This window comes from Dermochelys coriacea, chromosome 4 (genome assembly GCF_009764565.3).
Source record: "Dermochelys coriacea isolate rDerCor1 chromosome 4, rDerCor1.pri.v4, whole genome shotgun sequence".
In the NCBI taxonomy this organism is placed as follows: Eukaryota; Metazoa; Chordata; order Testudines; family Dermochelyidae; genus Dermochelys; species Dermochelys coriacea.
The window spans coordinates 92,470,488-92,542,576 of NC_050071.1; positions in this window are offsets into that span (position 1 = coordinate 92,470,488).

Consider the following 72,089-nt stretch of genomic DNA (forward strand, 5'->3'; position numbering starts at 1 on the left):
CAGTAGTGCTTTTAACAGAAAGCACATTAGAGGTGATTTGTATGATCTGATGCAGCTGAACTTTGTTCTGAAGTCTTACAGCAGGTTTTTATCCTCAATGCAACATGGAATTAAAACAGTACTTTATTTGAACTGCACTGGTATTAAACAATACTTTTTTGCACTCATTAAGATTTCTACAGTGCACTGTTATTTTGTAGATTGGGAGTGCATTACTTCTCTTTGAAATTATTTTACATGCAGAAGGTCATAGTGCCCCCTTTGAAGATTACATTGGCCAGGAGCCCCAGGGAGCAAATCAAACCTGAATAAAATGGAATGGATTACAGTCATTCACATCTTAAATACATATGTGGCCCAAGGAGGTAATAGAGCACAGCATTGCATACCCCACCTTCATCTCAGCAGCCTAGTTGCAATGCATGCTGGGATCTGTAGTTTCCATTGGCTGCATCTTTTAATGACTGATGAGGGTCTACAAGCCAAATTGTGGAATGTTATGGCCTGCATCTGACCCACAGAGAACGTTTTCACCACTGCTGGAGTAGTTGGTAGTTTATTTTTTGGTTTTAACATTTAACAACAAAATTTAAATAGAAATCTGAAATGTAAACTTTTTTCCAAAAGTGGGTGAAGATTAATGAAATAACCTCTCTCTGCAACAGTAATTCCCCTAAACAATGTGAAATATTAGAGAGACAAGGTAGGTGAGGTAATATCTTTTACTCCAACTTCTGTTGGTGGAAGGTATAAGCTTTTGAGTTATACAGAGCTCTTCAGAAATATTGTGAAAACACTGCCAAATATTGAGGTATTAGTTCAACAGTAAATATAAGTGTGCAGCTATTGTAAAAATCACTTGCAGTTTTTTTAATGACAGGTTTCAGAGTAGCAGCCGTGTTAGTCTGTATTCGCAAAAAGAAAAGGAGTACTTGTGGCACCTTAGAGACTAACAAATTTATTAGAGCATAAGCTTTCGTGAGCTACAGCTCACTTCATCGGATGCATTTGGTGGAAAAAACAGAGGAGAGATTTATATACACACACACACAGAACATGAAACAATGGGTTTATCATACACACTGTAAGGAGAGTGATCACTTAAGATAAGCCATCACCCACAGCAGGGGGGGGAAAGGAGGAAAACCTTCCATGGTGACAAGCAGGTAGGCTAATTCCAGCAGTTAACAAGAATATCAGAGGTTTCAGAGTAGCAGCCGTGTTAGTCTGTATTCGCAAAAAGAAAAGGAGTACTTGTGGCACCTTAGAGACTAACAAATTTATTAGAGCATAAGCTTTCGTGAGCTACAGCTCACTTCATCGGATGCAAATCTCTCCTCTGTTTTTTCCACCAAATGCATCCGATGAAGTGAGCTGTAGCTCACGAAAGCTTATGCTCTAATAAATTTGTTAGTCTCTAAGGTGCCACAAGAATATCAGAGGAACAGTGGGGGGTGGGGTGGGGGGGAGAAATACCATGGGGAAATAGTTTTACTTTGTGTAATGACTCATCCATTCCCAGTCTAATGAATAAGTATGGAAAAGCTGAAAATATGCTGTTTCTATGTAATTGTCAAGAGCAGAAGTAATGCTAGCAGATGTCTGCTAGTACCCTCTCTACTTAAGTTTAATTTATAGGATATATTCATGTTGTGTTGAAACATACACTTTTTTTGGCTAAAATTTTCTATGCTTGGGTTCTTCCTGAAGGTGTGAGACTTCCTTGGAAAGGTCAGCAATAATGTGAAAAATCTGCTTAAACCAACAAAAGAGAGGAAATTCAATTTTTAGGGTTAAATTCTCCTCAGAATCAATTCATCTGATTTTTCACTTCACCCAGGATGGAAAAAAGTCCTTTTTCTCATCTTAAAAAAAAAAAAGTCTTCACCAAACTCTTCAAAACCTAGTTAATGCAAAACATGGCTGTAGTTTGAAAGGGAAAATTGGGAATGGATTTATAGATGTCCTCAGTGAGGACTAGTGTCTTTATTTGGTTTGGACAAAAATGAGGCTTTCATTTAATAAGATATATCTGTATCATTTGAAATTGAGCTTGCATAGAAGACTCAGGTTAAGGAAATGCATTATCTTAAAGACAGAGGTCAATTGCAAAATCTAGATTTGGATGTACTCCATACATGCTTGGTCTGAAATTACCCAAATCTGTTGATCTTCATGGCTTGCATCAAAGCCCAACTCTTTTCCCCAGGTTTTGAGAACGAAGGAATGTGCTGAGGGTGCAGATTTGTGCCTCGACAGCTGTGATTTGTGGATGAAGTGGGGTTTTCTTTTCTTGGCTTGTATTTTGTGCTTTTATTTTTGTTGGAGTGGAGTGGTTGTATTTTTCATAGATCATAATTGTGCCTGGAGCCTTTTATATCGTGTATAAATCCATATAAATAATTAATTACCATTTCCCCCTACCCCAAATTAATGAATTTGATGATCTGAAGTTCTGGTTCTGAGCTCTCTCTCTATTGGAAAAAACGTATTTTCTTGAAGGACAAGAATATTTTTATTAAATGCCACCCATTTTATCTTGAATGAATAAATAAATAAATAAATGTGCATCAGCTTGCTGCAGGATTTGGCACCAAATACATTTTTATGATCCATCCGCAGACAATAAATTAAAGGTTATTTCTAAGGTCACCTTTTCTATAGGGTTATTAAGGTTTCTGCTAAATCACTGAGAACACTGACTATTTATAATGTCTGTACTAAACTTGCACAATCAGCCTGGGGCAAAATTAGAAGCCATGTCAACATATCTGGATATGAGCACCTCAAAGAAACCAAATAATAAACAAGAAATAGCTTTTGAGGCCACTAAGAATCCCAAAGGCCTTCCAACTTGTCTGCTGACACCTTGTGTTTGACCTGCTAAATCAAAGTGTTTCTTTATAGTACCAAAGTATACAGTTTGCTTTTAATAAAACTTATTCTTCTTATCAATCTGCAGGATTCTTGATTCCCAGCAGACTTTTCCTTGATATGTTATAATAACGCAATGGCCAACAGGAAAAGAAGTTCCAGAAATAAATGCACCTGATGTGTTCTTTTAATTAAAAAAAAAATGGGGGGGGGGAGAGAGAGAGAGAGAGAGAAAAATGAGCTTTTAAAATAAATGCACAGTTGTGTGGGTAAAAGTATAACCCATGTCTGCTCTGTGTGGTACTCTGTCCCTCTCTAGTGGTGGCTAGGAAAGCTAGAGATTGACAAGCCTGCTACAGCCTTGATTAATAGAGATGAATCTCTTAGCTCAGGCAGTTGAGGCTTGTACATGAGCTCAAGAGGTCTCGGATTTGATCCCCACTGCCGACGACCCACCAAAGAAGCGTCCGCATTATGCAAGGAAAATGGATTTTAAGGATAGAATCTATGTTAAGCTAATTAAGTTTCTATATTGGGGTGGGGTGGGGGTATGATGAATAACATTACCTCTGACGCACTGCAGTGTAAAAAGGGGTCAGATTTTGCTTTTGGAGGCTCTTGCAGGGTTTACACTGAATTCCGTAGTAGCCCTATACAAGTATGTACGTGCATGTAGGCTGGACCCTGGGATATGCCTTGAAAGGGAAGGGGGCATAAGGAGGTGAATTGAAATATTTTCTGGAAAGGTGGTGACAGGTTGCAGGGGGGTGGAGGTTTCTGGAGGCCTATGAAGTGTTAAGGAAGAAGAGAGAGACTGGCAGCATAGTAAGGGATTGTAAGGAACAGAATTGTGCTGGAAGCCTCTGGGAAGGGGCTTGGAGAAGGAGAAAGCCAAGAGTCTGGCTGAGGTGGTATGTGAATAGTCTCTGCTACAGAGTCACCTCTTCAGACCCACCTCTGAGATTGCTTTATTTTAGCTGGTCTGTGACCCTGGGTGTCCCAGCTCCCTTTAAACATCGTTAAGTCTCACTTTGGTTCAAAGACAGGACTAAGGGCTGTCCAATTCTGTTCTTCTTGTGAAATCTGATGAATATCATCATTTGCCGAGCTCATGTCTGTCTGTCAAATCCTTCCTTATACCAAAATATATGGACCTCACAGAGTGGGGCTCTGATACTCTGTGGTCCTGGCTGCCATGTATGGCATTAACTCCATGTGTTTTAAAAACTGTCAGCTTTGTTTGATTATAATTTCAGTTCTTAAACCTCAGTTCTTGATTAGATTCAATTTGTTTCCAGAATATGAAAATTTTATTATATTATGGACTAATCTCTTTAGAAACTTTTTTTTTAATAAGACTTTTTATATAAACAGACTTAGCCCAGCATCTTAAACCAACTGCTTACACATTATTTTAAAAGGTCAGAAGTGATGTTTCTAAAATGTTAAAAATAGAAGAATTGCTTCCCAGGTGGAGTTGAGGCCTGTGGGTCAAGTTCCAGTTCAAAACACCTTTCTGTGGTTGGAATATAAACCCCTGAAACTAGATCATTTTAAATAAAAATTGTTGTGATTGTCAAGTGAAATATATGCTGTATGAAACAGCAATGTCTGAAACCATGACTTACACCTTAGAAAAGGTTAGCACAGTTCCTGTTTTAAACTATGTTTGCCTCCTGGTTATTTCCTCCCAGGGGAGGCCCAGGTCATGAATCCAATTGTAAATGCTGTTGAAATGGGATCCCATGACCCAGTTATGGCTGTAGTGAAGCTGGGGCTTTAGATGACATAGATGTACATTTTTCCCTCCTCTCTCTCTCTTCCCCGCACCCATGATTGTGATAGAAACTTTTAAAATGGCAACGTTTTGCACACTGGAATTTTTGTTGATTTTAATGAAGAGACTCTAACTATTTACTGGTATATTGTTAACCACTTTTTCTTTGCAGGAAGCTACATGACAAAACAGAAATAACATTTTCTGGTCTTGGGTGGTTTTTTCAGACAAGAGACTCAGGCCTCTACAGTAGTGTATCCAGTTGTTTAAAATATATATTTGAGGTGACCCCTAGTGGGTCAAAGCTTTCGTGGGGAGGTGTTCACAGCAGTCCAAGTGTTTTAGCCTCATTTTAACTAGGAAAGGGATAACAGGGCACCCTGAGGTTTTAGTAGCTTATTCATTATATTTGTAGCGTAGATGGGTTCTCGGGCTTGTAAGGCCTGGCGCCCAACTCTGAATAGGTTGGTGAGATGATGTGCTAGGTAAAGAGCTTGTGCTCAAACAGTAGCTAGTCAATCAGTGTTTATCCACATTTAGTTCAGTGCCCACTTGAGTTAGCAAAAGCATCTGCTTTTAAAGTAGTTAAAGAAGTTGGATTGTGGGATGATATTTCATTTGTAAAACAGGCACAGTCAGTTAAATTGATTAAGGTCTGTGTTATGGTGGGGGCCCTTTTTAGTGTGTCCAGCATAGTTCCCAGAATGGTAGAGAAATGTGTTACTTGGAATTGTTTAAGGCCAATCTTCTTCTCCGCTCTCCTCTTTCACTGTGGCTTAAACACAGATTTTGAATTTTTTTTGTAAACAGCTTCAAAAGTAGCTATTTATACAGAGTACATAAGCAACAGGCTTGGTCTTAAACATCAAGCTGGGGATTTCCTGATGACAAAAGCTATTTTTAGACAGCCCTATGCCACTCCTCTTCCAGCCCATAGTGTAGAGGTTGTGCTGGCATAGGGTGTGTGGCCAAAGCATGCGGTGTTCAGCAGTTCCCTGCCAGTGAATGTCCCCTTAGGGGCCACAGTAGCCAAAGCGGAGTTAAGACCAGTCTTGAGACCTAGCAATTCAGGGCTGCTCTAAACTATGCCTGGACTCAAACCAGGGCCCCGCAGCTTCCAGGATTGCAGTTTTCCCCCATGTTTCGTGTGCCTAGTTTCCATTGGGTGCACAGAGTATTGAGCAGCCATATATTTTAACTGGTAGCAGGAATGAGGCCCTCTTCACTGCAAAAATAAAACAAATCCCCTGTCATAAATATAAAGGGAAGGGTAAACACCTTAAAATCCCTCCTGGCCAGAGGAAAAACCCTTTCACCTGTAAAGGGTTAAGAAGCTAGGATAACCTCGCTGGCACCTGACCACAATGACCAATGAGGAGACAGGATACTTTAAAAGCTGGAGGGAGGGAGAAACAAAGGGTCTCTGTCTGTCTGTGTGATGCTTTTGCCGGGGACAGAACAGGAATGGAGTCTTAGAATTTAGTAAGTAATCTAGCTAGATACGCGTTAGATTATGATTTCTTTAAATGGCTGAGAAAATTAAGCTGTGCTGAATAGAATGGATATTCCTGTCTTTGTGTCTTTTTGTAACTTAAGGTTTTGCCTAAAGGGATTCTCTATGTTTGAATCTAATTACCCTGTAAGGTATTTACCATCCTGATTTTACAGAGGTGATTCTTTTTAACTTTTCTTATATTAAAATTCTTCTTGTAAGAAATCGAATGTTTTTTTCATTGTTCTTAAAATCCAAGGGTTTGGGTCTGTGGTCACCTATGCAAATTGGTGAGGATTTTTATCAAGCTTTCCCCAGGCCGGGGGGTGCAAGGTTTTGGTGAGGATTTTGGGGGGAAAGACGTTTCCAAACAAAGCTTTCCCAGTAACCAGTCAAACGTTTGGTAGTGGCAGTGGAAGTCCAAGGGCAAAGGGTAAAATAGTTTGTACCTTGGGGAAGTTTTAACCTAAGCTGGTAAAAGTAAGCTTAAGAGGTTTTCATGCGGGTCCCCACATCTGTACCCTAGAGTTCAGAGTGGGGAAGGAACCTTGACACCCCCCCAAACAAGTTAGGAGACTAGATTTCAACATGGTTTAGCCCCCCCCCCCACGTGATTGAAACATTTTGGCCTTGAAATGTAGATGGGACTAACCTTTGTTTTTAGCCATGCCCCTGAATCATACTAATATGTTGTTGTACAGTACATATGATCATTTCTGTCTGCTGATTATGTGTAAGAGTATATTATAGCCTTGTACTGTGTCGTGATTATAAAGAATATTGATGACAGGGTGGATGACTGGGGTTTATTTTAAAACCAATTTCTATTTTAATATTAGATACATTGGGTGTTTTTGTTTTTTTGTTTTTGTTTGGGTTTTTTTTAATAGTCACTGCATTCTACTTTAGGCTATGAAGCCTCTGCTGCAAACACATTATTTTGGTCAACCGCCAAATCATTTAAGCTCTTGTTTTTCCTGTAGCCACATCTAGGATCTTTATTCAATGCGTGATGCTGAGGCAAGAGTTTTAACAGGACACTGATCCATCTATCCCTTGGTGTAAATTCCACTGAGCTATGCCTTCATTTATTTAATTCATTGCAACTACTTATCTGTTAATTGACCATTTATAATCCAGTGGAACCGTAACAATGACCTATGCATTAAAATGAAAGTAATGGAGTATCAGTCTGACCTGGAGCTAGCCCACCTTGAGAGCACTGACATAACGACTGCCCCACTGGATTAGAGAAGATATGGTTTATATTAGTGACCTGAAGAAAGTTCATACCCTCTGGGAAAAGTTTGTTCCATGGAATGGCAGTGTGATTAATGGCTTATTTACAGCACTGACATCCAGGCTGTCAGAACTCTTCATCAGCCTTTGATGTAAAACACACTGAGAGGCCCTAGGTCATACTTATCTGCTTAGAGGAGAGAAATCAGAAATGAAGAATGGTTGAGTATGGTTAACATATTGGCACTAACACTCTCCACTAAGGAAACAATGCGAGAGAGCTACAAGGTCACTTACTTCACTGGCCTGAATGGTGAAACCATACGGCTGAAGTAGGTAATACTTCATTCCACTTTTAAGCATGATCTAGCAAAGGAACAGCATAACAAGGCACATGGTCAAGAAACAGATGGATGCTTGCATCAAGTACACTGACAGGCATGAAACTTAAGACCAGATGCACCAAGGAATGAAGAAGTGCATGTTCCTCAGTACAGTAAGAATGTATGTCCTGATTTGAGTTTATTCTAATGTGTGTCTGTGGGCATTTCCATAGTATTCAGCACTGAGGGTTACCAAAAGAAACTACAGCATTTGCTCAAGAAACTCCCTGAAAAAGCACAAGAACAAATCCGCACAGACACACCCCTGGAACCCCGACCTGGGGTATTCTATCTGCTGCCCAAGATCCATAAACCTGGAAATCCTGGATGCCCCATCATCTCAGGCATTGGCACCCTGACAGCAGGATTGTCTGGCTATGTAGACTCCTTCCTCAGGCCCTACTCTACCAGCACTCCCAGCTATCTTCAAGACACCACTGACTTCCTGAGGAAACTACAATCCATCGATGATCTTCCTAAAAACACCATCCTGGCCACTATGGATGTAGAAGCCCTCTACGCCAACATTCCACACAAAGATGGACTACAAGCTGTCAGGAACAGTATCCCCGATAATGTCACAGCAAACCTGGTGGCTGAACTTTGTGACTTTGTCCTGACCCATAACTATTTCACATTTGGGGACAATGTATACCTTCAAATCAGTGGCACTGTGATGGGTACCCGCATGGTCCCACATTTTTATGGCTGACTTAGAACAACGCTTCCTCAGCTCTCATCCCCTAATGCCCCTACTCTACTTGCGCTACACTGATGACATCTTCATCATCTGGACCCATGGAAAAGAAGCTCTTGAGGAATTCCACCATGATTTCAACAATTTCCATTGTTGAAATGACCAGTCCACACAAGAGATCCACTTCCTGGACACTACAGTGCTAATAAGCGATGGTCACATAAACACCACCCCATACCAGAAACCTACTGACCGCTATTCCTACCTACATGCCTCTAGCTTTCACCCAGATCACACCACACGATCCATTGTCTAAAGCCAAGCTCTATGATACAACCGCATGTGCTCCAACCCCTCAGACAGAGACAAACACCTACAAGATCTCTATCAAGCATTCTTACTACAGTACTCACCTGTTGAAGTGAAGAAACAGATTGACAGAGCCAGAAGAGTACCCAGAAGTCACCTATTACAGGACAGGCCCAACAAAGAAAATAACAGAACGCCACTAGCCATCACCTTCAGCCCCCAACTAAAACCTCTCCAACGCATCATCAAGGATCTACAACCTATCCTGAAGCACGACCCATCACTCTCACAGATCTTGGGAGACCGGCCAGTCCTTGCTTACAGACAGCTCCCCAACCTGAAGCAAATACTCACCAGCAACCACACACCACACAACAGAACCACTAACCCAGGAACGTATCCTTGCAACGTTGCCATTGCCCATTGCCAACTGTGTCCACATATCTACTCAGGGGACACCATCATAGGGCCTAATCACATCAGCCACACTATCAGAGGCTCGTTCACCTGCGCATCTACCAATGTGATGTATGCCATCATGTGCCAGCAATGCCCCTCTGCCATGTACATTGGTCAAACTGGACAGTCTCTACGTAAAAGAATAAATGGACACAAATCAGACGTCAAGATTTATAACATTCAAAAACCAGTCGGAAAACACTTCAATCTCTCTGGTCACTCCATTACAGACCTAAGAGTGGCTATTCTTCAACAAAAAAAACTTCAAAAACAGACTCCAACGAGAGACTGCTGAATTGGAATTAATTTGCAAAGTGGATACAATTAACTTAGGCTTGAATAGAGACTGGGAGTGGATGGGTCATTACACAAAGTAAAGCTATTTCCCCATGTTTATTCCCCCCCCCCCCCCACAGTTCCTCAGACGTTCTTGTCAACTGCTGGAAATGGCCCACCTTGATTATCACTACAAAAGGTTTTCTTCCCTCCCCACCCCACCTGCTCTCCTGCTGATAATAGCTCATCTTAAGTGATCTCTCCTTACAGTGTGTATGGTAACATCCATTGTTTCATGTTCTCTATGTATCTGTGTATATAAATCTCCCCATTGTATTTTCCACTGAATGCATCTGATGAAGTGAGCTGTAGCTCATGAAAGCTTATGCTCAAATAAATTTGTTAGTCTCTAAGGTGCCACAAGTACTCCTTTTCTTTTTGCGAATACAGACTAACACGGCTGCTACTCTGAAACCTATTCAGCACAATGATACATATGTATGAAAAGACTTCCTCCCCATCATCAGTTCAGTATAGTCTGATGGCTGAGTTTATTGAGGGATAATAAGATTTTCTGAAAATCTCCTTGGAGAAAGCTGCCACCTGCACATGAATTCACTTATTATTCCATTGTTCTAGTGGACCATGAGGTTCGTGGGCTAGTGCTGAAATAGCTTCAATCATTCCTCTCAGAGGAGTATGGATTGGAATCTGCTCCTTGGCCTCCATAACACTTGCCACAGGGATCCATCCATTTCCCTGTACCACTGGACAGCTAATGAATATGAAGCCACTAGGAGAAATATTGATACAATGTGGACAGAAATGTGCAGATGATACCCCCGGCTCTATATCATCTTCACTAGGGACATGAACATAACTAAGAAGTCAGCAAGATGCATGACTTCCCAGCTCTTGAGGAGCCTGGTCAAAATAGTATCTGGATGAAGAGCAGCTGGATGAAGCTAAATCCAGAGAAGAATTAGAGTAATGCTACTTATTGGATTTTGGACATGACTTGCAGACTTGATTATTGTAATGGAATGTTCACAGGAATGAAACTATTGACTTTTAAAAAGTTCAGTGTTGTTCAAAATACAGTAACCTGTTTACTCGCAACACAGACTTCCAAGAGCATATTATGCTGGGGTTTTACTCTCTTTTTAGAATACAGAGTAAAATTCCTAATCTTTCATGAAACCATCTACATAATGGAGGTCAATGTGGCTAATGAGTCATGATCTGCAATGAAATACTGTATTCAGTGTACATGCGGGTTGGAATTCTCAACCTCCTAGAGCAAGTTTCCTCATCTTCTTCATTTTAAATCTTTCCCAGACCATCCTACTGTTTAAAGGATTGTTGAATTTTTCAGGGCTGTCAAGTGTTCTGTGGTCAGGACCCTGTATCCTAAGCAGCATGTGAAGCTGAAATTATGTTGCAGGAACCTCAAAACAAAGTAGGCTGTCCACCAGTCCTCCCCTCCATCCTACCCCATGAGCAGTCATGCAGTATCCCTAGCTAATTGTAATGTACAATGCCCCAATATTTTAAATGTTCAATATGCTGCAGATTTTTGTGTAGACAATAAGTAATTGCAATGTAAAAATTGTGAGGGGAAAAGTGGAGTTTTTGGCAGCTAGTTCTCGCACACAGACGGTTCACAGTGCGGTCTTCTTCCTCACTCCACTCTTGCTGGAGCTATATGGGGCTTACTGGAACTCGGAGGTTGCAAGGATTCTGCCTTCTCAGGTAGAGGGAGAGGAGAAAGATCATCGTAGGACTGGTAAAGGTTGAGGTGAGGTCATGCTAATGAGCTCTCTGTTCCCGCCAAGATACTTCTTGCCTACCATGGCTGAAACATGTGCTGTCTTCCAAACCAACTGGCCTGGTATACAGTAATTTCACATGGCCATATGAGGCTACCATATTCCTTACTGTCATGCAAACCCAGAACTAGGATTTGGCTTCTAGAGAACAAAAAGATCATTCACAAGCTCTTTTATTGTACTTGTGAATTTTACAGAGTTGGCAAAGGGCTAAATGTAGCTTTCTGAGCCATTTCTGACTGTCACATCTGCTTCCTAGTGCCCCTCCTTATCTTATGGGGGAGACAAAATACACTCTATGCCAGCCCTGCACAGAGTACGTCCCCTGGTGTGCTGGGCAGCTGTGCTACCTGGTGCCTTGGGGACAGGTTGGAACTAAGCCTCTACCCATCTGTATTGGAGGAGGAGGGGCAGCTTTGCAGAGGCTGTTTTGCCCCAACTCCCCTGCCCTCGTTCTGCTACCAGCAAGGGTGCCTTATGCTACCTTGCTCTCCTGCATGGGTGTGCAATGATGGGCCATGGTTTTGATCCAAAAACATCTCCTGCCAGAAGTCTGGTTTTGAGCAAGTCACTTTGTCAATTTTCCTGGAGTATCCATTTAAATAGCATATCAAATTATACAGTCTATGTAGCAGATCCTGTATTTGACATAGCTTATAGCGTTAGAGATTCCAAGGCCAGAAGGGACCATTTTGATCATCTAGTCTGACCTCCTTTTATAACACAGACCATAGAACTCCCACAAAATAATTCCTAGAGCAGATCTTTTAGAAAAACATCCAATCTTGATTTGAAAATTGTCAGTGAGGGAGACGCCACCACGACCCTTGGTAAATTGTTCAAGTGGTTAATTAACCTTACTGTTTAAAAATATATACCTTATTTCCAGACTGAATTTGTCTAGCTTCAACTTCCAGCCATTGGATCACGTTATATATTTCTCTGCTAGTTTGAAGAGCCTTTTATCAAATATTTGTTCCTCATATAGGTACTTATAAACTGTAATCGAGTCACCACCTTAACCTTCTCTTTGTTTAAGCTAAATAGATAGACTCAAGAAATTCAATCGATACAAGTCATGTTTCTTAAGTCAGACTTCTATATATTAACTTACATGGTTCTTGCAGTGGACTAGAGTATAGTGTCTGACTGTCATTGCATTGTATGTAGCATTTCAAGTGTCATCTCAAGAATAACATGCAGCAGATATGCTTGCTGTCTCTTCAGCCCGTGTTCTAAAATGACTATACAGTCCATCTACTTTCAAAGCATGCAGACTGACTAACAAATATATCCGGGCTTGAGAGTGAATATTTTTATAACTAGCCGCAAGAATAATTTTTCAGTAATTCATCTATGAAGTATTTTCCTTAATGACTATTTAGAATCCATTGACAGACTAATTTGTTGCCCTGAAAGGGTTTTTACAAGTTTCTATTCCAGCTGGAAAAGGTACTGTGGTTAATAGTCAAGCTTGACAAATACACTGATTCATCTTTGTTACAAGGTATTGCTGCTTTGTCATTCTCCATTTAACAAATGCCCATGGGCTTTGGATGGTGTGTCTAAGGCAGAGCTAAAATAAAACCTAAATGGATATATGATGCTGTCAAACTGAGAGACAGAACAGCAACAATTCTCCAGGCATAATAAACTATATGAGTCGTAATGGATTTCTCCTGAAAAGTACAAATACAGAATGGGCACAATCCTGCTACCATTCAGGTTGACAAAACTCTCATTGATTTCAATGAGAACAACATCAAGCCCAAATATAGTTAAATGAATCAACACAGCTATTGTCCTAGCAAGATCAAGAAATGTGGTGTCTTTTGTGCTTTTTTGTTTGAAATGTATTGTGTGTGATTTCAGATTTGCTTCCCTAGTTCTTAATCACTGCTGTACCAAATAAAAAAGCAATGGTGGCACAGAAATATTTGCCATACTTAGAACCTGATCCTGATCCAGTTTGAATCGGGATTAGGACCTGACATTAATTTTGATAACGTTATCTCATACATTGGATTCCCTAAACATATACACACAGTGTATTGAGGAAAGTTTATCCCATGCTTAAGGCACTGAATGTGGGCTCAGGAGCACATTGACATTCTGTGTGACCTTATTTGTTTTACTGTAGGGCCTAGAGGCTGTAACTGAGATACTGGGCCCATTGTACACGGTGAATAGGATGAATTCAAACTTGAACAGGTAAAGAGACGGGCTACTCAGATGATCCGAGGAATGGAAAACCTGTCTTATGAAAGGAGACTCAAGGAGCTTGGCTTGCTTAGCCTAACCAAAAGAAGTTTGAGGGGAGATATGCTTGCTCTCTATAAATATATCTGAGGGATAAATACCGGAGAGGGAGAGGAATTATTTAAGCTCACTACCAATGTGGACACAAGAACAAATGGATATAAACTGGCCATTGGGAAGTTTAGACTTGAAATTAGACGAAGGTTTCTAACCATCAGAGGCGTGAAATTCTGGAATAGCCTTCCAGGGGAAGCAGTGGGGACAAAAGACCTATCTGGCTTCAAGATTAAACTCAATCAGTTTATGAAGGAGATGTATGATGGGATAACATGATTTTGGCAATTAATTGATCTTTAACTATTCATGGTAAATAGGCTCAATGGCCTGTGATGGGATGTTAGATTTTGAGGGATCTGAGTTACTACAGAGAATTCTTTCCTGGGTATCTGGCTGGTGAATCTTGCCCACATGCTCAGGGTTCAGCTGATGGCCATATTTGGGGTCGGGAAGGAATTTTCCTCCAGGGCAGGTTGGAAGAGGCCCTGGGTTTTTTTTTTTTTGCCTTCGTCTGTAGCATGGGGCATAGGTCACTTGCTGGAGGATTCTCTGCACCTTGAAGTCTTTAAACCATGATTTGAGAACTTCAATAGCTCAGACATAGGTGAGAGGTTTATTGCAGGAGTGGGTGGGTGAGATTCTGTGGCCTGCATTGTGCAGGAGGTCAGACTAGATGATTATATGGTCCCTTCTGACCTTTAATGTCTATGTATAAACACACAAGAAGATAGCCCCTCTCTGGAAGAGTTGATAGTTTTGTGCAAGTCATTTAATCTCTCCATGTCTCCGTTCTCAATTTATAAAATGGATGTGGTGGTGGTGGTGATGATGATGATGTCCTGTCTGTTTAGTTTACAGGTTCTTTGAAGCAGGGACTGTCTCTTACTATCTCCTTGTACAGTGCTAAGGGAGCCCCTATCTAGGTGGAGCAAAATGGTCATACTAATAATAGTTGTACTTTAGTGTATAGAACGAAAGGTAGAGAGCTCTGATCACAATCCCCCAATGCTTTCATCATCATCAAACTGCGGTTCATGATGGTCTCCACCTTAATTCTCAATTTTCTGTCATTTGGGGTCTTAAAAAATAGATCAAGTCCTTATTTTTTTTAATTGCTTCAAATGAGTTTTACCACTAAAGGGCCTGATCCTGCAGTCATTACTCAAGTGAAACCGCCGTTATTGTCAGTAGGAGATGTGCCAAGTAAAACTGAATGCACAATCCCTCAACATAATGAGTTAGCAAGCACTGAGTCAGCACAGATGCAGTTTGTGCATATTCAAATCAAGTATATTACATACATACTTCAGTGTGATTGTTATGAATCATCTGTTCTTCATTGAGGATTCCTATCTATTTCCATTCGGGGTGTTGGTGTTGATGTGATAGAGCAAATAAGACCCACATCAGATGAATGAAATGTCTGGGTCCTTCATAATAAGGAAATTCCCAAAGACTTATTTGAAAATCTGTCAAACTCTCAAGAATTTACCCAACTACTTGACTTTTCTTCTTGTGTGGTGTCATTGGGAGCTTCTGTATCAGGGTGGCAAGCAACTAAATTGACCTTAGTCTAGAGGCACTTGACCTTTAGGAAATCTCACGGAAGAATCTGAACAGGAGTTGGAAACTGATTAGTTTTAATTCAGCCCAGACTCTCACATTGTGCCAGGCATTGGATAATGTAGTCACTGAGAAACTAACAGAAGACATCAGAGTTATGTTATACCTGGGAAAGAACCTCTCAGCACCACTTGGACTGGGCTCTCTTGATTGCTGAACTCGTCCTGCCTCTTGGAACCCAGTACATGTTGAAAGACCAATGGATTAAACATGGCTCTAGTTAAGCCTATTCAAGTATTTTAATCCCTTATAGGCTATTGATATTAATCACCAGAAAAAATAAGCCTTAGTCTTAGAACCACAAAAGTTAAAAAACATACCTGAAGTAGACATGTTAAAGGAATATATATAAATCAATGTATGTGGTATTATCTATATCCAAAACACAGAATAGTTAACATAACCTAACTGCAATGACTATAAGGACCAGATTATGAACCCTTACTCCTATTGGTGAATGGCCCCTTGCACTTTGAGCTTTGATGTGAGAGTAACTGCTCACCAGATCAGTTCACAATCTGGTCCTGAAAAGACAGCAACAATGTAATATTCAGTAATTATCTGTTTAAGAGTTTTCAATGGAGGTTTGAGATAGTAAGTAAATAAGATTTCTTGGTACAGCATGCTGGAAAAATATCTACCTGATGTTCTTATTGTAAGGGCTTCCTTAAGGTATTCACCACAAATGTATAATTTACAAAGTTCTAAGATTTTTTTTAACTCCATAAACCTAGATCAGCAAATGTGAGAGTTTCACTACAGAGCTGCAGCATTCTTTAATTTATTATCTTGTTTTTTTAATTTATAATTTTTATTTTATTTTTTTTATTAAAAGTTGGGAAGGGTAGGGGAGAGAGAGAACACAAGAACATTGCCGGAAAACAAGATATTTGGTATGGGGGAACAAAGTACTGTACTGAGTAAAGATACAGGGATCTACTAGATGCTGACTGAGGCCCCTGGTTGCCAGAACATATTGCACCTTACAAAACTTGTATCCACATAATGAACTATGCGCACAAACCAGAGTAGTCATCTCTCTAATTAATGGGTCAGATTCTGACCCCCTTATTTGCATTAAGTAGTGCTTGACTCCAGAAGTATTCCATTGAAATCAATGGGATTGTGTGTAGAGTTAAGGTGCTACCCTTACTCACACTGAGTATCAGAATTTGGCTCTATTTAATTTACATCTGCAACAAGTTAGGTAAAGCTGCAACTACCAGGATTTGTGCCTGCAGATGAATTTCTAGTGAAAATAAATTACATATAAAAACTGGCCACTTTCTGAAAATTCATAACGCGGTATGTCACCAACAATCAGCCCGGTCCTGCAGTTCTTGCTCTGATAAAACTTCCATTGACCTCAGAACTTCAGGATTAGGGCCAATAACTCCAGATATCATATAAGTAATGGGAGTTGACTTTATAACGTAGTGCCTATTAATGGATACAAATTGAAGCAAAGATAGAGGAGAGTATGAGACCTAAAACAAACATGTAATTCCCTTGGTGCTACACTGAAGGCACTCCAGAAGGCTGTACTGTTACAATGTGTTCATCCGAATGTAGGGATACAAGTTCTTATAAAGCTTTCACTTTATGTTGGCTGCAAAGTTCCTTGACCACAGGAAAATAGACAGATTAGCTGCAAGTAAAATACAACTCAAGATGCAGCTTTGTCAGGAAAACCACTTGGGTGTCCAAGTCAAATTAAAAGGCCCCCATTGTTTTCCTTAGCTCATTTGGTTCTTTAGTCTTGGGGACCCATGCCAGGATCACTGGCATAAAGAACATTTTATGAAGATTTAGTCCTGGACCAAGATTTTTAAAGAGCAATTCACTTTTTGGTGCCTCAATTTCTAGGTGCCCAATCTGAGATAACTTTAAAGGAGCTTGATTTCCAAAGGGCTGGGTCTTTGGTGCTTTCTGAAAGTCTGGTCTCTTTCAGGCATTTCAAGTGGGAAAACCCAAACCACTGAAGCACGCAAAATTACTAGTTAGTTCTTAAAATGCTGACCTCCATTCTCTGACCTATCTTAAAATTAGACAGAAGCTTCTCATAGATGATTTTTCCAGAGTTGAGAATGTAGCTATTTAACATAGATTCATATTAAAAATTAAAATAACCTTGCTCTTTTGGACAGTATTTACATTGAATAGATTTGACTGATGAACTATTTTGAGTGATGGTAGAAAAATGCTCACCATATGTCTTTTCTTTTATTCCAGATGAGTGGATAAATATATGTTTTCTTAAAATGAAAAGACTTTTGTAGGAACTATGGACAGAAACTATATTCCCCTGTGAATAAGGGGATCTGGTCAACTCAGATATTTCCATTCTTAAAAAGCACTACATTTTCCTGATTTTAGTTAATCAGAGAAATTTAGAGTTGGAAGGGACCTTGAAACTTCATCTAGTTCAGTCCCCTGTGCTGAGGACACTTAGACAATCCCTGGCAGGTGTTGGTCTAACCCAGGGGTGGGCAACACGGCACGCGTGCCAAAGGTGGCGCGGGAGCTGATTTTCAGTGGCACTCACACCGCCCGGGTCCTGGCCACCGGCCTGGGGGGCTCTGCATTTTAATTTAAAATAAAGCTTCTTAAAAACCTTATTTACTTTACATACAACAATAGTTTAGTTGTATATTATAGACTTATAGAAGGAGACCTTCTAAAACAATGTATTACTGGCACGCGAAATCTTAAATTAGAGTGAATAAATGAAGACTCGGCGTACCACTTCTGAAAGGTTGCTGACCCCTGGTCTAACCTGTTCTTAAACATCTCCAGTGATGGGGATTCCACAACCTCCTTTGGAAGTCTATTCCAGTGCTTATAATTAGAAAGTTTTAATGGTATATAGACTATTTGCCTATATGTTCATAAAGAAGCATGCAGCTTTCTTCTTGTTTCATGTGATGTTCTTTGCTTCTGTTTTTTTGTTTTTGTCTGTTTGTTTGTTTTTGCATATGTAGCTGCAGAGTGTAGTTCACACTGACAATTTTTAATCAATGCAAAAAGCAAATTTGCATCGTATTGTGGTAGGAGTGTGAAAGCTTAGACAGTGGCAGTACCATGCTGGGGACTGACGGGTACTTTTTAAAAAAAAATCCATTCTCTTTTTTTTTATTTCAAAATCCCACTGGAATTGCTGCTTTTTTGCCTTCAGGGTATGTTGAATCTTTGCTGTGGAGGAGAATGAACACAGTGCCTTAAAATCTCAACTGCCTATCAGCATTTCCAGATGTGCAACCAGGACTCAATGCATCTTTCTCAAAGCTCCTTTTCAACACACAGAACAGCCAGCAACTCTGTTCAGAACATATGGAAAAGGCACCAAATGTCTGACCTTCTGCTGGAAGAGACCTTTACTTGGGATCTGCCCAGTGTGTATCTTACATAGAAACCAGCGCTAAGTATACAAAGCAAAACCACATTTTTGGCTGCGCTGAAACAAATTGCAGCCCCTGACACTCCAAAAGAATGAGGAGTACAAGAAAAGGAAGAGAAAACTAAAGCATATGAAGCAGAACAAATCCAACAGGCTTCAATCCAAACTATCCAAAATGTTTTGTTTATATGAAAATAGCAAGGGAATAATTTGGTTCATAGACACAAGATTTTTTTTTTCAAGAGATCCCCTGGAAAGCATCAGTCTGTTCTTTTTGCACATACATCTACTTGAATATTAATTTTAATGAATTGTTGTTTTTGCTTTATATTAAAGAACTTGCAACAGAAAAGAGAAGTGTTTGTTGCTGAGAATAGAAAACCATTATAAGAAGTCCAATAATATATCCAAAGAAGTACATGTATTTTCCATCACACACATTCATATGCTATTGCTAATATCTATTTCTTTCCTCAAAACAATGGGGTTTCATTCCCTCACTTTCTTCATATAACAAAGCACTGTACCGTTATGCGAGGAAAATCCCCAAAGACCATGAAAGCAGAAACCTAAAGCATGATTTGTTGCTTTTGTATTCTAGCAAGAAGTGCCTGTTCCCATTATTAGCAATACTTAGAATTGAAAGTATAATTGTAATATATAAGCTCTTCACCATTTCATCCCTAAGCCTTAAATGCGGGGAAATGTATTCTTTTGCAGATTTCTGGGATCGACTGAAACAAAATAGATGTCTATATTACAAGAAAGTTCTGTTTTTCCATGTCAACAATGTCCCATAGACTTAATAAGTATAAATGAAGATGGTGTCACTAGTTTCTGCAAACCCCAGTAATTACCAATTTGCCTGCTAGGCAGAACATTTTACCCATTTTTGTTTCTGAAGCACCATTAGTAGGATTAGTAATTGCAAGAATGAGTCTTGGTAATGGCACAGGATGCCCAGCTTGTTAATCATTAATTTTGTGGATAAAACAAAAGATCTTAAGTTGGGTCAGCCCACCATGCGTAGCCAGATTCTTTGGTGTTGTGTGGCCACTATGCATAGCACAGCTGGCATAACCTGGCCTTAAAACTCAATAGCCAGACCAGGAACGATCATCTCAGTATAAAGGCTATCCTCCAGTGCTGTAGACCTGGTTTAGGAACCCACAACCCCCAACTCCTGCTGTCATCCTAGCAGGAAAAAGGAGGCATGATCAGAGGAATAGGGCTTGGATGTCCCTATGTACTACCAATTCCTGTTACATTTTCAGACCTTTAGACATGCTTGTTGCTCGGGTAAACTAGAGCAGCCTCCACACTGCTCAACTCCAAAGCAGTAGGACAAATCTGCAACAGGATCATGGAGAGTGGAAAGGGGACCTTACACAGGCAGCCGACCTGTGTTCTATACACATCAGCAAAGGTCCAGAATCTGGCCCAATACATTCAATGTTTTCCTTGTAATTAACTTCTACTTGTCTTTAAATTTAGAGGAAGAGTGGCTAAAATTAAAGTAAATAAAAATACTTCTTGCTCTCATACTGCAAAGCACCATGAAGTCACATAAAAATGAACAGTAAACACAATACACGGGCATCATTCCTCTACATAAGAATGTCAGTGTAAATAAAGCTTTGCCCATGTGTGTTTATAGGTGGCTCTCAGGAGGCAATGTAAAATTTAATGCCAAGTCTTTATATTTCTCTTACTATAAAAGTTTGTCAGACGAATCCTTCAATCATCCTTAAGTGGCTACTCTCGGAGGCTTTTTCATTGCTCCTTGGAAATGAAGAGGACATGAACAGAAACTTGCCACAGCAGTCAATGGGAACCACTTCTGTGCATTCAAGAATAAAATACAGCCTTTGGAATCTTTATATCGGCAGATCAGAAGACAGATGGGCATTGCTGCAGAGGAAAAATGCCCTGGGAGAGGGTTTTACGTTGCTCAGCAGTGATGCCCTGAGCTGATTAACAGGCAACATTTCTGGGGTCTGCAGGGGAATTCTCTCCAGTTATTGTTGTTTAGAGAGATGATGGCTATGATATTAGGCCTGGTTGGTGTCACTGTACTTGGAGTAGGGCTGTGTCCCTTGTCAATGTTTCTGTGATAGTCTGCCTACTAGAAATACTTATTTGCTGGTGCTATAACGGCATGTTGGAAGGAACCCCTGAGTTGAAATAAAAACCACACACAGAGATAATTGGATACAGCACATATGGGTGTATATAAATCTTTGCTAGGGTCTATTTATTGGAAACCCCTTGTCCTTCCTCTCCCTGTTTATTTCTGACAGTAATAGGAGAATGTAATGTAAGTAAATAAGAATTGCTAGTGAGCTGGTTTGGAACAGACCAGTGGCCTATCTAGTCTGGTATACACTTTCTGCAAGTAGCAGATGCTTCAGAGGAAGGAGCAAAGCACATAACTGCAATATTTCAACAGGAGTGATGGTTTTTCTTTACCCAAGCCCTGGCTGAGTTTGCGACCTGAAACTTGCATTGATGATAATGAGGAGGGAAGTATTAATAGTGATGGGCAAACAGGCTAATAGTCATGGTCTAGGATCTAAATGTCACTCAACTAACTGAACTATAAAGGTTTCAGTGTATCCCACTCCAGCATTTACATGGGCCTATCTTCTGGTTGAGTGCAGCCAAATTTAACTTGAGCTCCAGTATCGTCTGATGCCCTTGTACTCCAGTTTCTCTATAGGCAAACAGCTAAGGGACCCAGGAGCTCAATGAGGGGGGAAGTTTGTTGAATTTTCTGTTTCCCACCCTGGAAATCAGGAGAGGGGGAGCTCACCCCACCACGAAGTTGGATCAAGCCCTGTTCTTTACCAGTGTTCAGGAAAGGGTGCAGGACTGGTCAGCAGAGTTATCTTCATCTCCCTAAATCTAGTGAGAGAGAACAGAGCCAGGATTCTTATCATGTCCTCTTCCCCAGCAACAAAACAAGACAAGCAGGGATGGGTGTCTGCTGCTTTTCTCCTCCTCTTACGGTACTGGGAGGAGAGACAGTGGACCCAACAGCTCAGGCCAGCAAAGGGAGGAAGAGCCAATCAGTGCTACTCCTGTAACTCTCCTTCGCTTGATAAATATTCTGCTGTCATTCATACTTTTCAGCATATGTATTCTCAGCTACACCAACTTACATCATAGAAAATCTATAATCTTGTTGTTTTTTTAAGTACTAAGCCATTTGCTTCAGTAATATCCCAGAGTCTCTGCTCCAGCCTCCTTAAAGTCTCCTTGCCCAGCTACTCCCAGTCTCCCCAGCTCTGATCTGTTTCACCCCCACCTCAACCCGCTCCCAGGTCCCCTATAGCCCCCCAGAGTCGCAGTCTCTTCATTCCAATTTGCTCCCTCTACCACTCCATTCCTTCCTTCCCCTGCAGGTCTGAATTTTCTTTCTTCCTCTATGCTGCCTCAGGAGGGAGCATTGAGAGCACCAGGGAAACAGTCAACATGCTCTCAGCTCCTCTGCCTAAGGCCACAACAGCTGGGAGCAGCCATTGCAGGGGAAATGTTGCTCAGCCCCTTCAGCTGTAGCATGGAACATCCTCACCACAGACAGAATCTTCAGAGAATTTGCGTCTGTTAGGGAACCCTGCAGCAGCCAGTCTCAGAGCCTGGGTTAACTGAGACAGGGTCATGCTGCAGGACTAAAAAATAGCAATGGAGGCATTCTCATTTGGACTGGAGCCTGGGCTTTGAAACCTCTGGCAAGTGGGGTGGGTCTCAGACCCCAGGCTCCAGTCTGAGCAGGAATGTCTACGCTGCTATTTTTAGACCCATAATGTGAGACCCATGAGCCCAGTCAGTTGATCCAGGTTCTGAGATTAGCTGATGTGTTTTTTTGTTTTCCAGTGTGGCCCTACCCTATGAACCTATGAATAACCAAAAAGTTGTGAGAATTTTTTAACGTGGGCAAAACAACATTTTTCCATAATCTTATTTTCATAAAGGGCTGAATCATTTTTGCTGAAACTTTTCAGAAACATTCAGCTTGAGACTGATATTGGGCATGGAAAATTTCAGCTCGATCAGTTAAAGTTTGACAAAGTTATAAGCAACTGAAAATAAGGTCTTAGAATGGGACATGGTGGGGAACCTTAAATAGAGGTGACCAGCTCTGGCTGTAAGCAACATGGTTCACTATAAGCAGCCTGGCTGCGGTGGGACTTTGGGAGACTCAGATGTGGATGGGGAGGGGTCTCGTGGATGAGCCCATTGAGATAGAACCGTGCACTCTGGGCTGCATAAAAGAAGGCGCAGAGAGGACAAATGGGAAGGAGACTGGGGCACCGACAGAGCAGAGGGTATGAGAGACAACAGGAATCTTCACAAGGGAGGCACAGGGATATGTAGAGCTTTGTAGGTAGTAATAAGTAGCTTAAAATTTGATGATATATACCATAATTCAAGAGGGCAGTAAAAATGATATTTTAGACCTTCTTTCACATCATGCACAGGTTCCTCTAGAACAGCTAGAGGAATACACAGGACACATGTAGTATAGATTGTGTTGGTACCAAAAAGAGACTGAACCTTGAAATCCAGGAGAGCCCTTACTCATGCAAACAAGTGCACCCAGACACCCTATTCTTCTGATGTTCATCTGAACAGGATGGCCTCAACTCCAGATTAAGTTACAAAGATGCACATTTTAAAAATACAGACTATTGCAAAGTTCCTCCAAACTCTATAACAAATACAGAGCTTTGCCAAGGCCTGAAGGGTTTCAGGTGACTAGTGGGTCAATTAACCACCTAGAATGCATCTGGAGGAGGAGCTAGGGAATAATGAAGGTTAATTAAAAAGGAAGCACAGCTGAATAGGAGGGGCCTGTATAAAGCCCAGTAGCTGAGCAGAGAAGGGGGCTGCAGAGAGAGTATGTAAGCAGGTAGGTGTGTGTCTTTCTTTCTTTCTCTCTCTTTCTGCTGCAGTTATGCTCAGGTGAGAAGACAAGGTAGGAAGTAGCCTAGGGATACAGCAGTAAGGTTTAGGATTGTGCAGACCTTGACTGGTAGTTGGAGGGTCCCTGGGCTAGAATCCTGTGTAGGGGGTGGGCCTGGGCTTCCCTACCAGTAAGTGGCGAAGTAGCACTGTTAAAGGGACAGTGAAAGAGAAGACTGCCTGGAACAGTTGGTCCAAAAAGACTTTAGATGCTTGTGAGTTCCCCAGAAGGGGACCACCACAGTGAGCTGGCCAGAATGCTAAGCCATGAAGCAGGAGCAAGTTGAATCCTGAGAGAGTGGGTGGAGTGTAAGTGCAGGAAGAGGTGCTAGCCTAGCTGAGCTAATCCCCAGAAGAAGGTTCTCCAGCAATAAGTAGTGCACCCTGTGATGGGTCTGAATAACTCTGACAACTATTCCATTTACTGAGATTGCTTTAAAAAAAAATAGTTTTTTTTTTTCATTGAGAACTAGTATAAGGTATCTGATACACTCGGCACTTGGTAATGGGGGGTGGTGGTGGAAATCAGGCTTGTCAGAACCTATCTACTTACCTATTTATGGGTGTAATCCTGATTTCTTGACTCCCCTGAAATTAATGGAAAAACTCCCATTGACTTTAATGGGACCAGGATTTTCCCCTGACTTATCTAATCAATTCAATTCATCTTCTGTATTTCTAGAGTTCTCATCTCCATATTATGTATTTCCTGTGAAGGATTTCATAACATTTAAATCTAATTTCAAATAAGAGTTTAATTTACAAGAATATTTTAATATCTTTAGAGAAGCAAAATATAGTAATAGCTTTGTAGAAGACTTAAGTTGGAATTTTTTTAAATGACTGCCTAAAGTTAGTTCCTAAATGTGTAGGTTTCTAAATTCTAAAGTAGGTATCAAAATATGAATTTAGGAGTCTAACTTTAGCCACCTAACTTTGAAAATGTTTGCCCTGAATTTCTATGCAAATTGATCTTGGCATACTCCAGAGTGCACAGCTTGCTTCCAGCAAATGTGGCTGTGTATGGTCTGTCTGGTCAGAAGATGGACCATATGTCCTGACAACCTGGCACTGCAAATGCACTTAGAAAGAAAGGCCTTTCATGTATAGAGGACGTGGCTATATAATGCCATCATTAAATGCCATTTTATGTAGCTATAAGTACAAGTGTTCTTAAAAGAAGGTAATACCTTGATCCACTATTGGAAAGTGGCAAGAAACTCACAAGTGGTCCACTAAAAATGCTTAGGAAACTGGAATTTTCTACTGTCTCTTACAACCTTCCTGTAAGCACACACTTCACTTGCTGTGTTAGAGGTTTTCAGGTTGTAGAAACAGAGCATTAACAGCCTAGAGATGGTCTTGAAGGGGAGGCAGTGTGGTCTAGCTGATAAAGCACTGGACAATGACTCTGAAGTAGTAGCTTCTCTTCCTAGCCCTGCCACTGGCCTGCTGGGTCATCTCCTTTCTGTGCCTCATAGGTAAGGCCCGACTTGAATCGCAGGATGATTGTCAAATTGTTGCTGAGTTATGAACAAGACATGGAAAAAGTAATAATGGACCTTTTATCAACTGCAGTAATTTGGAAGAGCCAAAAGACCTATTTTTTAAGAAAAATTTGCTGGAACAATATAAACACAAGTATTCTATTGTACCTACTAATTTTTTTGATACCCAGACATTGTGCTGCAATTCTGTTACACTAATTTGTGTGTGGAGCTGACAGCCTGAGGCCCATTACACACAGGGCTGACAGCCCAAGCCCCAGCTGTGGTCAGTTTGGATAAATAGGGTTCTAATGGTGGGGGAAGTGTGTGTGTGTGTTGCAAACCTCAAAATGTATTGAAAAAATGTGGACTGTGCAAAGTAAGCTAATTTTAAAATCAAAATTGTGGTAGAAACCAAATATTGTGGGACTTGCAATTTCCACAGTATCCTCAATTAAATAGGGCCTTACCCATATGTAATATGCTGATAATGATACTTGCCTCCTTTTGTGAAGCACTTTGAGATCTGCTGCTGGTAAGTGCAAGAGATGGTACTGAGCCACAAAGTTCCATTCAGGGATTGGCGCCAAACATAACCAAAGGTTAGCCATGTTCAGACCATGAAGTTCTGATCTGGTGTTTTCCCCAGGAATTGAAATTGGGGTGTCAGGGCTGAAGAGAGGTGAGACTGTAAAGGTGAAGGTGGGCTGTATGGCACCATAATAAACTGAAATGTTTCATGACCATTTTATTAAATTTTAAAATCATCACACAAATTAAAGTTGGCTACTCAAGCCTTCTATGAAGCCCTACACCTACATCCTTCTTGGTTTCTTGTTTTGCACAACTCTGTTAATGAACTTCTTGAATGCAATGCATTCATCTTTGGTGGCTTTTCATGTGTCCAGTCAGTACTTCCATTCCTTCAATTGATATGCTCATTAGTTCATTCACATGATCAGGCAGAAGACGACTTCTTTCAAAACATAAAATTCTATTCAATGATTAAGAACGCTCAACTGTAGCTGTTGTGACTGGGAGTAGCAAGAGATGAATTCCTACTTATTCAGCCGAGGAAACACAGCATAAAGATTGGGTTGAGCCACTAGTGGTGATGAGAAAAAGTTTAAGTCAACTCTTCATTCATTCATCGTAGGATATTCCACTCTGTGTTCAAATTCTCTATTCTGGCCTGAGCACATGGCAGCCCCATTGCTGGTAGTGCCTCACTCCACTCAGCTGTCCCTATCTTATAAGACAGGGATCTCTAAAATCTACATAGAGGTTGAGTAGAATCTAGAAACAGCTGTTGTAGTTTTTTCTTTTTTTAAGAATCAAGTCTGTACTTTTTCAGTTGTTGTCTTAACAAACTTGTCCTCTTAGCTTAAGGATTCGATATAAATGCCTTCATTAGTCAACTTCTGGACTGAAGTCTTTGCTTCTTCCAGTACTCTTTCAATGGATAGCTCTGATAGATCCAAATGTAGCTTCTATTGCTGGACAAAGATCTGCTACTGTTGTAGCAGATGCCTGGATGGCCCAAGTGGTTATGAGAGAGAATGGCAATCTCTTCTGAACATAGTAGCAAAAGTAATCCACCAGCCTCCCTACTTAAAATATCGGCGTTGGAAGGGACCTCAGGAGGTCATCTAGTCCAACCCCCTGCTCAAAGCAGGACCAATCCCCAATGTTTTTGCCCCAGATCCCTAAATAGCCCCCTCAAGGACTAAACTCACCACCCTGCGTTTAGCAGACCAATGCTCAAACCACTAAGCTACCCGCCCCAAGATCCATCCCCTCTTGGTATATACTTTCCAGAGCCAGTAATAATGGCTGGAGTAATTTTAAGACAACAGCCAAGAATCGCTCATGAGAAAGCCAGAGGGTTTTCCCAGGTTGGACTAATTTGAACTTCAGTCCCAGTGTGTCCTATATTTTCCAAGATATTCAGTCTTTTTGGGCTCTTGCTGAAAGAATATAATGAAGACATTAAAAAAAGCTATAAATTTAATGTCTTTTTAAGAGTCTGCAGCTCGTGCTAGTGCTAGTTGGAGTAGATGGCTTCTGCAGTGTATATAGGAGAGACTAGGGTTACACTTTTCTCTGAGCAAAGCTTGTGTGCCACTGTCTTCCAGAGAAGTTTGCAGCTCCATCAAATGCACAAGTAGCTATCTGTTTGGGGTCCAACTGACAAGCGTTTGACTCTACTAAGATGTGGGTTGTCACAGATGCAGCCAATCTGCCTTCTGTAACTTGAACATCTAGAAATGCATGTACTAGCCTACCACTGACATCAAGATAACCTACACAATGACTTGGTGACCATTTGCATTGGTGCATTCATCAGCCATGTATGCAAATTTTTTGAAGGTGGTGAGAGTTCTTCACTCTTTCAACTGTTGAGTCTTTCTTTCACTGTTGCACCACATGCATCTAGCCAGTCAGTTGAGTTTCTTGCTGAAAGCTAGTGAGCATTTGCTGGTCTTGTTCGGAACTTCAGGATGAACAAGTGACAATGCACTTAACATTGGCCTCCAGTTTGTAGTGTGGTATCTCTTGCCTAAATAGAAAGTGTGATGCCACAGCCATGTTTGTTAACATGAACTGTGTTGTGCAACAGCCTCATTAACACTCACCGGTTTTGTCCTTGGTCAGTGGAGACTTGGAGTTCAGAGGTGCTTTCACATGAGTTCACCTCCTAGGTGGGGGGGCAAGAAAGCACCTTGCTCATTCCTCCAGCTGCTAACTGTTCACTCTGGCCACTGTTTGTTGTGTCACCGTTCACTCCATGGCTCTGTTGCCAAAGGCCCTGCACTGTCACTTTCTGCTGCCACCTGCCACTGTGACCTCTGCAAGTTGGTTTCTTGAGGTTCCACCCAGCTGTCAGTGATTTCAGCTGAGCTCTGTGTGGGAACCTTACTGCTAGTGCAGACTGGGCCTTCTCTTCCACAGAGAAACTGTCCCACAGCAGGTCTAAGCACTTAGACCTGATTATCAGTGATTTCAGCTGTAGTGGTCACTTAACACAACAAAAAGCTCTCTCTGGAGCCGAATCAGCTCTGTCTTTAAACAGTGGAGAGGGGCAGGTCAAATAGCACTTGTGACTCAGGCAGACCATCAAGCAAAACACCGGTCCCGACCCTCTCTTGATGCCCTCAATCAGCACAGGCTAAGTACAGTTCTGCTGCCCTTTACTCATACAATAAGAATAACATTTATTTACCCCCTGCATTCAAGTGATTTTTTTTTTTTTTTTGTAACCCAACCCCAGCCAAAATCTATCACTTGGGGCAACACAGCTCTATTTGCTGGATACATAGGTAGATTAGGTGTGAATCTAAATACAATCTGGTCCTGAAGCCTTTTCCCCACAGCTCATCACTAGCTGTCAGGGAGAGCTCATTTAGACTTCACTTACAAATCATAATTTGAAATTATTAGGTTGGCCAACATCACCGAAATGAATGCACTGACATGGTCATAAAAACAGCTGTATAAGGAAGCTAGTCTGTGTTCATACTTTTCAAATCTAGTATACTTTTTCAGATGCACACTTTAAAAGCATATAAAGTGTATGATAAAATTTGAATTGAAACAATCACTAAATTGGCAACACTGCATGTAACTAGTTCACAAAACTTGAGGGGGAGGGTGTTGGGAAATCCCTGTTCTGATCTCGTCTGAATTTTCCCAAAACTCTGGGGTATTTTTGTCTTTATGTTGGTTCAGGCACATCTCTAATGTAGACACACCGTTCCTTTGCTCAGTACAGTGTGACAGGCTGTCTTTTTTTTTATGGGAGTCATGGATAACACAAATTACATATAAATTTAAAAAAAAAATCTGAGTTTTGGAGCTTTTGTGCAAGCAAGTAGATGCAATAGTAGACAGCTGGACTAGCTTCACAAAACAGTTGCCCTGGGGCATTCTGGGAGGCTGAGGAAGAGCAGAGGCTTTCATAATTAGGAGTAGTGCTGTAATGTGTGGGGTTTTTTCTTTGTTCAACAGCTAATTGTTGGAGAGCGCTGTGGGAATCACTGAGCTTTATAATTAACTTAACATGCATTTTTACCAGAGGAGGCAGCATCAATACTGTCCCATTTCCTTCTTGACTCTTGGCTTTCTGTACTGCTGCAACTGTGAGGCTGCTCTGGCAGCACCAGTGGGAGCTGTTTAAAATATTTTAAAACTGTTTGTTAGTTAAATGTTTGTCTTAGTCAAATTTTCCTTTGTTGTGCAACAATGTGACCTGTGAGACTTTTTTAGTATAAACTAATAATTTTTTAAAATATTTTCTCTCCATGACCAGACCATGAATCATTATGTAGCCTACTGTGATAAACCACACACCCTAGTCATAAGACTTAAACAATTTGAGACTTCGGGTAAAATTTTTAAAAGCACCCAAGTGGTGCTCTCCTGTTGAAGCTGTTCCACTGGATAGAAATCACTAGTCAGTGGGTCACAGACTGAGTGAAAAATGACTCTCTAGCCCAGGGCTCTGGTCTCACACTTCAGTGGTGGATGCCTTAAGTTCAAGTCTTTGTTCCAATAACTAATTATTTATTGAAAGAGTTTCAACAGGAAAGAATAAGCTAGAGGTACCCCATAGCCCATTGGTTAGGGCATGATCCTGAGAAGTAGAAAATGTTGATCCTTACTCCAAATCAGGCAGAGGGGGGGATTTGAACCTGGATCCCCAACATCTTGGGTGAGTGCAGACAATTGGGCTAATGGTTATGGGGGTTACTTCTTCTCTCTCCTATGTGAGATCTTGGGAGCTCTACTGTGGGAGAGGGTTCATAGGCATCTTCCTTCAACCCAGACTTAGCACCTGATGGTGTATGTCTACACTGCAATTAGATACTCACGGCTGGCCAGTACCGCTGACTCAGGCTTGCAGGCCTTGGGCTGAGGGTCTGTTTAATTGATGGGTATACGTTTTGGGCTCCAGTCTGAGCCCAGGCTGTAGGATGCTGCAAGGTGGGAGGGTCCCAGAGCCCACATATCTATACTGCAGTTAAACAGCCCCTTAGCCTGAGTCCTTTGAATCTGACACAGCTGGTATGGGTCAGCTGCAGGTTTTTAATAGGGTATGTCTACAATGCAAAGTCTCTCCAAGGGTCAGGGTTTAGGTCACACCCCTCTCCTCAGCATTTCCTATTGGCTACTTTAGGCAGCTCCCTGCCCAGCTTATTGGGATCCACAAAAGCCATTCTCAAATTGGATAGGGAGCCTTTGTGCCTTACCCAGGGCTGTGGATTCCATCTGGCAGCAGGGCAACTAAAGTTGGTGTTGCAATGCTGAGCCCAGTCCCCTTTGTGGATTCAGCCCTTCGGCACTTTTGAAAGCTTTACCCTTTTGTCAATATGAAAGCCTGGATTTTTTTAAAACATGGCAGAAGGCAGAAGGAGACCCTTACAAGTGCTAAATGCCCTCAATCCAGTGACTTGAGAGGGTGAGTTGAGGGTACTCGGCATATTGGAGGATCAGAATTTAAATTAACTATTGCATACATATGGTGAATGGAATATTGTATCACAAGTTGGTTGTAAAATATGGATAGCACAACTGATAATAGGCAAGGTATAACAAGCCAAACTATTACATAAAATAATACTTGACTCTTAGCCCCTATTACTATATAAGGAAGTAATAAAATCTTTGAGTATTTCTTCAGACTAGTTTTCCTAAACCTATGAAACTGGAAATGCTTCAAAGGACCAAGGAACAACACAAATATTTTTTTCTCTTGTATATTTAAACAACATACACAAGTAAGCTGTTGCCAAATTTGATTGTATATATTTTGCCTTTTAAAGAGAATCTAATATAAACCATTTTTTTCAAACCTGGCAATTCCTTAAAGTAGATTACATCACTGATCAGTATTTGAAGTTTTTTGTGTGGTCTTTCACAGACCAAGAACTAGGCTTTGTGTTAGCATGCCTCTGAAGAGCTATATTTGACCCTGGAACTGTTTCATAGTTGGTTGCCATCACTGTACAACAGTTTGCAAATCTTTGATACAACACAATTGATGCTATTGACAATGTTCGTGCAGAAAGGCAGGAATTGTGCATTACTAGATTTGTCTGACAGCAGACTGGCCCTGCCCTGGCACCAATATGGAGTAGTTGTTTTTGGACATAGTTTTTGTATATAATTTCCTATGGCTTTTAAAAAAAAGCAAACTGAAAAAACAAACTTCTTCATGTGGTATCATATTGATATCCACATGGCTTATCAAGAGGGTTGAAACCATTAGATCCATCACACAGACCTTTACTACTTGAGCTAACAGACTAACTGATACCAATAGTAGGTTGTCATGCTCTATGGACCAACACTAGAAGGGTATGTGACACTTCTGGCCAGTGGGTTTCACACATCGCTGAGAGCAGATGAATGGTAAGATTGAGACACGTTGGGTTCCATTCCAGATTTGGGAGGGGCATATGCTGTAGTGGGCACAGATTCTTCTCCCCACTCTTCCCATCCCTTCCAACCTGTCCCAATCCTGTCTCTTCCCCACCTGCAGCTCCTCCTCCCAGTTCCAGTCTCCTGTCCTAGACAGTCCCAACTTCCTTGCCCAGCCAGTCCTAGCCTCTTTTGGTCTCCTTGTCCCAGCCATTCCCGCTTCCCCAGGCTCCTTGCCCCCCAGTATCTTTGAGGCAGTCCCAGATTCCCTTGTCGCAGCTCCTAGTCTGAATTATCTTCCCCCTTCCCTTGAGTCACCCCTCAGTGCACATTGCACATCCCCACTGGGTCCTAGTCCCCCTCCCCAGGGTTCCTGCACAATCTCAGTGGCCCAACAGGCTCCTTGTCTCAGTCTCTTTGCCTAACCAATCCCAGTTCTCCCCTTGCACTGAGGCTCCTTGTCAGGTCTGTCTCCCACCCCTTCTCCCCACTCCATTGTTTCCTAGTCCCAGTTTCCCCTCATCCGCTTAGCCAGCCTCCAGGCCCACTTCTAGCTCCTTGTCTCAGTCTACTGCCTCCACCATCCACAGGTCTGCCACCTCTTGTTCTTTGCATTTGAATTAAGCAGCTTACTCCTTCATACTGCCTGAGACCAGCTGGGAGTGTGTTGAGAGCACAGGAGAGAGTATCCCTGCTCTGGTGACCAGTCCAGAGCTGCAGTTGTGCCTCAAGTCCCATTCAGCCTTGGGCTGAGCATGCTGGGTGCACGTGGAATACTTGGGGAATCTAGCTGCAAAGCTCCAGCAAGTCTCCACTGAGCATGTGCAAACTTCAATTTTTCAAGGGCTTCTAGTTAGGGCAGATTTTCATGGGAAAAGGCAGAGGCCACCCCCTTGCCAAATTTCAAGTCCCTTTGACAAAGTATTGGGGTGCTAGAGGTTTCTCAAAAGTTTGCCAGAATTTTTTAATATGGGCAACGCTGCGTATTGTCCTCTAGCCATTTTCGGGGAAACAGCTTGGCCGTTTTGTCTGATATCCTCCAAAAAATTCTACCTGAGGCAGACACTCAACATGGAGAATTTCACTGCAAACAGTTGAAATTTGGCAAATTTACAGGCAACTGAAAACAGGGTCTTATAATTGGAAGTGCTGGGCAACCTTAATACTAAGGCAGGGCTGGTAGGTGATGCTATACATGTACACGGTGAACTTAAAAACATTTATATTTCCTAAAGCAGTGTTCAACAAAGTAAAATGGCTTGTAGCAAACTCTTATCTGTAGAACTGTATATGCTGTTGTAATGTTTAGTGGGGGTAGCATTTTCATAGGTTTTATTACTACCACAAAGCATTTTGTTTATAACTATTAATGAAAAAAGGGATGTTGATAAACTACAAAGTAAGTGTTAAGATGAACTCCCTGTTAGTGTGGTAGTGTCTTAAGCTTATGAGAATAATGGCACTGCATTCACTTTGATAGTGGTAACAGTGAGTAATTGTGTGTGTGTGTGTGTATATATACACATTCATCTGAGGGTCCAATAATGTACAATTTCTATTCACCCCTGCGTGTAGCCTCTAACTTTTTAGGTCCCAAGCTGTTACCTGTGATGCCTCCTGGATTTGAAACTGTCTCTTTTTCAGTCCAAAATGAAAATATTTATTTTCTGGTTTGAAGGCTAGGCAGACATAGTCAATTTTTCAAGCAAAATTTCATGAGTCATGGTAACATGCTTTACTAACATCTAGATATAAGATGTCTACTCCTATTCATTTTGTCCAATGATTTTGCAATTCAGTCAACAATGTTTTGTTTAGTGGCTATTTGCTTTAAATAGGGAAGCACATATCTAACTTGTAGCATTAATGGCAAAAAGACTTGGATTGTAAACAACTAAATAGCTCTTTAGGTAGCAGGACATGAGAGAGATATAAAAACATTTTCCCCCTTAAACCTTAACATACTAAGCGGGGGGGGGGGAGGCAGAAGGGAAGGGAACTGATCTCTTTCCTATTTTCTGGAAGCACAGCTGCATTAATAGTGTGTTCTCTCAGGCTGTATCGGTCACATTGTGTGACGTGTCAAATAACATAAGGTGACATGACTGGCACAGCATGACTTGATGCTCAGGGAAAGCCTCAGAGCTGAAATGTCACCTCTAATTCATTTATGGGTGTTCTAGCCTGTATTTTGTTTACCCTTGCCATTCTCTATAACTAGTTTGCTAGATCACACAAATGTTCCAACGCTACTATGACACTTCTTTCTTTTGGCTGTCCACAATGTAGTGTGACTCTCTTGAACCAGGAAGTCCAGGAGGAAAAATAGGCTCTGACACTGTTTCATTTCATACAGTTAGCACAACTTGTTTTAACATCTGGTAACTTTAATTACTGAAAGAAGGGTCAGTTGTTGCCTTCTAAGTGTGGCTTAAAAATTTGTTTGTGTGTGCATGTGTTTTGTCCTAAAATCTGTCCTGCTGGCTGTGTTTGACTTCAGTGGTTTAGGAACAAAGCCTGCCTGGCTCTTCAGGGGTTGTGAAGTGTATTGTTGCCAACTCTTGCAATTTTATCACAGGTCTTGTGATATTCATTGTGTTCCTTAAAGCTCCAGCTCCTGGAATCATGTGACACTCATCCTTTTATTTTATTTTTCCCAGTGCAAGTTCTGGCCTGTCATGGTTGTGGGGGAAAAAGCTTGAAAATCTGTCCCCTAAAGAGTCAAAATCAGAAGGCAAATTAAAAAAAACCTGATTTTAAGTGTCATGATTTTAAAGGTCTGACTCATGGTCTTTGAATGCTGGGGGCTGGTAAAACATGGAGCTCCTCTCCTTCCCCTTGTAGATGGGGTAAGGACATGCACAATACCAGTGAGCATAGGTACTTTTCCCCTCAGTTCTTCCCCAGGCCAGTCCATAAAATTGAATAGGCATGGTGAGGGAAGGAATCTGCATCCCTTGAATGGAGTGCTGAAGTGGACAGACAGAATCTGTGCACTTGGGAACTCTCTGTGGCAGGACTTAGTGGAATGGTTTTGCACCACTCCTTACTATGGGTTGTGCCCACAAGGCATACATGAGCCCTTAATATTTAAAAATCTGTTTACTCTTCCGTACAGTACAGTACCCAAAGATTTATCACAAAAAGAAACCAGTCTGTGCTTGCGGGTGCATTCTCCAGGCACTGAATCATTGATCCATGGCCTTTTTGTAAATGAATCCTGTGTGTGACCCAGGAATTGTAGGTCGTGTGTGTCAAAGCCTTGTTTCTGTCTCAGTTACAATAACACACTTTTCCTTATCTGTATCAAAAGACCAATCCAATGAGCCAAAGCACTTTTGCTTCCTTGCAGGACAACAAATCATCTCCATTCCAAATGGAAAAAGAGAAATATTATTATTAAACAGGAACATACATTCAGCTCCTGAAAGAGCTATGGCAACAAGCCCAAAATTAAAGACATAACAGGCTGCAGGTTTGCTAAATCTGCCAACAGCCCTCCTGAACAGGAAGAAAATATTTAGATGCTAAAAGTACTACAAGGTACAGTCCTGGCACTTCAAAATGTCACCTGCTCTGCCAGGGGAGCTTCTGAAAATTCATGAGTTCCTGTGAAAAAGGCACCTTTCCCACAGGGCAGATGGCATTTCTGAGTCAAGATTATCAGGGCAGGAAATGGAAGTCTAGAAATCGGAGTTCTCTTCCCAACTCTGCCACTGACTTTTTCTCTTGGTCAGATCACTTACCTTCCCTGTCCTTAGTTCCATCATCTGTGAAATAGGGGTAAAACCCACATTTGTAAGGTGCATTGAGATCCTCACATACTAATTCTGAACTTTGAAATAAGCAGAGAGAGTACTTATTTTCAGCACTGAACATGGGCCAAGATTTGGCCCAAGATTTCTATAATTGAAGGAGATCAAAGAAACACTTTCTTATCCTTTTTTTAAAAAAGATTGTTTTCAAATGCACAAAATAAAACCATCTGAAATGCTGATTCCATTGACGTTAATGGGAGCTTTGAATTTTTCAGGTGGCCCAGGATTTCTCTGTGGTCAGTATTGTTTTCCCAAATAGTCACTCTGTTAGTAAGTTTCCCTTACTCATGTGTGTCTTTCACACAGCAACAGAGGAGAGGGTTTCTTTTTATTTAAAAAAAATAGGAAGATGTGATTGTACAACCACAGCTTGGCAGGGAACTTGGAACCAAGTATACTACCTGAAACTACTCAACTTTTTTTTTTTTAAAAACACATTAAACTTAACAGACACAGATTAACCTGAAAAATCAGTTTTTGCTACTTGAAATATATCTTTGCAGAGGTAACTTATGCTTTTTATATATATATCATTGCTGGTAAATACAAATATATGCCAGTACAGTACAAGGTGTGCATAATATCTGTGGACTGAGACTTCTATTCTTAGTTCATGCACTTAACAGTGTTGCCAAACTTCAGATTTTTTGAGTCACTGCAGCTAACCTGTCACCAGCTAATGCAACAGGTCCTCTTAAATCTAATCTGCCTGTTGTGATGGGTTGGACTCCCCCCACTACCCCAGGTGGGCCCAATCTGCTAATTAAGCTGCAAGCAGGGGAGATTTAGAATGGAGGCAGCTAATTAAGGACAGCCTCACCTGTGCAGGAACAGGTGGTTGGCTGCAGAGAGGGTGGTGGTGGCTGCTGCAGGGAAGTAGGTTGTAGCCACTCCCTGAGTAGCAGAAGTTGGAGGCTGGCAAACCCAGAGAGGAAAAGCCAGATGTGTAGGAAGAAGCCCAGGGAAACAGCAAGAGGTTGGACTGTGCAGGGACTCTGACTGCTTGTTGTAGGGTCCCTGGGCTAGAAACCAAGATAGAAGATGGGCTTGTGTTTCCCTACCAGCCACTGGGAAGTGGCAAGGGAATTAGAGGCACCAGCCAGTCCGGGAAGACTTTTTTGAATTTCTCAGAGGGGGAGGACTCTAGTGTCCTGGCCCAGAGGGCCAAGCCACAGAAGAAGCTGCAGACCCAGCATGAGTGGGCAGCAGAGTGATCCCAGATGGGAGAAGCCAACACCAGAGGAAGAGTGCAAGCTGTCAGAACTAATCCCCAGGATGGCTAGCAGGAGGTGCTACTCATGGTGAATGGACCCTGTGATACCATTGCACTGTATATGTTTGAGGGTAGCTGTAGTGGCACATAAAGATAATGCTTTTAATCTCACTGAAGGAATACAACAAACTATTTTGCAGTAAAATTCTCCTTAAAATAGCTATGTTACAGGGATCTTGTCTGAAGGCTTAAGTCTCCATTAGAAGATTCTAACACAATAGTATATTGGTAGGTTTCTCCAACATAATAGTACATCCATTACTTTGGATACTTAATGTTAGCACTGTACAAGAAAAAAATTAGCTTATTACAATGTACCCTGTTATGTGACCTATTGAGACCAACAAAAATAGTTTACTTAATAGAGGTGGTCATCTTGCCAAAAAAAAAAAAGGGCAGAACTGTACTTGGTGGGCCAGATCCAGGCTTACCATACAGGTCTTTGTGCCACTGTGCTGGCACAACCAAACTATAAACCTCACCTAATTGGGCAGCTGAGCTGATTTTTCCCATTGGGAAAATTTCCAAGTGGTGTAGAGCTAATGTAGCTGACTCAATGCTGCCCCTAGAGTCTCAATGTTGGTGGCCAGAGTAGCCCCCAGTTTCCCTAGGGATTGAGGAAGTAAACATGGTTTATAGCCAACTTCTAGCATGCCCTTTGCATCCTCTGCAAGTAGAACTTGGCCAGGCCCAAGGATCAGGGCCAATGTGGCTGGGGATTTTGTTGGCAAGGTCTCTTCAGCCAAGAAGGCAAGTCACAAGGCAGGTCTCATTAGGTTTTACTTTATTGCTCACAGATTGATCAGAAGGCACCACAGATTCTCCTGTTAAATGTTTGAGAGACACATCATTGCAAAATACCATCTGCATTTTCCATTCCCTGGGGAAGGAAAGTGAGTGGAAACCATCTGAATTATTTCACTGATTTTTAAGAGCAACTTAAAATGATTTTGGAAGAATCTGTAGCTTTGACAGGATTTGTCCTATCTTTCAAGAAGTGAGGGTTTTTTAATTAAATTGGAGTGAAATATTCCAATAGAGCTATTCATAAAGGGGAATACTGAATCAGATTGTTTCCACTTATTGCTCTCCATCTTCAGGAGTTAATCAGCACCTTGCAGGATCAAACATTCCCCAGGACCATCTGCCTGACTTCCTGCTGAAAATGTAATGAAGCAGTGTACTGTCTGTCTGTCTCTCTCTCTCTCTCTTCTAGGAAGTGGGAAGTAGCAATACCTGGGGTAGGCATAAATCTTTCCACCTGAGTCATTACTACTCTCATTATTAATAATTTTATCTCAAGTTATATTAGGCTGCCCATGAACTCTTGCTCTAGTTAAGAGCAAAAATCTTTGTCATTTCAGTAGTCAAAAGATGCTGAGTTTAACCTTTAATTTTGGCTGTGGGGTGGTGATAGTTAAGTGACAGAGTAGCCTCCATGCTGATGTGCTCTAGTTAATTAAAGAAATGCTCAGTATTTGCTAGTGCTACTTGAGCCAGGCACACACATGATCTTATCATGAAATACACTTTTATGACCCTGAAGGAGTCAGCCTGCATAACACAGCTATGCCCACAGCCTGCCCATGAGGTCTTGCAGTAAAACCTTCTTACTACTATACTTCACACAGACATAAGTTCCTGCTTTAAGCCTTCAAGGGACCAAAGAGACTTCAGAGAAGAGGAAGAACTCCAGTAATCTAGCAAAAGGAAGAAATAAAATGGCATCATTACCTAACGTTGGCATGATTAGGTCATAAGGCCAGTTGGTGACTTGAACTGCATATCCATGCAGGGTTATACTGAGAATAAGGAAACCTATCCTCCCACTCTTCCCCACCACCCCCTCACTGAGGGATACTGGGACTTTGAGTCCAGCTCTACAGGATTGACAGGATGCTGTGCACCTCCTACTCCCTCCCTGGATCAAGTGGGTCGAGCACTGGCTTTGCTCCACCTCTCCCCTTCTTCACATTGCATTGGCCAGCACAGCTGAGCCCATGTGTAGGGAGTAGTTATTTGCTACAGATATAATCCAGCAACAACTACCATTCCCCTGCCCTGGAGAGAAGTGTCTGAGGCAAAACTCCTCCCTGGGTTACTCCTGGAATCATGCAGTTTGAGTCTTCCCTTGTCTAACAGTACAATCAAATGGGGGTAAAGGGTGTGGGGAGAATGCAGAATGTTGCAGAGGAGACAGCACTGCAATTTGACTTGAGTTCTAGGCTCAATTGCCATTGAGCTGCTGTCCAGCTTTGGCAAGTCACTTGAACCTTTTTCACCTTAGTTTCCTCATCTGTAAAACAGGAATGATGTCCACTTTTATAGAAGCACTTTGAGGTCTCTGGATGAAAAATGCTATTAATGAGTGAAAAGCATTATTAAATGTACACATGCAATTCTATATGTGCAGAATATACAGCTGCATGCACAATTGCTTGTTTTACATTCACTCCTGCATTTTACATGTATAATTTATGATCCCCTTTATATATACTCCCAAAATAGCAAAATTGAAGCTTGAGAGTTCAAATACTTGCCAAAAAGCACAATTTGAATTGTATTGATTGTCATATTTGACATTCAGATTAGCACTGTATTGGCTAATTAAGCCAGTCAGGGCACTGACACAACATTATAACATACACTGGTAACCAATACTGTGCAAATCTTGACTCTAGCTCGTGAACAGTTTGTGAATATTCTAATCATAGAGGAGTGAATTGCCTGAAGAAAAAAGCAAACAATTTTTAATAAATTTAAAGAATTTCACCATCCAAATGAAAACGTTTCCCTAACAGAAAAGGAGAAAATTGACAATTATGAATTATTTACTCGCCCTATATTTGGAAATAATGCAAGAGGTAAAAGCTATTTCTTATATGGGTGAATCTTGCCCTTTTTGCACATGGCATACCTCTTCAGCTCACCTTCATTGAATTAATCATAGTTTGAGTGATGCAATATATGGACTATGGTTTCAGCTGTGCTACATGTAGGGATCTCCAGTTCTTCTGTGAAGTTAAGTGACATTAACTGCTATCTGCTAGTGAAGATCAAAGCCACTGCAAGACAAGGGAGTGTACATTGGATCTGACAGAATGTAGTGTCATTCCTTCAGAGACTATTTTTCGTCAATGCTTTGGCATCACTTGCTAGGGAATGTTTTAGAATATTTGCATTTCTCATCCACACCATGAGAGACTATTGTCAGGGATGTCCAATGCTAATAAAGGGAGAAAAACATAAGGGAAGAAGGCATCTCTCAGTGCACCCAGAAGAATTGTCTCAGCAGACAAGATGAAAATAAGTGTTTTCCATGTTTAAATAGATGCATCCTGTAAAGGACTGCTCACTTAGGCTTGTACATGTACTAATGTACTGTAAGAAATCCTTTAACTCCTACAACCTGACTTGCTCATCAAAAGACTAAAATCAAAGTCCTGCCCTGACTGTGTTGGTAAAGTATACTTGTAAGATGCACTAGGGCCCTTAAGGACTCCTGTGAGGCTTTGAGGGGTTCTGTCACTGCCTGCCCTGAAACCTTGGGTGCCTATAGGCTGTGCAGTTTTGGCTCAGAGCCCTGACGGCAGCAGCCTGCTCACAGCATAATAGTCTCACCTGCCTTCTGCCAGCCCAGTTACTACTTGCAGAGCGACCCAACAACCCTTCCAGTGGTCCAGTCCTCCTTACTGGACACTCGCAGAAGTAACACCAAGTTCACTGCCTCCTAAGAGCCAGTACACACAACAGCTTGTTAGCTCAGCTGGCATGATACACTCCACTCTACTACACAGCTCTGAGATGGTTTGTAATGAAACCAAACAAGCTTATTAAAAAAAACCATAGACTTAAGTGATTTCAAGCAAGGATGAAAGTTATGGAAGGGCTAAAACAAATGAAAAACATGCTCGCTAGTATCTCAAACTTATTTCTAATAAAAGAGAGCTTTGCCTGACAGTTTCATACTCGCACCAAGTTGTCAGCATTCTCCAGTCCGTTGTAGCGGGAGGAGCCATTGTTTATAGGTACAAAGTGCTGTCATCTTTGTTTTTCTGAGGCGATAGATGCCCTCAAAGTCTTCCAGCAGTTCCTTTTTTATTCCCAGAATTTCTTGTCTTCCAAGTCACAAAGCCCTCCTGGGGGCTCAGCTTTCTGTGTCCACCAGGGATCGAACACCAAGCTAGTTGCCCTATCCTGTGATTTACAGTGCAAATTATATTCTGGGAATTGCCGATACAAATGAGTAGTCTATGGTCCCTCCCTCTTGTCACACTTGGCTCAATCTGCAATTGAGCCAAAGAGGTTTTTGCCTTTCTCCTTTTTTCTGGACAAAAACATCCTGTTTTGCCTCCTGGGTCTGTTTACATGCTCCAAAACATGATATTGGCAAATATGCATAATCTCACATACAGCTTTGTTACATTAATTTCACAGTGATATTAATGACCAGCGTGGTGTTATCTTTGAAATATATAATTTGAAAACTACCTTTTAAATGAACATCATGACAATAGTGCATGAGGTGTTTTGAGCTGGTCAGGCCAGCTGAGACTGACTTTTTACATACAAGGGAGCCCCTTGCTATCTGGCATTGGTGTTCTTAGGGTCACACCTCCTCACTGTTGCTGGGTACTTTATAGCTATTTTTTCTAAAAACATTCTCTCATCTGTGGCTGGCTAGGATGGAGTGCAGCTTTTTATCAGTCAGATGCTGACTTGGCCACTGTGGTCCATATTGTCAAGACCTCCAGGCTAGATTATAGCAACTCCTTATACTGAGCAATGAGCCCTCAACTTCAACTTGTTCAGCATGCAGCATTTGGCCTCTAGCAATCCTGGTTGTTGAGAACACATCACCATAGATCTCTGCTTATTACACTGGCTCCTCATAGAATATCGGGTCACATTGGTCTTGGTATTAAAGTGATTTAAGGAATTGGCCCAACCTACCACCCAGAACAGTCCTTTCTCCACAATCCAATTGGAACAGCTTTTTTTCCTCAGGAACCATGAAACAGTTAACCTGGACTCAGGGAAGGGGGAGTTGAGCGGGGGATAAAGCTTTCTCAACAGCTGTCATATGCCCACAGGAATCATGAGTTGTAGAAGTATGCTGGCTCAGTGTGGGGGAGGAAGGATAGAAGCTAGACAGGATCTTTAATATACAAGATAGTGCTTTCTACTTAAGGGCCACATGAGTTCAGGTTTTAGTATCTGCAGTTCTTAGCTTTTAGTGTTTGTTAACCTTATTCATTAATGTGTTTTTAATATTTAACTAAGTAGTATTGCAAGCTCTGGTCCTTACTTGGCCTAACTTAAGTCCTGATTTGCCTCAGCCCTGGACACCAGTTTTTATGGTCCCCTTACCTTGGTTCCAACTTCCTTTTGGCTTCAGCCAATCAGATTCATCCATCAAACCAATAACACAATGTGCCCTTTTCCTCTCCAACAGCCACAAGGAAACTGGGGGTTATCTGCACCCAAAAAGAGGAGAAACTGTGGGGAGGGGGAGAGGAGGGGAAAAAGTGTAAGTTGATAGTTGCACTCTCCCTCTGGGAGACTGAATTTCTGCTTCCACATGGGCTGTGTGAGACTGACAGTCGGCTGCACTCCCAGGCCCGCTCAGGAGTCCAAAATGTCAATTCCTAGCTCATAGGAACTGCCAGTCTCTCCTGAGACTCTGAACTTAGAGGGGACCCAAAACATTGAACAGCTTTCCTAACTTGAGTGTTGAGACTCGTATTTCTGTGGTCGCAGTAGCAGGACAATGGAGGTCAGCTTTCTAGTGCTTACCCTCTTCCTCAGATCTCCATATAAAGCTCCATTAAAGGGGGTTGAGATGATTGTCCCATCGCTGTTGGATACAATGGAACACTATTCATGTTTTGTCCTTGAATCCACTGAGAAGTTAGAGTGCTGAATAAAGTATAGGAAAGCTCTCCTTTACTGTACTTTCAGTTCATGTTAAAATATAAACTACTAGAGGCTAATACACATATTTTTCTGAATTTGAGGGTAATTAGTTACCCTTCAGCCAACACATCCAACCTATTGACTAGAACATCTAATGTGGGCACTTTAATAGGATACTTAAGTCAGTATTTACGTGTCTAAGTGCAGACATGAGTATCCATTTTTGGGGACACAACCATACTACACTGAAAATTGAACTCCGAGTGTGCAGCAACAGACTCTGATAATCGTAGCAGGGCTCTGAATGTTCCTCTGACGTTTCCCTAGATTGTGTTCTATTAATGTTGGCTGGGTTTGACAGGAAAACTTTGGCATTCATTTGCTTGGTTTTCCTGTAATGTCTATGACCGTTTTGTTTCAAGCTCAAATACTTTGTGTGTTTTTTTTTTTTTTCAAATATGTATTTTTTTTCTTGAATGTGGAAAGTGCTTAATCCTTTTATGGTATTATGACCATTCCAGTTGAAACTACATACTTGTAAGTAAATATATATAAAGCTACCAATGTTGGTAACTGGTTTTTAATCTGCTTTATTTATTATAGGCAGTGCTATTCATTTGCAAGATAAAAAAAAAAAAAAGCAGAGTGCTGCCAAATTTTTAATGGAAACATTTTATAAACTTGCATGTAATAATCAATACATATGTTTTCCTACCTACATACATAGTGGATTTTTAAAACAAATCCAGATCTACAAAAGTATTCATTTATGCTAGAAAAACAAACCAGGTTAGATGTAAAAACAAAAGGAGTACTTGTGGCACCTTAGAGACTAACAAATTTATTAGAGCATAAGCTTTCATGAGCTAGAGCTCACTTCATCGGATGCAGGTTAGATGTAGTAATCCTCCAAAAAGTACCCCCCTTCTGTTTTGAAGGTGGTTTCATTTCTGTATATAACTTTTTTTTAAATTAAGGGTCTAATGCTGCCCCTCCTCCTAAAATAGTCCATCTGGTCTCCTCTCGATGACTTTTTATAAGGGACTTCTTTGTTAATCTCACTGTCTGTGCTCTGAATTGTTTAAATCAACTTGTCAGTATAACATTATTGAAATACATTCAGTATATTCGGTAGTGGATTTGAGGGCTCTTGTTTGGCCAAGATAAGAATTGACCTGTACTTTCTCCCATCTCTTCAAACTGAATCAAAATAAGGCCTTTTCTGAACTTGATCTAACTTTGGTTAACCAATTTTTTTTCTTTCAAAAATCTACATGCCTTCCTTGAGACTATACTTGAGAATATAGTGTATCCCACTGCAGATCAGACCAATGGTCTAGCAAATCTTTTGTACTGCCTTTGATTCATTTTGCATGAGCAGTGTGACCAGTCATTAATAGAACTATTAATCCAGTAGGTTTTGATACTTCAAGAAGAAACTGGCCACCAAGAAGGCAAAAGGCACAGCAAAATAACTGGTCAGTACCACTCACAGCAATGGAACTAATTTTTGGAACGGCCTGTGAGAGTACTGGAAAAATTCAGCATGGAAGTATCTGTGTGAATCTCCAAATAGTAAGGCCTGTGTAGAAGAAGTTATAATATTTAATGCCACACTGAGCACTCTGTGATACTCCCAAAATTTGTAAGATACAAGTCTCGCCTAGTAAGAGATCCCCCCTCCCAAAAAAACAAAGTTTCTGGGTTCAAGAGTGAAAAATTTCCTCTTGCTGTTCTGCCAGTGCATATTCTGCCTGAGTCCCGCTTGTCCCCATGCAAACAATATCCACTTATTCTCAATGTTTTCTACATCCATGGGAGATCTCTGCAGGATGCATTCAACATGGTTGTTTGTGAACCCTTTACAACATGCCTGAAACTCAGCCCAAATTGGAAAGCCTGAGTAGAGTTTCATACAAATGCCCTTATTCCTCAAATCCAGGGTCAGGATTTATGGTTTCAATCAATAACTGTGTGAAACTTGGAGGTTTTGACTGATTGCTTTGAGGTTTTTTGGAACATGGAACTTGTATGGTGGGTATCTATGAAAACGGAAACAAAACAGCTTGCTTAAACTTCTGAACTTTGCACAACTGTAACCAGATCTGTACAATCAGTCGGTGGGAGATAGGCCTACAGATCTATCTTTATCTTCCAGCTTTGTTGCATTTGAGAGAACATAGCACAGTTTCTCTGCTTGGCATCAGCACTGCCGCCATTACCCCCTCACTAAGCAGAAACTCCAGCAGGAACACGTACTAGAATAGCTGTGTTCCAAGGTGCACGCTTCCTGCAAATGTATGTAGCGGAGAACATTTTAAAATCGGCTGGAATTCTTGGTTTGTGTCTGGATCACCTTAGTGGGTCTTGCAAAAATCCATCTTCATTCTAGAGTCTGATAGCAAGGGAACAAAGTTGGGGTTCACTCACATCTGCTTCAACAGTCAGCTTTTTTAACAGCAGGAAGTGACCATAGTAGGCTCAGTACGCAAGAGTGGCAGTTACATTAGCTTTAATTGTTGAATATATGCTCGTGAGACTCTTGTTCTTATCCAGCAAAATCAAATACCCAGTGCCAAAGACCATTCAGGGTATAGAATTCCATTCAGGTTGTAACAACTCTGATGGTACTCATGATCAGAAAAGAGCAATTGCAGAATAAACCAATTAAAAAGACATGTTGGAGGATGCCATCCTGACATATTAGCTGTTTGAGGAATCTGTTTCATATCCTGAAACACTATTTGCCTCCAAATGAATCAGCGCTGCCATGCTTAGGGGTCCCACTCTCCCAAATTTTGGGATTAGGGGCAAGTGAACAGAATAAAGGCAGATCCTGGACGAGGTCTAGACTTTCCTTCTTTCCTATTGATCACTGATGGGGGGAGGGGGGGAAATACTGTAGTGGTAAGTGGCACAAAAGCATGGATGAGTAGAGAAGCTGCTAGCCCTGCAGTGAATAAGCCACACACGCTGGCTTCTCACTGAGTGGTGTTTCCAGGAGTGGCAGCTCCCAGTTGAAAATACAGACCTAGGAAAAATGACTTGCTGGCAGCATTTAACTGAAACATTAAGCAGAGAAACTCTTTCTATACTGTAAAGATCTTTTTCCTAGTTGCACTCCTGCAGTTCCAGCAAAATGGTGCCCTGTCTACTGGTAGCACACTAGCCAAGTTCAGATCTGGACCAAACCTTTTCAAGATTTGTGGATGTTTTAATTCTAGTGGTTTAGACTGAGTTGTTATAAAGATGGCCAGGCGTGTAGTTTGGATCAAATTCTGAACTTCTGCAATGTTTGTGCTTGTTTAGAGACTAGGTTTCAGTTTGGGACTCTTTCCAGCTAGCATATTCTACAGCATTGGCCATTCCTGCAAATTGGCCCACAAACTTTCTGAGAAGAAATGTTAGTGGGTCTGGAGCCACTGCACTAAAATATCAAAAGGGGGTAAATGTGTATTGCTGCTGTTCAGCTTCCACAATGATAGACAATATAATACTACTACTAGCATAAAGGAAGATTCTTTGCACTACTTTTATTCAAAGAAAGCTATTTGTCCTGCACTTGAGGCAATACAGCTGTGCCTACTAAAAATCTTGGCTGCTCCTCTCCAGTATCTGTTGTGAAAGACTTCATTTCCACAGGGAATGTGGTCAGAAACAGAAATCTAAAACTGTTAACTCCGTTGTAAAGTTAATGTACTTTCAGCTACAAAATATGCTAGCACTAAGATTCAGGGAGTGTTTAGTGTTTAAGCTGAACTCTTGCTTGTACAAAGCAATCAGAAAACTTGGCTAAAATTAGGGCAGGATCCAGACTTTTGGGGAATTATTTCACATTAATGGTCTCCAAACCTCTTTAAGTTCACTCACCATAGATATGGGAAAACCCTTAAGCCCAGATTTTTCAAACTGAATTTCTGAACCTCTGAGTGTGAGTCTCAGTGAGAAGGGTATTCTATCTTCCTCCAATTTTATGAAAGTTCTGAGTTTCCCTAAACCTTCATAACATTTAGGCGTCTCTGAAATGGAATTTATAGGATAAATTGTCTACTACACATTGTTCCTTCTTATCTGTAGGTCTATTCTGGCTAAGAACATGAATCAATGAACAAAGCATGAATCCACAGTAGCCATGTAGTTGGTAGAGAAGAGATAGTAGGGAAGTAAGCAATTCTGTCTGCTGCACGTGTGTGGTGCTTGAATAGCTCTTGATCTGTATGGAGATTAGGTCCCAGAAACTAATGAACCACTCACTGTGTGTGTGATGCAATATGGAATAAAAAGCATGTGCAGCAGTCTAGTTGTGTATGTAACTAGAGCTGATCCAGACAATAGAGTGTGCTGTCTTCCGGGTGCTAAGATACGGGATGTAGACCTGAGGTTGAAAAGGATCCTCAAGGGAGCGGGAAAGAATCCCCTAATTATCCTTCATGGGGGAACAAATGATACGGCTAGATTCTCACTGGAAAGTATTAAGGGAGACTATGCTAGGCTAGGGAAGACGCTTAAGGAAATTGAGGCTCAGGTGATCTTTAGCGGGATCCTTCCTGTTCCTAGAGAAGGGCAACAAAGGTCTGACAAGATTGACTGTCAACAGATGGCTTAGGCAGTGGTGCTATAAGGAGGGCTTTGGGATGTATGACCACTGGGAGGCATTCACGGACAGAGGACAGATCTCTCGGGATGGACTTCATCTGAGTAGGGAAGGAAATAGACTTCTAGGATCGAGGCTGGCACAACTGATAAAGAGAGCTTTAAACTAGGAATTAGGGGGAGATGGATGGGAGATGTCCAGGAAATGTCCACGCCAGATTTTAGCATTGAGAGGGAAGAAGACTAAGTAAGAAAGGATACAGCTGTGGGTAGGAGAATGTATATAAGGAGCGAGGGTGGTGTGGATACTAGTCTAATAGGTTATACTGGATGTAGAATGACTGTGCCTAATAGGGTACAAAATGGGAGCGAGGCCAAACAGCAAAAATTAAGATGTTTATACACCAATGCGAGGAGCCTAGGTAACAAAATGGAGGAACTAGAGCTACTGGTGCAGGAAGTGAAACCAGATATTATAGGGATAACAGAAACATGGTGGAATAGTAGTCATGACTGGACTACTGGTATTGAAGGGTATGTGCCGTTTAGGAACGACAGAAACAAAGGTAAAGGTGGTGGAGTAGCATTGTATATCAATGAGGAGGTAGAATGTAAAGAAATAAGAAGCGATGCAATGGATAAGACAGAGTCCATGTGGGCAAAAATTAGACTGGGGAAGAAAACTAGTAAAGCCTCTCCTACGATAGTGCTTGGTGTGCTATAGACCTCCGGGATCTAATTTGGATATGGATAGCCCTTTTTAATGTCTTTAATAAAGTAAATACTAATGGAAACTGCATGATCATGGGAGACTTTAACTTCCCAGATATAGACTGGAGGACCAGTTGTAGTAATAATATTAGGGCTCAGATTTTCCTAGATGCGATAGCTGATGGATTCCTTCATCAAGTAGTTGCTGAACCGACTAGAGGGGATGCCATTTTAGATTTAATTTTGGTGAGTAGCGAGGACCTCGTAGAAGAAATGGTTGTAGGGGACAATCTTGGCTCAAGTGATCATGAGCTAATTCAGTTCAAACTAAATGGAAGGATTAACAAAAATAAATCTGCAACTAGGGCTTTTGATTTCAAAAGGGCTGACTTTCAAAAATTAAGGAAATTAGTTAGGGAAGTGGATTGGACTGAAGAACTTGTGGATCTAAAGGTAGAGGAGGCCTGGGATTACTTTAAATCAAAACTGCAGAAGCTATCGGAAGCCTGTATCCCAAGAAAGGGGAAAAAATTCATAGGAAGGAGTTGTAGACCAAGCTGGATGAGCAAGTATCTTAGAGAGGTGATTAAGAAGAAGCAGAAGGGAGGGATCAGCAAGGAAAGCTACCTAATTGAGGTCAGAACATGTAGGGATCAAGTGAGACAGGCTAAAAGTCGAGTAGAGTTGGTCCTTGCAAAGGGAATTAAAACCAATAGTAAAAGGTTCTATAGCCATATAAATAAGAAGAAAACTAAGAAGGAAGAAGTGGGGCCACTTAACACTGAGGATGGAGTGGAGGCTAAAGATAATCTAGGCATGGCCCAATATCTAAACAAATACTTTGCCTCAGTCTTTAATAAGGCTAAAGAGGATCTTGGGGATAATGGTAGCATGACAAATGGGAATGAGGATATGGAGGCAGATATTACCATATCTGAGGTAGAAGCGAAACTGAAACAGCTTAATGGGACTAAATCGGGGGGCCCAGATAATCTTCATCCAAGAATATTAAAGGAATTGGCACATGAAATTGCAAGCCCATTAGCAAGAATTTTTAATGAATCTGTAAACTCAGGAGTTGTACCGAATGATTGGAGAATTGCTAATATAGTTCCTATTTTTAAGAAAGGAAAAAAAGTGATCCAGGTAACTACAGGCCAGTTAGTTTGACATCTGTAGTATGCAAGCTCCTGGAAAAAATTTTGAAGGAGAAATTAGTTAAGGACATTGAAGTCAATGGTAAATGGGACAAAATACAACATGGTTTTACAAAAGGTAGATCGTGCCAAACCAACTTGATCTCCTTCTTTGAGAAAGTAACAGATTTTTTAGATAAAGGAAATGCAGTGGATCTAATTTACCTAGATTTCAGTAAGGCATTTGATACCGTGCCACCTGGGGAATTATTAGTTAAATTGGAGAAGATGGGGATCAATATGAACATTAAAAGGTGGATAAGGAATTGGTTAAAGGGGAGACTGCAATGGGTCCTACTGAAAGGCAAACTGTCAGGTTGGAGAGAGGTTACCAGTGGAGTTCCTCAGGGATCGGTTTTGGGACCAATCTTATTTAATCTTTTTATTATTATTATTTATTATTTTATTGACCTTAGCACAAAAAGTGGGAGTGTGCTAATAAAGTTTGCAGACGATACAAAGCTGGGAGGTATTGCCAATTCAGAGAAGGATCGGGATATTATACAGGAGGATCTGGATGTAAACTGGACTAATAGTAATAGGATGAAATTTAATAGTGAGAAGTGTAAGGTTATGCATTTAGGGATTAATAACAAGAATTTTAGTTATAAGCCGGGGACGCATCAATTAGAAGTAATGGAAGAGGAGAAGGACCTTGGAGTATTGGTTGATCATAGGATGACTAAGAGCTGCCAATGGGATATGGCTGTGAAAAAAGCTAATGCGGTTTTGGGATGCATCAGGAGAGGCATTTCCAGTAGGGATAAGGAGGTTTTAGTACCGTTATACAAGGCACTGGTAAGACCTCACCTAGAATACGGTGTGCAGTTCTGGTCTCCTATGTTTAAAAAGGATGAATTCAAGCAGGAGCAGGTACAGAGAAGGGCTACTAGGATGATCCGAGGAATGGAAAACTTGTCTTATGAAAGGAGACTTAAGGAGCTTGGCTTGTTTAGCCTAACTAAGAGAAGGTTGAGGGGAGATATGCTTGCTCTCTATAAATATATCAGAGGGATAAATACAGGAGAGGGAGAGGAATTATTTCAGCTCAGCACCAATGTGGACACAAGAACAAATGGGTATAAACTGGCCACCAGGAAGTTTAGACTTGAAATCAGACGAAGGTTTTTAACCATCAGAGGAGTGAAGTTTTGGAATAGCCTTCCAAGGGAAGCAGTGGGGGCAAAAGATCTATCTGGCTTTAAGATTCTACTCGATAAGTTTATGGAGGAGATGGTATGATGGGATAGTGGGATTTTGGTAAGTAATTGATCTTTAAATATTCAGGGTAAATAGGCCAAATCCCCTGAGATGGGATATTAGATGGATGGGATCTGAGTTACTATAGAAAATTCTTTCCTGGGTATCTGGCTGGTGAATCTTGCCCATATGCTCAGGGTTTAGCTGATTGTCATATTTGGGGTCAGGAAGAAATTTTCCTCCAAGGCAGATTGGAGAGGCCCTGGAGGTTTTTCGCCATCCTCTGTAGCATGGGGCATGGTTGACTTGAGGGAGGCTTCTCTGCTCCTTGAAGTCTTTGAACCATGATTTAAGGACTTCAATAGCTCAGACATGGGTGAGGTTTTTCATAGGAGTGGATGGGTGAGATTCTGTGGCCAGCGCTGTGCAGGAGGTCGGACTAGATGATCGGAATGGTCCCTTCTGACCTTAGTATCTATGTATTGTATATAAAGCTGATTGATGACCTTTTGGATGTGTGGTATGCCCTGTACCCACACCCTTCATGTGAGTCTACTTAGCTCTGTGTAGTTTGATTGTATGCCAATAAAGAAACCTCAGTGATTTTTTGGAGTCTGAGTTTTTTGGGACATGGGATGGCTTCCAAGACCTTATCCACTCAACATAGGTCTCAGAGGCTACCCCAACAATATCAAACTGATATTGAATCACAACTGCACCATCCTGGTATAATAGTAGTAATTTGTCATGCCAATTGCTTGCCTTACACTGCTTGCCTTGAGAGAGGAATGTACTGTGATGGAACAACTGTGGGGCCAGTAGTTCCCAAGTGGTGGAAGGAAAGGACTGGAAAGCTATTACATGGCAACTGTAACCTTCTGCATTCTACTCTTTTGACTCCCCCCCCCCCCCCCCAGCTTTAACCATGATTTTGGTCTCCTTTTCTCTAAGTAGTGTGACAAAGCTCTGTCCTTGCCTCCATGGGTCCCGCGTTTCCCAGCAGATTTCGCTAGCCTCAGAGGCTCACTGTGACCCTCCACGTAACCCTTCTTTCCCTAGAGACAAGGGTCACAGTCTACTGAGCCATTTTCATCATAAGCCAGCGAGGGAGGTGAGAACTTATCCTTCTTTGCACAATCTCTGTCTCCCAGTCTGTGATTAAACAGGGGGCAAAGGTGGTGGTGTGGGGGGGGAGAGCTCAGGCCCACCCTCTGCTCCAGCCCAGGGACCCTAATAGTATCAGCTATGGTAGCTGACCTTTTAGAAACATGACATGTACAATTCCCTGGGCTACTTCCCCCACAGCAGCCCTCACTTCCTCAAGCTCCACTTCACCCTTAGCTCAGGGCCTCCTTCCTTGTGCCTGATATGGTGTGTACTACTCAGTCTCTCCAACAGCGCAACTTCTTCCCACAGCTCCTGACATGCACAGCCACCTGACTGGCTGGGAGGCTTTTAACTAGTTTCAGTCAGCCCCTGATTGGCTTCAGGTGTCCCAATCAACATAGCATTCTCCCTGCCTTCTGGAAAGTTCTTAATTGGCCCCAGGTGTCTTAATTGACCTGGAGCAGCTTCCATTTCACTTAACCTGGTACCAGGGATTTGTTTAGCCTGGAGCTAATATATCTATTTCCCGCTACTTTTCTGTAGCCTTCTGGCCTTGCCCTGTCACAGTAGCCAAAGGGAGAACTTGAGCAAAAGTTACTTAATCAGAATTGAATAAAAATACAGTAACTAACATGTTCGTTCAATGGCAGTTTCCAAAGTATTGCAAGAGAAATTAACCTAAACTGCTCTCTGCAAACCTTCTTTTTGGGCACCTATATGTGACTGTATCTGGCACTGTGTGAACATCTAAGACCGAGCTCTTAAGAGAGAGAACCTCTTTCTTAGGCAACAGGAAATAAATAGTTCATACTGCCTTTTTATTCCAAATGGAGTGACCTAGAAGGTAGGATGTTCCCCTACAGGATACTACAGCACTGTAGCCTTTAAAATTTTTTGGCTAAAGTGTTCTCCTTAGAATACCTCTTCAATTCACGTAGCTTACACAAATATTTATCTTGTACTGATGCTACTAATCTGTTTAGAATGCTGCTGTACTATTTACATATAGAGGAAAGCCATAAGCCTACTTGTCCAAATAGTTTAAAGCAAGGGAGATGCTGCTTTTTAGCACCTTGCATAAATATTTGTAAAATCTATAAATCCTAGATAACCTTGTCTCCCTTTAAAGATATTTACTACTTCCTAAAACCTTTCTCTCCAAAATGTCCTTTATTTTTTGTTACTACATTAGAAGAGCTTGACCTTCACTGTGAAACGTTTTTGCATGTCCTTGATAACTCTGTCCACCTGATGCTATACAGGTGACCCAGTCTAAGATCTGTTTTCAAAAACCCCTGCTGTATGAAACAAAGCAAATCACAGCAACTCAGGACAAGTAAATAAGTTGTCTTCAGTCTACTCATCTATATGGTTTAGTTTACTATAAATAGAAACCTAAACCCATCTTTACTTTTGTGTTTTTTTTTTTGATGTGATAAGCTGTATTTATATTATAACATTTAAAAATCTAGCATTTCTACAGTATAATGGAGACTTATTCTGGCTGAGATAAATATTTAAAGAAGTTGCATTTTATTTAGCTAAACTGTATATGAAACGTTTTTGGAATGAAATTTCATATTTCTACTTGTCACACGTTGTCTACAGTTTGAAATGTATACAATTTCATAACAAAATCTATAGTGAGTTTCTGGTTTGCTGACAAGGTGTCCAAAAGGAATTTTGCTAGGTTTTTCTAGTAAAATTACATGGCTCAGTGCACCCAGGGTAAATGGCAAAATTCCTAAAGGGACTTTAATGATGCCAGGATTTCACCCCTAGTTCTATTAAGAGAACATTAGTACCATCTCCACAATTCAATTTTTTTCAGTGAAAACAAGGTTTAAATCCCATTGTTAGACGCACATTAATTCTGATCGCTATCAAAAGTACACCACTTTTTCCTGGAGTAGAGATTGAGGGCAAGATCCTCTGCTAGCATAACTTTGACCTCAGTTATACAGGCAGACAAGGTTTTGTGAAAGTCAGATTTTTTTTTAAAATTTTTAGGACAGGTCTGTAATGATTTGGGGATCCCTCTCTCTTACAGATGACTTAGTTTCAACAATTCAAGCTTCCAGCAGAAATATTGAAGGTCTAAATAAATTTTAGCTCATTGAGTAGCTTTTTCAGCTGTGTATATTTAAGTTGTTAGCACTATTCTTTAATGCCTGTCACAGACACTGACATAGAAAATATTAGCCAGAATGGAAGCTGATGTAGAAAATTTGACATGTAGACTATCATACATAGGCTCTTTTTCCAGTCTGGGGCAGCTCTCAGAAGAGTTCCAGAAGAAGGTGCCTGCCCAACAAAGCTCCAAGTTCCTCAGAATCAGGCGGTGAAGTCCTGGCCCCACTAAGTGGGAGTTTTGCCATTGATTTCAGTAGGTCCAGAATGTCACCCAGGTTCTCCACTCCACAGGGCAGGCACTTTTCCCAGCGACACATTAGCATACAAGAGGGGAACCTTGTTGCTATGGATCTCTTGAAATCCAGTGTTCACCCTAGGAGATGCATAGGAGTGGGAGCCTAATGCCACACACCAAAAATTGTGCCCGGTGCATAAAGTTTTCTAGGCAAACTACTACTAGCCTGACATAGCAGAAAACATTATTTGCCAAGCACATAGTTTGCTGTGCCAACTTGACTTAAATTTTCTTGGCTTCTTCTTTATTAAAATTCTTGCACATAAGCTTTGCTAATTTAAAGTTCAGGTGGCTAAAATTAATGTGATATGTAAGGTTCTGACTAGAACAGTCTCTTAACATGAGTTTGTGGTGACAAACAGTTTTAAGAGAGCTGGACAAATTTGAGTGGGATTATAGGGTTTCTTATGATGGAGGGGGGCAGAGCTCAGCAGCCCTGGGAGTCCATTCCATTTTGTCTTATGTGCCTAAAAAAAAATCTCATGTTTCAATACTTCAGCCACTCACCTGAGTCAGGGAGGGATATTCATTTTTTTTCTTCCCCCTCCCCTCCCGCCCGCAAGTATTCTGCTTGGGTTTTGGTTTGTCTACTTCTGAAGTATCAAGGATGACCACGACTGGAAACAAGACACTGGATGGAGTGACCAGTGCTCTGAGGTGGTACTGGTAGTACCCTTTCTCAGGTGTTTGGCTGGCTGGTTCTTGCTCACATGCTTCAGGTGGAAAGGATTGCTTCAGGTGTAAAGGTGCGGTTGGGAAGGAGTTTTCCACCTCGTCAGGTTGCCAGTGACCTAGGGTTTTTTTGCATTCTTCTGCAGGATGGGGCCCAGGATAACTTGCCAGGATTATCTGGGTAGACTTTGGTTAAAATGCTTCCTGCCTTTGCACTGACATCAGGTACCAGTGCATCTTGATCCTTCCTATTCTCTGCTGGTGGCACAGAAGTTAGTCTTCTGAGCACTGTAATGCTGGGTTTAGTGTGCAGGTCTAATGTGTTGGTGGCCTCTGATATACCAGAGGCTAGACTAGATGATCTGGTGGTCCCTTTCAGGGGAGTGTTCAGAAATTTTTTTCCCATGGTCTGTACCAGCAATCCCTGTGGAGCCATCCCTGCTGGACTCATTGCCTATCCTGCAGAGTCCATGCTATGATCAGCCCCTGCTTTTCAGCACCACTCACCAAGTGCAGAGTCATTCCCTATCCCTGAGAGAGGATCTGGGCTGCTGAAAGCCAGCTGAGGCCAGCCAGGCCCCAGAGGGTGGAATCCTTGGTGTGGGATCTGGCCTCATGGAGTAGCAAGGAAGAGCAGCACTGACTGCCACACTGCCCACTCAGGGTTAGTCCAGTGGCCTCTCCATCACAAGGGAGCTGTGGATCCAAAACAGTGAATGATATGACTCTGGCTTCACCCTATAGCCATTCTGAGGCTAAACCTGAGCAGCAGTGTGACCCCATGCATCAGGTCACAATGCTACTCACTCAGTTTTGGCCCCCATCGTGATGGAGGGCCAGCAGGGTCAATCCTGAGTGGGCAGTGGGGTAGCCAGCGTTGCTGCTCCTCACTGCTGCCAGGGTATGCACTGTGCCTAATGCATGTGTGGCGGAGAGTGCTAGCGGTCCTTTCTGGCCTCAAACGCTGACTCTATTGGGTGCTCAGGATTTGGTCCAACAGGTGAATGTAGCTGAACCACTTGGTAATAGCGACCATAATGTAATTAAATTAAACATACTGCGGGAGAGGGGGATGAAGAGAATACCAAAGAAACTTCACAATAGCATTTCACTTCACAAAGGGGAACTACACAAAAAAGATGCTGGTTAAACAGAAATTTTAAAGGAACAGTTACAAGGGTAAAATAGCTGCATGGAAACTTTTTAAAAATAACATAATAGAGGCTTAAATTAACTGTATCAAGTGTATGTAAAAAAAAAAAAAATTGAGGACCAAAAAAAGCCCTACTTCTTCTAAACAGAGAAGGGGCGGTTAGAGGCAAGAAGGCATCCTTTAAAAATTGGAAGTTAAATCTTAGCAAGGAAAATAGGAGCATAAATCTGTCAAGTTAAGTGTAAAAGTATAATGAGACGTCAAAGAATTTGAAAAGCGTCTAGCAAAAGACAAATTTTTATTGGCGTGTAAGGTACATCAGAAGGGTCAGTGGACAATCGAGGTGCTAAAGAAGCATTCAAGGAAGACCAAGCTGTTGCAGAAAAACTAAATGAATTCTTTATATTGGTCTTAACTACAGAGGGAGGTTCTCACCTGAGCCACCATTTTCAGTCCCAGACTGATGTCAATAGAGACTTTACGGTTTAATTTATGAATTTATTCCAAAAACACCAGGACCAGATGGTATTCACCCAAGAGATTTGAAAGAACTCAAATATGAAATTGCAGAACTCCTAAATGTGGTATGTGGCTTAAATTGGCCTCTGTACCAGATGATTACAGCCAGTAAGCCTAACTTCAGAACAAGGCAAATTGGTTGAAACTATAGTCAAGAACAGAAAACTCAGACCTATAGATAGGGCCCTACCAAATTCATGGGTCATCTTTATAAATTTGACATAACATTGAAACTGTGAAATTCAATATGTTATATTTAAATCTTAAATTACACAGTTTGTAACAATGCAACTATGTATTTTAAAATGGCAAAATATAAACATGTAAAGCCCTTGACTCAGCACTTCTCAAACTGGGGGTCCTGACTGAAAAGGGGGTCATGGTATTGTCACCCTTCTTCCATGCTGCCTTTAAGCTGGATGTCTGGAGAGTAGTGGCTACTGGCCGGGTGCCCAGCTCTGAAGGCGGTACCACCACTGCCAGCAGCACAGAAGTAAGGGTGGCAATATCGTGACCCCCCCATACAATAGCCTTGCAACCCCCTTTTGGGTCTGGACCTCCAGTTTGAGAAATGCTGCATACTTTAACCCTATAGTATAAAGTACACAAGACCAGATTTCACAGAGCAGACCAGATTTCAGAGTCTGAGACACATTTTTCACAGCCATGAATTTGGTAGTGCCCTACATATAGATGAAAACTATGTTGGAGAAGAGTCCATGTGGCTTTTGTAAAGTGAAATGACACACCCATATATCAGAATTCTTTGAGGGAGTTTACAAACATGTGGACAAGGATGATCCAGTGGATATAGTGTACTGGGACTTTTAGAAAGCCTTTGACAAGGTCCATCAGCAAAGGCTCTTAAAGTAAAGAGTCCCAGGATAAGAGGAGAGGTCCTCTCATGGATCAGTAACTGGTTAAAAGATAAACAAAGGGTAAGAATAGTCAGTTTTCACAGTGGAGAGAGGTAAATAATGTGGTCCTCCAAGGGTCTGTTCTGGGCCCAGTGCTCTTCAACGTATTCATAAATGATCTGGAAAAAAGGTAAACAGTGAGGTGACAAAGTTTGCAGATTCTAAATGACTCAAGATACTTAAGTCCAAAGCAGACTGCAAAGCATTAAAGGAATCTCATAAAACTAGGTGACTGGGAAAGAAAATGGCAGATGAACTTCAGTATTGATTGATGTATAGTGGGGGGAGGGAAAATAACTGTACATAATAAAGGATGGGGTCTGAATTAGCTATTGCCACTCAAGAAAAATCTTGGAGTCTTTGTGGATAGTTTTTTGGAAACATCTGCTATCAATGTTAGGAACCATTAGGAAAGGGACAGAAAATATAATGCCACTATATAAATGTGCACGTGCTCTCTCTCTATATACACACACTATGCACGTATCTTGAGTATTGCATGCGGTTTGGGTTGCCTCATCTGAAAAAAAGATGTATGAGAATTGGAAAAAGTACAGAGAAGGGCAACAAAAATGATTAGGGATATGAAATTGCTTCCATATGAGGAAAGATTTTTAAAAAGACTGGAACTGATCAGCTTGGAAAAGAGATAACTAAAGGGGGATATGATAGAGGTCTATAAAATCATGAATGGTGTGGAGTAAGTGAATAGGGAAATGTTGTTTACACCTTCACATAACCCAAGAATCAGGAGTCATCCAAATAAAGTAACAGGCAGCAGGTTTAAAACCAACCTAAGGAAGCACTACTTCACATGCTGCAGTCAACCTGTGGAACTCATTGCCCAGGGATGTTGTAAAGACCAGAAGTATAACTGGATTAAAAAAAGAAATTTTGTGTATGGGGTGGATAGATCCGTCGGTCTCTATTAGCCAAGATGAGCAGGAATGCAGTCCTATGCGCTAGCTGTCCATCAATCTCGGACTGCCAGAAGCTGGGACTGGATGACAGGGATGGATCACTTGATAAATTACCCTGTTCTGCTTGCTCCCTCTGAAGCATCTGGCACCAGCTGCAGTCAGAAGATGGACCATTGGTCAAACCCAGTATGGCCATTCTTATGTTCTCAGCACATTTGAAAATTGGGCAGGTGCCTAAGTATGGATTTAAGAGTAATTTTAGGCTACTATGTTTTACAATCCTGGCTTACAGTATCACATTACAAAACCTTAAGCACTAAACTGTCAAGGTAATTTACATAAATACTGTATTAGCCTTACAAGTCATACGTTCAGCTGACATTACTGACATGTATAAGGTGAGTTTGTACATTTCAGTAACCTTAACTGTGTCCCTGTTTCCATGTATTTGTAAACTTCTTGAACAAACAGGAGGAGTAGCAGATGGAAATGCAGTTATCTGCATCAGAGGCAGAAGGCTGGTGGAGGGTGAGACACTTATCAGAAAGCAAGGGTAGGGATGAAGGCAGGGCCTGGATTAAGGGAAATGTCACTAGCGGTGATGAGAAGGAGCAGGAAGTTGTGGATGAGTGAGATTTATGGAAGTGAGGGAGAAGGGGCAGAGCAGAGGAATCTGTGGGTGAGCAAAATATGATTGATCTTGAGGGAGGGAGGTGTAAGAAAGCAAGCCACAGAGAGGTTTATACCAAGTGGAAGACCCATAAGAGCATGGAGAGGTAGGAGGCTGTGAGGAGGATAACAAAGAACATGGTAAACTCTGAGGAAAATTTCTTTCGGAGGAACTAATCAATCACATTACACCATAAACCTAGCTAGCAGATTTCTATTGTGATCAGATGTAAAAATCAGAGGTGGTGGTGGTTAACTCCAATTGTGATCCAGACCGGTTCAAAGTAATTTCCAAACTACACAGGTCTGCTCTGGAAATCCCAATACCTTCTCCAAGATCTGTGCACCTACCATTTTTTTTTTTTAGGAGGAATTCTTCCTAAGTGCCAAGTGTCCAATGAATTAATCCTTATACAGAGAGGAGAGAAGATGAAGGGTCTGGTTTTCCGTATGAGATCAGAGAGAGAGAATATCAGTTCTACATAGCTAGCAAATCTGCTAAACATGCATGTGTTTATATGCTGTGAATAGTCCTATCAATATAAATACACTCCTAACTTCTTTCCAGTCTACTCTTTCATGCACAGAAGCTCTGCTTAACTTTCAGAGGTGTTTAATTACAGTAAAAGGATTAAAAAGTGATTTGTTCTGTAGCTGTTGCTCTGTAAAATAAATACTCACAAAATGTCTATAAATCCTACTGAATATAAAGCAGAACAAGTTGTAGCCCTGCTCCAGGAAGCCTGCCAGATCCTTCCCTCTTCTGCATTGTCTCTGACAAACTGGAATAGATGTTTAGCTTTCCTGCCTCAAACTACCCAAAGTGCTGCTATGTATTTTGTTGCATAATATCATGTTTAAACCAGTCTCTGCCATTGATGTGTGAGGAGGGGAAAGGAGAAAAGTTCTGGGTAAGAGTAATAGAAATATTTTCTATTTGGAGCATATATCCAGACTTTTACTATACGAGCCACCATGTTTAAACTTGGGTGTCTACAGTTGGTTAAATAAAAATGGCCTGATTTTTTTTTTTCCGAGGGATTGAGAGTATCAGCACTGAAGTTAATGGAAGGTACAGATACACATTGCCTCTAAAATTCAGGTTCCTTATGCAGTTATCTCAATTTGGATGTCTAACTTTAGGCAGCCAAGTTTGAAAATGTTGGACTTAGTCTACCAACAATGGAAACATTCACTGTGCCTCTCTTGAACTACTGCTACTTTACAGTATCAGTACCCAGTAACTGCAGTGATAAGAGTTCATACCAAACCTTAAGTTGGATGCAAAGTTAAAAATAACTTTGTACAGCAGCCTTCAGTACTCCTCTTGTGAACATGGCTACCAGACAGTTTAATGGGCTGCTGTCAAGATAAAAAACAATATTTTAAAAAATTTCATCCAAGACCAGAAGGAGACCACTGCAATCATCCAATCTGACCTCCTGTAAAACACAGGCCCCACAGATCTTCCCCAAAATTATTCCTTTTGAACTAGAGTATGTCTTGGGGTGGGGATCTAATCTTGATTTTTAAAATTGCTAGTGTTGGACACTCCACCTCAACCCTTGTAGTTAGCTTAAATGGTTTAATTACCCTCACTGTTTAAAAAATTCACACCTTTCCAGTCTGAATTTGTCTAGCTTCACCTTCCATTGGTTGGATTGTGATAACTTTCTCTGATAGTTTGAAGAGCCCATTATCAAATATTTGCTCAAGTAGATACTTAGACTGGGATCAAATCATTTCTTAACCTTCTCTTTGTTAAACTAAGTAGATAGGCTCAAGCAGCTCAATCATTATAGGGCATGTTTTCTAAATCCTTTAATCATTCTCATCTCTCTGAACTTTCTCCAATTTATCAACATCCTTCTTTAATCGTGGGCACCTGAATTTGACACTATTCCAGCTGTGGTCACACCAGGGCCAAATACAGAGTGTAAACTATAACCTCTACTTCTACTTGAGATTTCCCCCTAAGCATCTAAGGAACACATTAGCCCTTTTGGCTATAGTGTCAAACTAAAGGCTCATGTTCAGCTGATTATTCTGGGAAGCAGTGACAAAAGATTTGGGATTTGTGGTGGATACAGCCCCCTTATCCAGCAAGTATGGCCCATATTCTTTGTTTCTAGATGTGTATATATTTAGCCATATTAAAAGGCATATTGCTTGCTTACACCCTTCTTTCTAAGCAATCTGGATTGCTTAGAATTAGTCACTTGTCCTCTTCGTTATTTACCACTCCCCTAATCTTTGTCTTCTGCAAACTTCATCAGTGATTTTACATTTTTTTTTCTTCTGGGTCGTTGATAAAAATGTTAAATAGCGCACACACAGGGCCAAGAACAGCTCCTTGTGGGACACCACTAAAATCATACCCACTCAATGATGAATCCCATTCACAATTACATTTTTGAGACCTATGGTTTTTAATCCATTTAATGTGGTCCACGTTAATTTTGTATGTCTAGATTTTTTAAATCAAAATGTCTTGTGGTACCAAGTCAAATGCCTTACAGAAGTCTTGCGTATATTGCATCAAAACTATTACCTTTATCAACCAAACTCGTAATATTTAAAAAAAAATAGCAAGTTAAACAGGATCTATTTGCTATGAACCAAGGCTGATTGTCCTTAATTATATTTCTCTCTGTTAGTTCTTTATTAACTGAGTCCCATATCAGAGGCTCTGTTATGTTGCCTGGTATCAATGTCAGACTGATAGACCTATAATTACCTTGGTGGTCCCATATACCTTTTTTAAATGTTGTGCAAATACTTAAAAAAAAATTCAATTTTAACAATATTAAAAATCTACCTTAAGTTTCACCCTTTAGGATATTAATTTTGCATCACATTAACATGGACAGGAAAATGAACCCACTTTGTTTTGTTTTCAGTTTGATTTTTACTTCAAATGCCTTGACTAGCACAGTGCTTCTGTGGCTTTGGGTTTGCAGGACAATGTATAAATTACAAATGTTTTAACTGAAATATTTTTAAAAAACCATAAAATTATCTTAGTCTGCTCAGTAAAACCTGCTTTCCCTATCCCTCAGAAAATAAACGAATAGGCAAATTGTCTGTTTGGCTTTGGTAATGTATTTGAATGCAAGTTTCAGATTGGCAGAAACTTTACCACCAACCTATAAAACAGGGTTCATTAGGAAGTTTTAGGACTAGATTATGACTGGGACCACATACCCATGTAAGTGAATAGGAGGGAGTCAGGACTCTTCTTTTACCCTTGGGCAAGCTATTTGAACCTTTGGTCCGAGATGTAGAAGTTGCACCTTCCCTGTAGCACATGTGAACAGATGCAGAGAATAGGCTCTGTTGCCATCTCTTCCCCAATGCACTGGCCAGCAAGCAACATATTATTGCTCTCTCTTGGCATGTCAGAGCAAGAGAGAATCAGGGGGGAACAGTGCCTGAGTTGGCTATATCAGAGTCCCGGTGCCTCCTGGTACTTAAGGCTGTTCCCAAAGGCACAATCTAGCTTTTAACTACAGCAGCTGAACCAAACCAGTGTAATTAAGATTAGGAAGAAAGTCCCATTAGCAAAAACTTTACCTTGCTACAACAAATTTGTACAAACCCATTTTAACAGCCTATCACAGGAGGCAACTTGACCCTGTAGTATCCCAAAACTGAATAGAAAGATGTTGTATTGAATTCATATGACCAAATCAGCTATGTACTGATCAACCATAGTATGTGATTCCTTACAGTATCACCTGGCCATTATTGTATCTGTCAGTTAACTGTATGCTGCTATTGAACTGCAAAAGGACAAGACGTACTAGGGTCTATAAACCTAAGATGAGAAGCATAAACTAAGATGATATACAACCACAAGAGGATGAGCCCACCAATGACTTCTTAGAAGTAGGTGACATTTTTAAAGAGATGTAGGAATGATTTTAGCCTCTTGCTATGTTAATTCAAAGTAATGAGAGACTTGACAGTCCCAAAAAAGGAGATGAGACAATGACAGGAAGAGAGAAAAATTAGGGATGGGAGAATATTGTGGAACTGGAGGCTTTCTAGATGATGTGAATGGCTTCTGGATTTGCAACACATTAGTTTGCAAAACCTTTTCCTGTAATTTAAACCATGTTTTTGATTTTTTTTATGGATTATTCAATGGCTTCCTAGCTAAAAGGAAGTGTGTACTATGTTAAGAGTAGAACAAAAGAATATATAGGTGAGTATATTGAATCTATTTTTTTCATTAGAACTTTTTTCTTCATTTAAACAGCCTCTCAAGTGAGGCATGACACTCCTAATATTTGAATTAGGATTTAATCTCAAACCTACGGTGATTTGAGTGGGTTGATTAGGCAAACAAAGTGTGGCCTTTTTCCTATCAAGACCATGGTGAGCCTACTTGTGTGGGATGTAGGGCAATTCTGAGCTTCATGAAAGCACAGTCAGGAACCATGTATGGAAACAGATGTCTTCAAGGATGAACTAGTATTTTTAAATAAAATATTTCTGAGCCATTTTCTGGGTGCGACTTTCTGGTCAAATTATGTAATATGTGGCAGTGTCAGAACCCAAGAGAAGAGAAAATGATGTCCATAATGGGTTGAGGAGCTTGAAGAGTAGAATGTTATCAAAATATTTCATTTAGATTTCTTTTTATGATGGTTAAGCCATTATTAAAGCAGGAAAGGAAGACTGTTTTACTCTCCCCCACTATCCTTGCAACAAAGCCCGTTGCCAACTCTGTCCACATCTACACAGGGGATACCATCATAGGGCCTAATCACATCAGCTACACTATCAGAGGCTCGTTCACCTGAGCATCTACCAATGTGATATATGCCATCATGTGCCAGCAATGCCCCTCTGCCATGTACATTGGCCAAACTGGACAGTCTCTACGTAAAAGAATGAATGGACACAAATCAGACGTCAAGAATTATAACATTCAAAAATCAGTTGGAGAACACTTCAATCTCTCTGAGCTACTCTTAGGTCTGTGATCGAGTGACATCCTTCAACAAAAAAGCTTCAAAAACAGACTCCAACGAGAGACTGCTGAATTGGAATTAATTTGCAAACTGGATACAATTAACTTAGGCTTGAATAGAGACTGGGAGTGGATGAGTCATTACACAAAGTAAAACTATTTCCCCATGGTATTTCTCCCCCCCACCCCACCCCCCACTGTTCCTCTGATATTCTTGCTTTTCACCATGAAAGGTTTTCCTCCTTTCCCCCCCCCGCTGCTGGTGATGGCTTATCTTAAGTGATCACTCTCCTTACAGTGTGTACGATAAACCCATTGTTTCATGTTCTCTGTGTGTGTGTGTGTGTGTGTGTGTGTGTGTGTATATAAATCTCTCCTCTGCATTTTTCCACCAAATGCATCTTATGAAGTGAGCTGTAGCTCACGAAAGCTTATGCTCTAATAAATTTGTTAGTCTCTAAGGTGCCACAAGTACTCCTTTTCTCCCCCACTGAATTCTCATATCGCCACATTGATTTGTTTGGCAAGATGGCTGCCCTCACCTCACCCAGAGGCTGAGAAATGCCATTTTTAATTTAAAAATGTATTCATGGTGACAAGTGCTGTGAACTTTCATACTGCGTGGCAGAGCAGAATGGGCAGTCTTCTTTTCACCAGAGCAAATAAATCTTCTGGTTTGACAAAATAACTTAAAGGCCAACTCCACTAGGCATGAAAACAACCATCTGCAACTGATCTGAAACCAGTTTGTAAGGAAATAGACCAAAAATTTCATAAAGCAAGGAGAGAAGTGGTGAAAATTTAAGAGGAGGAAAAAAATAGGACCTAGTGGTGGTTTTTGACTCCTTAATAGGGTAGCAAGATCTATTCAATTTGCTTTCAGAGAAACATGTTTGTTTGAATTTCCACCTCTAGTGTTTTCCACTCATTACTTCTGGTAACCAGCTTCCTTATTAAGTACCGTTTGGACTTCCTTTGTATTTTCTCCACTAGTTCTACTTCCTCTTCTTTTATATTCCTAAGCAGTTCCAGACATTAGCCACTAGGTGTCGCAAGTACTCATGCAGTGCCAATATCCCACTACTGAAAAGAGAATTCCATAAAATTTGTTCTATAGTGCCCAGATTGCATTAGTCCTTAAAGGATTTTGTAACTTCTGGAGAAAAAGTCAAATGCTGCATATAAAGGAGAAGGGAAGAGAAGTAGTGGGAAGGAGACATGGGTCTGTCTTTGTACATGTGCAGACAGCAGGGCGCAGTAACTCTGACACAGAAACCACCAGATATTGCCAGTACCTGTTCTGAGGCTGTATAGGAAGTTTTTTGATTGTGAGGAACCCCAGCTGGTAGCTCTTCATATCCTAGTCACCCTCTGAGAGCTGAGCTAATCGGAGAACAAGACGGTATGGGGGGGAAATAAAATAAAGGAGTTAAAAACCGCTCTGTACTCAGGTTTCAGAGTAGCAGCCGTGTTGTTAGTCTGTATTTGCAAAAAGAAAAGGAGTACTTGTGGCACCTTAGATACTAACACATTTATTTGAGCATAAGCTTTCGTGAGCTACAGCTCACTTCATCGGATGCGCATGCAGTAGAAAATACAGTGGGGAGATTTTATATATACTCTGTACTCAGTGGCTGATTGATACAGGACCAAGCATTGCATTTGCTGTGAAGGCTGGGTCCCAATCCATGTACCAATCTGGATACAGGTTACAGATGTCTGTCATCAGTTGCTAAGGACCAGTCAGCTAACTGGAGATGCCTGTGTTTGCTGACATTCTGAAGTGTTTTGAAAGGATGGAGATGCTGCCGTTTCTCAAGCTCTGAAGAGTCCAGGTGTCTCTCACTCCATAGTATGCTCAGACTATAAAGACTCAAATCTTCTCTGAGAGAAGATCAGAGGGGAATGTATGTTGATGTATGTGCTGAAGTATAGAACTTTGTTGAAACCTTGTATTTGAATGTCTGTAACAGAAACAAAAGGGCAACTTTGTAAAAACACCAGTAAATTTACTGATCTGAGAGCTTTTATTTAAGTTATTCCTCATTTTCCAGGCACAACTTACCATACCTTATACCATGCTATTGACAATGTGTTCTTGTGTTCATTTTTTTTTAACGAAGAAAGCATATGTTGCTCCATCTTTGAAATTGACTGGGAAGATAATGTCTAGTAGGGTTTTACATACAATAACCCTGATTTTTAACTCTGTGCTGCTTCCTGAAGAGTCCTGCAAAGGCAGAACTCTGGCCTGTGCTTTCTGCAAAGAGTTAAGCTGAGGTGCTTGGGGAAAAAGGAGTGCAAGACATTATGCAGAATATTTATTTTGAAAAGCATTCTACCCCCCCAGCCCTTTACATATGCCCTATTGTGAGAGCAGATGTAAGGAGCCTTCATCACTCCTGCATAGGGGCTGGGAAGAATTGCAGCCCCACATAGTCTGAGGCAGAATGGCTCCTAGTGTTTCCACAAGGACAGCATGGTTCTGTACCACCTGGACTATGGGCTGGGCCCAATGGTACAAAACTACCCATAAAGAGTAGGAGGAAGAGAGGTAGAAAATAAGCCATTGTTCTAGTGAAGAATGGAGAGAGAGAGAGAACTTGCTCATCTTTCACAATAGCTTTGGGTGAAACTTTTGAAGTGGTCTCAGGTATAAAGCATCCTTCCTAAGCAGTACTGGTCACTGAGGCGTCTTGTTTTTGAAACCTTCTCCTAGGTCAGTAGAAACTACTGAATGCATGGGAGAAATTGAAGCAAAGAGTGGAAATATTTTTGTTACCTCTTGAAATACTGTGTGTGTGTGTGCCATAAATCCCCAATAAATGTTAGAAACAAGCTTGTACTTGGTCCTCTTCAGGCTACGCTGATGACCAGCACATTGGCTGAAAAACACATCTGAGATTATCCTATAGTTATGCATGTATGTAAATATGCATGCATACAAACGGCCTATTGAAAGAATGTTAGGGTCGCAAAGCCAAGCACTCGAAAGTTAGGAAATATCGGAATCAAGGTTGTCCATGCAGCCTTAGATTTGAATCTAATAGTCATGTCCTACATTGCATTGGAAATCTGTGTTAGAAATAGAATCAGCCTCTTGGGATAGTCCCAGTGCATTACCACAGAGAATAGTGCCATTGTTACAACCCTGTCTCATTTGCTGCCCTTCCTCTGCACTAAATGAAGGGGGTATCCCATAGAAATATGTCATGTAATAAGACTCTATCATGAGGCATAGGCGCAAAGGGGCCAATTAAGATGGCAACGGGTAACACTAATAACCCTGATTTTGAGTGCTTGATTTTGCAACCTTAACATTCTTTTAATGTAGCTTTTTGTATACAACTTCTTAGAAAACTGAAATTAGAATTTTTCCATCATGTAATTGTATTGATCCCTGTGTGAATTATCGTTGGTGTTTGAACCCAGCACTTTTAGATCTGCAGTGCACACTCCTATGGCTTGAATTAAAGGAGTAGCTGATGATGATTATAATAGACACCCACATGTTCTATCTAGGGGAAATCAAAGTCACTAAAAGGTTATATCATAGCTAGACAACTATCTGAAAGGATTTGAAAATACAAGAAAAGCCTCTTTTATAGGGCACTAGGAAATAGCTAGTACTATTAGTTCTCTTATGGCATTTTTGAATGTTTCATACCTACTGAAATTTTGTCAGACTTTGATTTTTTTTGCATGCACATTCTTACTATGTAGTTATCAAATGCAGGTTGCTATACTTCGCTTTAGTGTCTCGCAATGTTTTTGCTGTTACTCAGGGTTACCATTCCAGGCAAGGAAACATTAAGCGTTCTGTTTTTACAGACATAATTTTTGAAATACTGTCATGTGGAACTCTGGTAGATAGTTGGCATCTAGCTTCAAGCTGGTCGAATCTAAACAGGGACTCGATGTCTTGGCAATTGTTGCATGTTAAATATGATCTATGGAACTTGATTAGGGTCAAATCAGTGAGCGTAACAGTAACAACTGTGGCTATTGACCCATCATGCAACAGGTGTTTGGCTTCAAAGCCATGATCCAGTCTTGTTTCTGCCAGCGAATAAAATAATTGTTTTCTTGTCACATTCCTGTGTGTCAGATACCTATTACAGTGAGACTGCAGTCTCATTACACATTGTGTCTAACTCATATAGTGTATGTTGTAGTGCAGAGGAGGGATAACTAATTTTTTTGTTCATGTCTGTCCATTTCACGTTTCAGTAGTTTCTACACTGTGTATTTGTATCTTAAATTCTTCTTTCTTTTGGCTTAAGTGTGCCTTCTTCATTTAAAGAATAATTTCAATTAATCTCCTTCACTCTTGAATCATAGTTAGGTTCCTTTCAAACAAGTAACTTGTCCTCCCTTACTAGTCACAAAGCCATCAGATTTAGGCTTTGGTACTTTTTATTTTCAGATCAAAGTTTTCTCTAACTAGAATCAGGGTTAGGCTATGTGCTTGTATGGTTTCTTTACCAGCTGTCATCTTATCTCCTTGCAGTACTATCACCAGTAGTATTGTCTCCATCCACAGTGAGTGAAAACTTAAGTCTGTAGGTTCCTGCAAGAGAAAATAAGGAAGGTGAAGTTTGAAGAGGGGATGGATGAGGAGAAATGTTGAGATTTGGAACCACACATGATTTGATTTATTTGAATGTCTCTCTGGCTTTATTTGTTTGTTTTTCCAGCAGGAACGTTAATTTTACTGATAACATCTCATCTGGATAGAATCTGAGTAATTCTCTTCCAGCTGATATCCTGAATCCCATATTACAAGGCAGTCTGGTGAACACTGCTTCCTCTAGAGATTCGGCTAAAATTTCTCATTATTCTGAACGGATTATATGAGAATCCACTTTGGAGGCTGCAGTCTATTTCCCAGTGCATTAATGTTTTATGGGTGATTTTCTTAATGTGTTTTTTTTTTTGTTTGTTTTTTGTTTTTTTCCCACAAGATGTGTCACTAGTTCTCCAGGTGTTGTGGATTTTTGTTTTCTGTACTTCTGGACAAATGGGCTTGTTAGGAACTGTTTACCCTAATTGTGGATATTACTAGTATAGTAAAGGATTCTTTTGTAGAAATATAGTTTTTCCACCAACAGTCATTAGCAGCAGACTTTCTAAACAAATATTCATTTCCATTTTTAATTTGGCAGACTTCCACATTGCATCTGTTCTCTGCTTTTATGGTTAAAGGTACCTCTTTAAGCTCGTACGTGATAAAGATCTGTCCAAACTAATTTAATCAAGCCTTCATCTAGGACAAACTGTCGATCGCTCTGGCCTATGTGACAGTCTTATTAAACACATAGAGTTCAAGACATTTAGTGGGTGTTTATCGTTTTTAACTTTATCGTTTCCTACTGGCCAGAAACCATGAGATCCTACTGAAGATTCTGGTAGCTTTTGCCCCAGATCTGGTGTTACACGTACTAAAAGCAATAGCATTTTTCAGCCATAGTTCTGAATCTGTTTTAGTGCAGTGGTTTACATAGTATGTAGCTTTATGGTTCTGATCTTTTTTATTCATTTCCACATATTACTGTTACCCACTGTTTTTAAAAAAGCAATTTTAGCTTTTATTTCCAGTCAGATTAACATCAAATCCAATTTACCACCTCTGTCGAGATATTGGTGCCAAAATGTTTTGAGCTGTAATATAAATACATTTGCAGAACCTATTTATAAACGCTTCTTTCTGCACAGATTATAGAAAAGAACCATAGTGGCTTTTCAAAAGTCTCAGTTTAGACTGCTGCTTAATGTTAAATTAAAAAATATTTGGAGTGTGCACTAGATGCATGGTTGAACTTGGATTGTGTATATGCAGGGATCATCTAGTGCAAGATCCAATAAAGCAGCACTAAGGGTCAGATTCTGCATGGCTCTTGCATGAGTGTGCAGTTGGACAGGAAGGAACAAGACTCTCTTCCCCTCCCATATGCAGCCTGTAAGGGCCAGGCAAGGCAGAGCTCTAGCCCCCATATGGGAATTGCTCATGTCCTATTCCCCATGGAGTGCAAGAGCCAAAAAGAGGAAGGAGAAGAGGTGCAGTCAGGGCTACACCCTTCTGGCGCACTAGGCAGAAGAACTGGCAGGCCCTGGGAAGCAGGGAGCATGATGCTGTGCGGAGATTCCTGTGGGATTTTTTTGTTACAAGAACCCCAAAGTTTAAATGCCCAGGCCTCCAACAAGCTAGATGCATGTTCATTAAGCCAAGATGGTTTACTGGTGGTCTCTGAAAATGGGGGGGGGGGGGAGAGAGAGAGAGAGAGAGAGTGGCTAGAGAGCTGCTGGTGGAAATCTCCTCTCTCCTCATGCAATACTGCCACAGTTGTTGTTAGTGGAGACATCTGGTTTGGAGCCCCATTGCTACTGTATAGAGAGCACTGCTGGAAAGACATTCTCTCTGCTACGCTCCCAGGTCTTTTTAATTCGTCTCTCCCCTTGCACTGCAACAGCCCAAGATTTGCATGTTACAAAGCCCATCTTTTCTTTCTCCTGTAAGGAGATGGGAGAAAGGCATGGATGAGGAGTGGGACAGGTGGTGGTCTTGCAGGGGGAAGGAGTTATTACATTTTTTGTTTGTGCTGCAAGGCTATTGTAATCTGGGGGAAATTGTTGAAACCTATTTTATTGAGTCTCTTGGACATTAATAGACTTTCAAGGGCACCTAGGGATTCTTGTATTTAGTGTAGCAGAACATCTGAATGAGTACTTTAAAAGAATTGACTCTGGCTTTTGGTACAGCCCTATGTAAGGGGATGCTTGTAGTTGTACTTCCCCAGGAAGAAGGAATTGTATACATGGAGAGTCACTATTCACCTGCTCTCCAGATTCTCCCAGGGGAGAAACTGATCTGCTGCTTCCCCTGACCAATAGCAGATTCCCCTCCCCACCCAACACACGTGCTCAGTTGCACTTGCTAGAGCATTGGAGGGGCAGAGCTTGTGCTCCAACCATTCCTGGCTCCTCCATTCACTCCTTCCCTTGCCCATCTGTGCAGAAGGTAAGTACTAGACACGCAGCCCCTGCTTTGCCCTACCCACTGTCAAGATATAGGGAGTCCATGCAAGACAGGATGAGGTGGCATCCCTTCGCTTCATAGCCATGTAAGACTGAGTCACAATCTGTTCCTTGCTGTTTTTGAATAAATACAGCTGTCCTACTTTTAGAAAGGATATAAAAATTCTGAATGAAAATCAACTTTTATGTCCATTAAACTGAACTTAATAGATTTGAGAGGTTTAAGATACTGCATCAGATCATGAGTAAAAATAGGGTGCTTAGAATTCTGTTAGATTTACGCCCTTGGCAACATTAAATATGTCTGAGTAAGGTGAGGTCAGGGTAATGATTCCAGCATTTTTCCTTTTAACCTGCATTATGCCTGGCTTTTTAGTGACTAAAGACAGTAGTTGGAAGTAGTTCTTTGTTTTTGTGTGCATGTATTTTTTAAATTAGAAATACCGAAGTAGTAAAATTTAAATATCTGCCTTTTGAAAGCAGAATTTTGTGGAAGTACAAACCTGTCCACTACCTTCAAAACTTGAAAAATTAAGAACTTCCACATGTTGTGACTGTCTCCCTGATTTTGTGTATACTACCCAGGGATGATAGGGTACAGTGTCCACAGCATCCAGTGCAGCAGTTTTCAAACTTTTTGAGCTGTGTCCCACCTTTGAGTTACAACTGTTGGTTGTGCATCCCAGACAAAGAGGCGAGTCTGGGGGTGGAGACGGTGCTCCCTTCCCGAGCCCCACTGTTTTCCCCACTCCTCCAAACGTTCCTTTGGGGCATGCCATACAATTTGAAAACCTCTGATCTAGTGAATGGAAAGGATTGAGATTGTCTATGTATAGTCAATAGATGACAGGTTTCAGAGTAGCAGCCGTGTTAGTCTGTATTCGCAAAAAGAAAAGGAGGACTTGTGGCACCTTGGAGACTAACAAATTTATTTGAGCATAAGCTTCCGTGAGCTACAGCTCACTTCATCGGATGCATCTGTAGCTCACGAAAGCTTATGCTCAAATAAATTTGTTAGTCTCTAAGGTGCCACAATACTCCTTTTTTTCTCTTTTAGTCAATAGATGACTGTCTGTTTCAGAAGGATTGCTTGATTAAACTGGAATTCTACTAAAAATCTCTGTAGGCTTCAATACATATCAAGGTTTCAGGTAAAACTGCTACAATTATAAAAAGACAATGGATTGTTCGTTTTTGTTTTTTATTCAAGGCTCCTGGTCAAAGCAGCAGCACCAGACTTCATGCTTTCATCCTTTAAATGGCATTCTGTATTTACAGCTTCCATTTAGATTCAATGCGATCCTGGATAATATGCTACAGGACATCATTGGTTTTAAAAAACATTTAATTGAAAGTTCTAGATGCCTTGCAAGTTGTTGCAACCTTGCGTGATGACTATCAGCTGCTCTACCACTTTAATATTGTAATGTGCTTTTTATCA